Genomic DNA, 68320 nt, shown 5'->3' with positions numbered 1-68320 from the left:
TATAGCTGGCCTAAGGCATGCAGGATCATAGTTCTCTGCATTGCAAGGTGCATTCTTAACCACTGGACCACCACCCTGCATTATTTCTTGACTGCACTTCTCTGGTTTCTGCATTGTCTAACTTCCCTGACAGCAACCTTTTGAATCTGCTCTTTGGAACTCAGGGAATGTCAAAGAGGCTAAATGAAGCCTACTTTCTGCAACCAAGAAGTTGGGGACACGAAAAGGACTAAAATCAAAAGCAAAATAAAAAATAATCCATTGCCATTGGTTGATATCTGTTTTAGGTCCCGTCACAGAAAACCTTAAGGTCAAGATTACACCAGGAATTTGTAAAGTTTCATTTATTATTCAGTGCAGCACACACTGCAGGAAATCAAGGAGAGTCTCAGTAAGAGGGTTTTAGGAAAATTATTATAGTATCTGGGCTTCAGATGATTTGGAGAAGAGTATTGGGAATACCAATGGAAAATTTGGCCATATTTTTGAAAAATAAAGCCTCAGAATTAATAAATTTTAGTCATTTTGAATCATTTAGCCCAGATATCATAATTAATGAAATGCATCAGGTATGAGTTCTCAGTTCAGTTCAGTCGCTCAGTCATGTCCGACTCTTTGCAACCCCATGAATCGCAGCACGCCAGGCCTCCCTGTCCATCACCAACTCCCGGAGTTCACCCAGACTCACGTCCATCGAATCAGTGATGCCATCCAGCCATCTCATCCTCTGTCATCCCCTTCTCCTCCTGCCCCCAATCCCTCCCAGCATCAGAGGCTTTTCCAATGAGTCAACTCTTCGCATGAGGTGGCCAAAGTACTGGAGTTTCAGCTTCAGCATCATTCCTTCCAAAGAAATCCCAGGGCTGATCTCCTTCAGAATGGACTGGTTGGATCTCCTTGCAGTCCAAGGGACTCTCAAGAGTCTTCTCCAACACCACAGTTCAAAAGCATCAATTCTTGGGCGCTCAGCCTTCTTCACAGTCCAACTCTCACATCCATACTGACCACTGGAAAAATCATAACCTTGACTAGACGGACCTTTGTTGGCAAAGTAATGTCTCTGCTTTTGAATATGCTATCTAGGTTGGTCATAACTTTCCTTCCAAGAAGGAAGCATCTTTTAATTTCATGGCTGCAGTCACCATCTGCAGTGATTTTGGAGCCCCCAAAAATAAAGTCTGACACTGTTTCCACTGTTTCCCCATCTATTTCCCATGAAGTGATGGGACCGGATGCCATGATCTTCGTTTTCTGAGTGTTGAGCTTTAAGCCAACATTTTCACCCTCCTCTTTCACTTTCATCAAGAGGCCTTTTAGTTCCTCTTCACTTTCTGCCATAAGGGTGGTGTCATCTGCATATCTGAGGTTATTGATATTTCTCTTGGCAATCTTGATTCCAGCTTGTGCTTCTTCCAGCCCAGCGTTTCTCATGATGTACTCTGCATAGAAGTTAAATAAACAGGGTGACAATATACAGCCTTGATGTACTCCTTTTCCTATTTGGAACCGGTCTGTTGTTCCATGTCCAGTTCTAACTGTTGCTTCCTGACCTGCATACAGATTTCTCAAGAGGCAGATCAGGTGGTCTGGTATAATTTTCCACAGTTTATTGTGATCCACACAGTCAAAGGCTTTGGCATAGTCAATAAAGCAGAAATAGATGTTTTTCTGGAACTCTCTTGCTCTTTCTATGATCCAGCGGATATTGGCAATTTGATCTCTGGTTCCTCTGCCTTTCTAGTTCTCAATAAATGTGTATGTCCATGAGTCAGATGTCCAAGCTGGATTTAGAAAACACAGAGGAACCAGAGATCAAATTGGCAACATCTGTTGGACTGTAGAAAAAGCAAGGGAATTCCAAAAAATAGCTTCTTCATTACCTATGCTAAAGCCTTTGACTGTGTGGATCACAATAGAGTAGAGAAAATTCTTAAAGAGATGAGAATACCAGACCACCTTACCTGTCTCCTGAGAAGCCAGTATGCAGGAAAAGAAGCAACAGTTAGAACCAGACATGGTACAATGGACCGATTCAAAATCAAGAAAGGAGTATGTCAAGGCTACATATCGTCACCCTGCTTATTTGACTTCTATGCAGACTGCATAATGCAAAATGCTGGGCTGGATGACTCACAAGCTGGAATCAAGATTTCCAATCAACAATCTCAGATATGCAAATTATACCACTTGAATGGCAGAAAGCAAAGAGGAACCTAAAGAACCTCTTGATAAGGGTGAGAGTGAAAAAGCTGGCTTAAAACTCAACATTCAAAAATCTAAGATCATGGCATCTGGTCCCATCACTTTATGGCAAATAGATGGGGAAAAAGTGGAAACAATGATTTTCTTTTCTTGGGCTCCAAAATCACTGTGGATGGTGATTGCAGCCATGAAATTAAAAGATACTTACTCCTTGGCAGGAAAATTATAACCAATCTAGACAGCATATTAAAAAGCAGAGACATTATTTTGCCAACAAAGGTCCATCTAGTCAAGGCTATGGTTTGTCCAGTAGTCATGAATGGATGTGAGAGTTGGACTATAAAGAAAGCTGAGCACCGAAGGATTGATAGTTTTAAAGTGTGGTGTTGGATAAGACTCTTAAGAGTCCCTTGGACTGCAAGGAGATCCAACCAGTACATCCTAAAGGAGGTCAGTCCTGGGTGTTCATTGGAGGGACTGATGTCGAAGCTGAAACTCCAATACTTTGGCCACCTGATGCAAAGAGCTGACTCATTGGAAAAGATCCTGATGCTGGAAAAGATTGAGGGCAGGAGGAGAAGGAGGTGACAGAGGATGAGATGGCTGGATGGCATCACTGACTCAATGGACATGAGTTTGAAAAAACTCTGGGAGATAGTGAAGGACAAAGGAAGCCTGGTGTGCCTCAGTTCAGGGGTTGCAAATAGTCAGACACGACCTAGTGACTGAACAACAACAGTTTCTCATATCCAACAGTTTGAATGAAACACATGATTAAAAATTGTTTTTTAAGAATGTAGTGAAAGTCTGAAAACATTTCTGAATAGTTATTTCAGTTCACTCTGACTAAAACAAGTCATACATCTTAGTGAGACAGGAAGAGGGCAGGGCACAATCTTTCATCAACAATTTTAAAATATAATTAAAAAAAAAATTCCCTGGTGGCTCAGTGGTAAGGATCCACCAGCCAATGCAGGAGATGTGAGTTCAATCCTGGGTCAAGAAGACCCGTTGGAGAAGGAAATAGCAACACACTCCAGCAATCTTCCCTGGGAAATCACATAGACAGGGAATACTGCTGGGCTACAGTCCATGGAGTCGCAAAAGGGTCACAACTTAGTGACTAAACAGCAACAAAAAATTTAAAAAGGTATCTTTTACAAATACTTCCTAGAATAAATCTAAAATGAAATGTGCAAAACTTTTACAAAGAAAAATAAAAAACTTTCTATTTACTCTTCAAGGCCAATTCACTGTTCAGTGACGTTTGCCCTTAACCCTTCCTGCACTATACCCCTGAGGCACGCAGCTCTGACCTCCTACCTAGTCATTATGCATCATTGTAATCAGTTATTACTCTGTCAGACTCTTCTGTTTTTAGCCGGGATTGGCAAGGGCAAGAACTGTCATCAGTCCTTGTAGTCCAGGTAACTATGGACTTCTTGAAATAGTAACAGTGAGAATAAAATGAGAACAAATAATATCAACTACTATCTATTGAGTGCCTGGGGCTTTACCTTTATTATTTTTTATTTATTAATTCATTACTGACACAGCAAATAATGTTTGAATGTGTGTATGTCATGGATGGTAAAGATTTTAAATAGTGAGGAAGAAAAGAGAATGTAAATAAAAGCCAGGAGCAGGGTGGTTGCATGACTACCGTGCTGGAGAGGGCTTCATTAGGGGATGAATGGGAAACCAGAATGGAAATGTAGGTGGGGGGGATTGTGGAAGTTCTTGAATGCCAGGCTAAGCAGTTTAAATTTTTTTCCTATAAAAAAATGGGAGCTACTGAAGGTTGGCAGCATTATCAAAGCACTAAGGAAGACTGATGTAGTAACCGTGTGCATGCCTGAAGAAAGAAGTGTCTAAAGGTAGGAAGTCACATACAACATGAAGACGCAGACAATCATTATAAACAACTTTGACATAGCACAGAAACAGGGCACAAGGGGGACTTCCCTGGTGGTTCAATGGTTGAGAATCCCCCTTGCAATGTTGCTGTTGTTGAGTTGTTAAGTCATGTCCAACTCTTTGTGACCCCATGGACTGCAGCATGCCAGGCCTTCCTGTCCCTCACTATCTCCCAGAGTTTGCCCAAGTTCATGTCCATTGAATCGCTGATGCTATCCAACCATCTCATCTTCATCCTTGCAATGTAGGGGACACAAACTCGATTCCTGGTCAGAGAACTAAGATCCCATATGCCACAGGGCAACTAATTCCAAGCGCTGCAACAAAAGATCTCACGTGCAGCAGCTAAGACCCGAGGCAGCCAAATAGATAAATATTTTTAAAAAGAACAGGGCACAAGGAATAACTAGACTTGTGGGTTCTTGAGGAAAGACTTCTTAACAAAGGATCGCTATAGGATACAAAAATATTCCAAGTGGAAACAATAAGATGTGCAAAAGTAGGCTAATGGGAAATCTCATTTTTCACTGCTAGGGCTCAGACATGTGGGGTGTGGCTGGCAAGTAAACACATGTGGATTGTAGGTGGGGGTTGGGGGGACATTGAGTGAATCCTGGGAAATAAAGCATTTCAAGAGAATGAACCAGGGCTTCCCTGGTGGCTCATTGGAAGAATCTGCCTGCCAGTGCAGAAGACACAGGTTTGATCCCTGATCCAGAAAGATCCACATGCTGTGCAGCAACTAAGCCCATGTGCCACAACTACTGAGCCTGTGCTCTAGAGCCCATGCTCCACAACAAGAGACGGTACTGCAATGAGAAGCCGTAGCACCACAGCTAGACAGTAGCTCCCACTCTCTGCAACTAGAGAAAAACTAGTGCAGGAAGGAAGACCCAGCACAGCCAAAAATAAATAAATTTAAAAAGAGAGAGAGAGAACGAGCCAAACAACATAGAGCGCAGGCAGCAACAGAGCACAGGTCTCTGGAGGAAAGATGGTTCCAACTCCAGCTCAGGAATACTGTCACTCAGATTGCATCCCCAAGCCAGCCTAACTCGATTCAAAAATAAGTTAATAGGTCTAAAAGCCTAAGAATGCAGCACTACATTGGAACCCCAGAAGCACTGGTGGCTCAGACAGTTTTTAACAACTCTCTCCCAAAAGAATATAATATAAAAAGGAGAGATATTCTCCATCTCACCAGGGTTACTACGTATAGTATGATGAAGCTCTAGCATCTTAGGATTGTGATATGCCAAATATGCACAAATGTTGAAAGCAACCTCAGGGCCTGGTGGAGCAGCAACAGGTGCCAGCAGGGGTTGGGGTCTTCAGCAAAGGTAGCACTCATCAGAAGACTTACGGGGCAAGTGGAGGCAGTGACAACACTTGATAAGAGTGAATTCATTTACTGACCATACAGCAGACATCCCCCAAAGCCTCCTAGACATACCTGGAAGTGGGGTGGGGGTGGCAGGCATAAGGAAAAGGAGAAACCTGAAATGCATTATTACGAAGTGCAAGAAGCCAGTCTGAAAACGCGGCATACAGTATGATTCCAACTCTATGACATTCTGGAAAGGGCAAAACTATGGAGACAGTAAGGTCAGTGGCTGCCAGGGAGAGAGTGGGATGAATAGGTGGAGAACAGAGGATTTTCCAGTCAGAGAAACTGTTCTGTATGATTCTATAATGGTGGATATATGTTATTGCACCTGTGACCAAACCCATAGAATGTTCAACACCAAGAGTGAAACTTAATGTAAATTATGGACTTTGAGTGATTATGTGTCAAGGCATTCACCAGTTGTAACAAATGTACTACTGTGGTGGAAGATCACCTCAATTTTGCTGTGAACCCAAAACTCATCTAAAAAAAATCTTCCCTTCCTCTGCAGCAGTCTTGTTAGAGTCAGCCACCACCTCTTTCTCCTCCAGGCAACAGGGGGATGTCCAGAAACAAAGTAAAGTCACTTCTTTTAGGTCAGAGGGAATTCGGTTTCTTACAGCTTCTATGCAGGGTTGGCATCATGGCTGCACAACCTGTGCAGGTGTACAGGGTCCAGCATGTAAAGACCCCGCGTACTTGGTTTAATGCTTTGCTGTTACCACTTTGAAATTCTTATTTTTTGAACAAGAACTCCCTATTTTCATTTTGCACTCCCCACCCCTCGACACCCACCCACTTCTATGTCTAAGGCTAATCACTTCTCTGCTCCGGTCAATACTATCAAAAACGAAATTCTCAAGTCTTTCATTGCCAGTGTTTAAATGCCAACGCATGCTTGAGTTTTGTTGTCCAAAGGTATTTTTTTCAACCAATAAGTATGCCTGAATTGTCTCCATTATATGACTGTGGGCTTGGAAGAGGAGGAACAAGCCCGAGATTCTGAACTCCTTAAGAGGGTACTATTCACCCCTGCTGGAAAGAAGAGGGGAAGGGACACAAAAGCAAAGCAGACTGGACACAATAAAAATGTCTCTGGTGATACCACAATTTTAGGATTTGACCTGTTTAGTTTCAACTGAACATAAACAAATAAACCAAACTGCCCAGAAGTAATTTTGCCTGAGAATGTGAATGCAAACAGCTCTGCTTTGCCAGAGCTTTTAAGACTTCAAAAATGCAGCTGAATTTTCTTCTAAAGGGAACTTAGTTCCTAAGAGAATTGGGGAGGCATTCCCAAGTCACATAGTGCCTCATTTGCAACTATTTCTGGGTTGCACACTGATTTCCTTTTCCAAGGGTGCCATCCCTCCCCAGGTCAAAAAAAAAAACCAACCTGAGATGGCACCCTGATTGTGATGGCTCCGATCCAATTCCAGGCTCTCTTTGCTTCACTTCCCCTTTTCTCTCTTTCTCTGTCCATCTCATGTCTTTTTCTCTGAAATGGTCTTTTTCTCATTCCCTCCTGCATCCAGTTTTTGCTTAGTGATCTTAAGAAAAATCTCCTTTCTTTCCTTCTCTGTTTCATTGATAAACACTCAGTGACCTCAACTGTGGTAGAATTTGAGAATAGTAATAATTTAATTGAGAAAGAGAAGATAAGTTTATGTGTGTGGAACACAGAACCAGTATCTAAAGTGCAGAAAAATAACCAAAAGCATTTAGGAATCTCCTTAAAATTATTTTCTTCTTTTTCCATTACTTAAGTCTGCTTAAAAAAAAAAAGTTAGCATTCAAACTTACAAAAAGAATTCTCATTCTGTTTTCTTATATTGGCATTAATTTTTAAAAATTAACTTGTAAATAGCATTTTTGTTTTAATTAATACCCAGTTCTTCCATGTAAGGTTTTCGTGGGATAATCTCAGCACCAATAAGCACTTATTACCTCTGTGGGAAAACATGCAAATTTTCATTTGTGAACATTTGACCTACAAATTCTTGAGACATGATTCATTTGCAGCCAATAGTTCCTGACAGAACTCAGGGATAAGGTAGGAATAAGTCTGATGGCAAGGAGCTAACAAGGGTTAATTCAAGGAGTTTGGCAATATAAAAGCAAAGAGCAGCAATACAGGTGATTATATTTGCAAGTTGCAGGGTGTAGGCTTATTTACCCTGTGGCATATGGTATCTCAGTCCCACGACAAGGAATCGAACCCGTGTCTCCTGCATTGGAAGGCGGATTCTTAACCACTGGACCACCAGGGAAATCCCTACATTCGCACCTTTTAAGTGAGTGAACATATTTTCCAGGTATGTTCTACGATTTCTAATTCCTTAATTTTCCAATATTCTGATCTTTGAAACCCTCTAGTGGCCATAACAGGAATTGCGTTTTGGGGGAAACCTGCATCAGCATATGTTCCTTGTTTTCTGATTTTTTTTCACTATGTGCTAAAGTGAGAAATATATTCAAGGGATTAGATCTGATAGACAGAATGCCTGAAGAACTATAGATGGAGGTTTGTGACATTGTACAGGAGGCAGAGGTCAAGACCGTCTCCAAGAAAAAAAATGCAAAAAAGCAAAATGGTTGTCTGAGGAGGCCTTACGAACAGCTGTGAAAAGAAGAGAAGCTAAAGGCAAAGGAGAAAAAGAAAGATATACCCATTTGAGTGCAGAGTTCCAAAGAATAGCAAGGAGCGATAAGAAAGCCTTCCTCAGTGATCAGTGCAAAGAAAGAGGAAAACAACAGAATGGGAAAGATTAGCGATCTCTTCAAGAAAATTAGAGATACCAAGGGGACATTCATGCAAAGATGGGCTCAATAAAGAACAAAAACGGTGTGGACCTAACAGAAGCAGAAGATATTAAGACGAGGTGGCAAGAATACACAGAAGAACTGTACAAAAAAGAGCTTCATGACCCAGAGAATCACGATGGTGTGATCACTCACCTAGAGCCAGACATCCTGAAATGTGAAGTCGAGTGGGCCTTAGGAAGCATCACTATGAAAAGCTACTGGAGGTGATGAAATTCCAATTGAGCTATTTCAAATCCAAAAAGATGATGCCGTGAAAGTGCTGCACTCAATATGCCAGCAAATTTGGAAAACTCAGCAGTGGCCACAGGACTGGAAAAGGTCAGTTTTCATTCCACTCCCAAAGAAAGGCAATGCCAAAGAATGTTCAAACTACTGCACAACTGAATTCATCTCACATGCTAGTAAAATAATGCTCAAAATTCTCCAAGCAAGCTTCAACTGTATGTGAACCATGAACTTCCAGATGTTCAGGCTGGATTTAGAAAAGGCAAAGGAACCAGAAATCAAATTGCCAGTATCTGCCAGATTATCGAAAAAGCAAGAGAGTTCCAGAAAAACATCTATTTCTGCTTTATTGACTATGCCAAAGCCTTTGACTGTGTGGATCACAATAAACTGTGGAAAATTCTGAAGGAGATGGGAATACCTGATTCCCATCAAGATCGCCTGTTCTGCCTCTTGAGAAATCTATATGCAGGTCAGGAAGCAACAGTTAGAACTGGACATGGAATAACAGACTGGTTCCAAATAGGAAAAGGAGTACATCAAGGCTGTATATTGTCACCCTGCTTATTTAACTTATATGAAGAGTCCATCATGAGAAATGCTGGGCTAGATGAAGCACAAGCTGGAATCAAGATACCCGGGAGAAATATCAATAACCTCAGATATGCAGATGGCACCACCCTCATGGCAGAAAGTGAAGAACTGAGGAGCCTTCTTGATGAAAGTGAAAGAGGAGAGTGAAAGAGTTGGCTTAAAGCTCAACATTCAAAAAACGAAGATCATGGCATCCGGTCCCATCACTTCATGGGAAATAGATGGGGAAACAGTGGAAACAGTGTCAGACTTTATTTTTTTGGGCTCCAAAATCACTGCAGATGGTGATTGCAGCCATGAAATTAAAAGACACTTACTCCTTGGAAGGAAAGTTATGACCAACCTAGACAGCATATTAAAAAGCAGAGACATTACTTCACCAACAAAGGTCTGTCTCATCAAGGCTATGGTTTTTCCAGAAGTCATGTATGGATGTGAGAGTTGGACTGTAAAGAAAGCTGAGCGCCGAAGGATTGATGGTTTTGAACTGTGGTGTTGGAGAAGACCCTTGAGAGTCCCTTGGACTGCAAGGAGATCCAAACAGTCCATCCTAAAGGAGATCAGTCCTGGGTGTTCATTGGAAGGACTGATGGTGAAGCTGAAACTCCAATACTTTGACCACCTGATGCAAAGAGCTGACTCATTTGAAAAGAGCCTGATGCTGAGAAAGACTGAAGGCAGGAAGAGAAGGGGATGACAGAGGATGTGATGGCTGGATGGCATCACCAACTCAATGGAGATGAGTATGAGTAGACTCCAGGAGTTGGTGATGGACAGGGAGGCCTGGAGTGCTGTGGTCCATGGGGTTGCAAAGAGTTGGACATGACTGAGCGACTGAACTGAACTGAGAGATCTCTTCAAGAAAATTAGAGATACCAAGGAAACATCTCATGCAAAGATGGGCACAATAAAGGATAGAAATGGTATGGACCTAAAAGCAGAAGATATTAAGAAGGGTGGCAAGAATACACAGAACTATACAAAAAAGATCTTCACAACCCAGATAATCACGATGGTGTGATCACTCACCTAGAACCAGACATTCTGGAATGCAAAGTCAAGTGGTCCTTAGGAAGCATCACTATGAACAAAGTTTATGGAGGGGATGGAATTCCAGTTGAGCTGTTTCAAATCCTGAAAGATGATGCTGTGAATGTACTACACTCGATATGCCAGCAAATTTGGAAAACTCAGTAGTGGCCACAGGACTGGAAAAGGTCAGTTTTCACTCCAATCCCAAAGAAAGGCAATACCAAAGAATGCTCAAACTACTGCACAATTGCCTTCATCTCACACACTAGTAGGAGAAGGTGATGGCACCCCACTCCAGTATTCTTGCCTGGAAAATCCCATGGATGGCAGAGCCTGGTAGGCTGGGGTCCATGGGGTTGCGAAGAGTCGGACACAACTGAGCGACTTCCCTTTCACTTTTCACTTTCATGCATTGGAGAAGGAAATGGCAACCCACTCCAGTGTTCTTGCCTGGAGAATCCCAGGGACGGAGGAGCCTGGTGGGCTGCCATCTATGAGGTCGCACAGCGTCGGACACGACTGAAGCGACTTAGCAGCAGCAGCAGCACACGCTAGTAAAGTAATGCTCAAAATTCTCCAAGCCAGGCTTCAACAGTACGTGAACCGTGAACTTCCAGTAGTTCAGGCTGGGTTTAGAAAAGGCAGAGGAACCAGAGATCAAATTGCCAACATCCATTGGATATCAAAAAAGCTAGTGAGTTCCAAAAAAACATCTACTTCTGCTTTATTGACTATGTCAAATTCTTTCACTGTATGGATTACAATAAACTGTGGAAAATTCCTCAAAGGATGGGAATATCAGACCACCTTACCCACCTCATGAGAAATCTGTATGCAGGTCAGGAAGCAACAGTTAGAAGTGGACATGGAACAATAGACTGGTTCCAAATAGGGAAAGGAGTACATCAAGGCCGTATATTGTCACCCTGCTTCTTTGACTTATATGCAGAGAACATCATGAGAAATGCTGGGCTGGATGAAGCACAAGTGGGAATCAAGATTGCCGGGAGAAATATCAATAACCTCACATACACAGAGGATACCACCCTTATGGCAGAAAGCAAAGAAAAAAGCCTCTTAATGAACATGAAAGAGGAGAGTGAAAAACTTGGCTTAAAACTCAACATTCAAAAAACGAAGATCATGGCATCTGGTCCCATCACTTCATGGTAAATAGATGGGGAAACAGTGGAAACAGTGAGAGACTAATATTTTGGGCTCCAAAATTACTGCAGATGGGGAGCAGCCATGAAATTAAAAGATGCTTGCTCCTGGAAGAAAACTTATGACCAACCTAGAGAGCATATTAAAAAGCAGAGACATTGCCGACAAACATCCATCTAGTCAAGGCTATGGTTTTTCCAGTGGTCACGTATGGATGTGAGAGTTGGACTATAAAGAAAGCTGAGAGCCGAATCGATGCTTTTGAACTGTGGTGTTGGAGATTGAGAGTCCCTTGGACTGCAAGGACATCCAACCAGTCCATCCTAAAAGAAATCAGTCCTGAATATTCATTGGAAGGACTAATGCTGAAGCTGAAAACTCCAATACTTTGGTCACCTAATGCAAAAAACTGACTCATTTGAAAAGACCCTGATGCTGGGAAAGATTGAAGGTGGGAGAAGCAGATGACAGAGGATGAGATGGTTGGATGGCATCACTGACTCAATGGACATAAGTTGGAGTAAACTCTGGGAGTTGGTGATGAACAAGGAGGCCTGGCATGCTGCAGTCTTTGGGGTCACAGAGTCAGACACGACTGAGCAACTGAAGCGAACTGATACAGACTGAATGTTTGTGTCCCTTCAAAATTCATACGTTGAACCTAGTTCCCAGCATCATGGTGTTTGGAAGTGAGGACTCGGCATAGCCCTCATAAAGGGGTCTAGCACCCTCATAAAAGCAGCCCCTAGAGCTCCCTCACACCTTCCACCATGTGAGGACACAGTAAGAAGACAGAACGAGGAAGCAGACTCTCACCCACTTCCACATTTGTCAGAAAGGAATTTTGGTTATTTATAACCAACCCAGACGATGATATTTTGTTATAGTAGCCCTGATGGATTAAGACACCTGGCCACATCTTTTGGCAGGAATCTTCAAGTATATTTTACTTCAATTCAATGTCAATCTTAAAACTTCTAAATACACTGTATTTCCTTTGTAACCTGCACTTTACACTGTAAACAACTGATCTATGTAGCTTAAAAAAAAAAAAAGCATGAAAGTTATTCCTTCTAAATCTGATTTGATTCTATTACTTTTGGAGCCAAAGATGACCTGCAGAGTTAGGCACTTGGTGTTTGCTTATTCTATTATTCCTCCTGCCTTTCAGAAATTTAAAACGAAAAACAAAAAAACACTTAACTTTGGCAAGATTGGAACAGCAAGACAGTCACAGTAATTTGTCATTTTAGTACTTATAAACTCATACTTTTCCCCTGCTCTGGACATTAATATATTATTTTCAGAAGTGGATGAACCCAAGAACTGCTTTGAAACCTCATTTTAATAAAAAATTTTAATATTCCTAGTTATCTTTTCTCATAGTTCACTAACTTAAAGAAATACACTACAAAACTGATCACCAGTTAAACTGAGTACCCAAAGACCTAATTTAATTTTTTGAGACACTCAACTTGGGGCTTCCCTGGTGGTCCAGGGGTTAAGAACTTGCCTTGCAATGAAGGGTATGCTGGTTTGATTCCTGGTCTCGGAAGATCCCCCATGCCAAGGGGCAACCAAGCCCATGTGCCACAACCACTGAGCCTAAGCTCTGGAATCCATGTGCCACAACTACTGAAGCCCGCCTGCCCAGAGCCCATGCTCTGCAACAAGAGAAGCCATTGCAACAAGCCTGAGCACTGCAACTGGAGTAGCCCCTGTTCATAACTAGAGAAAGCCTGTGCCCAGCAATGAAGACCCAGTGCAGCAAACCTATTTAAAGAAAAAAAAAAAGACACCCAAGTTAATCCCAGAATAAACATCTATACTTTAAAGCACGTGTATATGTGTATTTAACTGACATTTTATAACCTAAATGTACATTGGTGTGAGCTGGTTAAACTGTCTTACCTCCAAAGAATGTGGTCATTATAAAGGTATATGTATAAATTTTAAAAGGGCAATGTCCTGATATGAAATGACTTCCAAAATATGTTAAGGGAAAAAATACAGAACTCTGTGTGTGTATATATATATTTATTTATTTTGAAGGAAGTGTATGTACACTTGAATATAAATATGCAAAGTATCTTTAGAAAGATACCTAAGGAACTGGTAATCACTATATTTAGAACAGAAGTACCTTTCATTGTATGGCCTTTGTTCTGCTTGAATTAAAAAAAAAATCCTGTGCATGCTTTTCCCACTTAAAATTTTAAAAGTATTTTACATGTTACTATATAGGACATGCTTATAAATCAGTAAGATGAAAGCTAAATACTCAAATAGGGAAATGGGCCAATGAAAAGCAATTCACTAAAAAAAAATAAACCACCATCAAATGTGGAAAAATACATAACCCATTACTAATAAAAAGAAGTAACAAAAGCAAAAAGTATCATTTCTCCTCTCTTGATTTGGTAAAAATTCAAAAGCCTTATAGATCTGATAAGAATATGGGAAACTTTCATTGGTAGAAGTTAAACTTTTAAAGAAGGCAATTTGGCAGTATCCATAAAAACTGAAATGTGCACAGTCCAGCAGTCATGCTTATACAATCTATAATTACACTAAATCAAGTGTAGAAGGATATATTACCTCAGGATACAGAGGCAGTATTATCATAGTGACCTAGAGCACAAGGACTGTCATCAGACTGCCTGGGTTTAAATCCCACATCCTAGCTTGGTGATATTGGCAAATTTCTTAATTCTACAGCCATAGGGTCATATACCAGAGAAGGCAATGGCAACCCACTCCAGTACTCTTGCCTGGAAAATCCCATGGACCAAGGAGCCTGGAAGGCTGCAGTCCATGGGGTCGCTATGAGTTGGACACGACTGAGTGACTTCACTTTCACTTTTCACTTTCATGCATTGGAGAAGGAAATGGCAACCCACTCCAGTGTTCTTGCCTGGAGAATCCCAGGGATGGGGGAGCCTGGTGGGCTGCCGTCTATGGGGTTGCACAGACTCAGACATGACTGAAGCGACTTAGCAGCAGCAGGGTCATATACATTACAGAAAGATCATGTAGGTATCCATTAATAATAAAAATAATTACATGTGAATCAGTATGTGAAGTAGGAGTCAAACTCATTTTTTAAATATTAGATAACAGACCAGGATAAAGATGGAATCCCAATTTAATAGGCATTTATAAGAGAATACAGCAGATTTTCCATATTTACTTGCTAAAATTTCCTAGGGGAAAAAAAAATGAGAAGCATTTTTGCAAACATTTATCTTACTCTCATGCTGCCTCAGTTATTAGGTGCCATATTCCAAAGAGCAAATGAATTGCACATAATACCTATAACATTGAGTCCTTACCTTAGATATTATGGTGTATAGAAGTCATAAAATCGAACTGGAAGACAATTTTCTAGTTTGAAGCCTAGTCTCAGTTGGTTATGATTTTAAAATTGTACAAAATTATATTTTCCTTTATGTATAAAAAATTACACATTACAGATAAAGTTCCTTTTGACCACCCTCCACTCTAGTAGTCAATGTCATCAATTTAGTGCATATCCTTAGCAAACCTTTTTCTGTTAGTTTACATACTTAAATGTAACCATCAAAAAATGTATTGTTTTGAAAAATTTTGTTATTATTTGGCAACATACGTAAGTATGTCTTGACATTGTAGCTCTATTTCTTTTCTAAGAGAATTCTTTTTTTTGGCTATAAAAGTTGAGTTTTGCTCCTTTTTCTCCTCCCTCTCTGGGAAACTTGTGTAACTAAAGAGCCTTTGTGCTACTGAAGGACTTCCCCACAAGCTTATGTTCTTCACAGATGCTTATGGTAAATGCCAAATAATATTTTCCCCCCAGCCATGCTGTGCAGCATGTGGGATCTTAGTTACCCTACAAGGGAACAAACCCATGTCCCCTGCATTGAAATGCAGTTTTAACTACTGGATTGCCAGGAAAAGTCCTCCAAATACATTTCTGAGAGGATTAATGAAAAGATTTTATGAGAATCCAGGAATTACATTTTTTCCTTTATAATGAATACACAACAGCGTATTTAAAATTTCAAGCACACTTTCATCACTTTACACACTTTTCTACAACTGCCAGAAGATAATATATTTAAAATAAAAATAAAATATGTAGTCCAAGAACATCTCAGTGATTTTTACATTGATATGTGCTCAGAAATAAACATGATGCTAGTGTTAAAAGAAACCACCTGCCAATGCAGGAGACATAAGAGACTCGGGTTTGATCCCTGGGTTGGGAAGATCCCCTGGAAAAGGTCAAGGGAACTACTCCAGTATATTGCCTGGAGAATCGCATGGATAGAGGAGCCTAACGAGCTACTGTCCATAGGGTCGCAAACAGTCGGATACGAATGAAGCAATTTAGCACGCAGAAATAAAACATTTCTTTGGAAAAAATTAAATAGATTGATTACAGAAATAAAGACAATCTAAAAACCGAGTCCAAACAATCTAATTTTAATAGGAACAGTCACCTTAGAGCAATTAAAAAGCATGTGACTAAAGCAAAAGGTTCAATGGTAATACTTCTAAGATAAACATTTCATTAAAAAAAATTTTGGGGGGGCCACATGGCATGCAGGATCTTAGTTCCCTGACCAGAGATCGAATACGTACCCTCTACAGTTGAAGTACGGAGTCCTAACCACTGAATCACCAGGAAATTCCCATAGATTGATTGATAAAATTTATTGATTACTGATTTATTCACTGTCATGCCACATAGTGTGTGGGATCTTAGTCTGCCAACTAGGGATTGAACTCAGGCCCTCGGCAGTGAGAACACAGAGTCCTAATCACTGGAACACCAGGGAATTCCCTTAAGATGAACATTTTTAAAATGATTAATATACTTGCTGTAAACTGTATAAATTGGTAATTAAAAAATTTAAAATTAAGAAAACTGTTAGGCTGCTTGGTCAAAAAACATTACACTGGCTTAAGGTGAATTACCTAACATTTTATTAGAAAATTACATTGTTTTTCAATATATTACTTTAAAAAAGCTTATGTTTTTACTATCAAAAATGAATTGTTGAAAGAAATTATATGTACACGAGTGTGTATATGTCCACATTCACTCTGCACATAAAACATTTAAAATACCACTCAAGAGACTTTGACAACGGTCCAGTGGTTAAGACTCTGTGCTTCCACTACAAAAAAAAAAAAAACAACCCAAAACACTACAACTTTAATTCATTAGATCTGTACCAAATCTTATTTGTAGCTTTGGGACATCAGGAAGCTCAGTTACCTGTATATCTCTCTCAGAGTATTCCTAGATTCTTTTCTTTTACTTAGCTTAAATATTAGCTCTGGATAATTAAAACCTGTATCAATGTAAATGTAATAAAAATAACTTCAAATGTAAATCAGATTAAAAAAAAGTAGCTGTAACAGACTCCAAAACCAAATATAAATCAGTTTTGATAGCTAAATGTCTTGGGTTACCAGTACATCTTTTATTCATCATATAAGTGAACAACTTTTATTCATCATATAAGTGAACAACCACAACAATCAAGACAACTACAGCAAAATAATCATAGTTCACATTTAGAAAATATGACCTTATCATTAAATGGCCAGGTTTATTATCTGAAATATCACGTTTTATTATTTTCTTTTTTTAAAGTTGATATTTTAAAACTAATCAGAAAAACTTTACTTCAAATACTACCAATAATATAAACAATTTAATATATTTAGTACAACCTGATTTTAAGGCTTTTCTTTAATGTTCAACCATATAATCTTTTAGGATCAAGATAGTTATGTTATATATTCAAAGGAAAAATTTCCCAAACTTGTCTTTGTAAATTAATAAAGAAATTGTTAATTGAAGAACTTAGAGTCAACAAAGGCTAAAATTAAAATATTTTTATTCATTTATATGGTAAATACTGTCTCCTACTAAAAAACAATGACATTAGTCTTTCAATCTGTCAAGCTTAGCTAAACAGAAAATCATATGTCTATTTTTGATATCATATGTTGACATGATACAGAATGCAGGATGTAAAAATCAATTTAACAGACATATTAAGTAATCGTATAGATATGTAGAATCTTAGATAAATGATCAAAATTATAAGTGAATGTTAAATGTGGGCACATGGATATATCTATGTACACTGATGGGTTTAACAGAAAATACGCTTGCAATGATTTCTGGTAACCAGCTTGCTTTCTGTGAATCTTTAAATACCCAGTTCCAAATCTTCCAGCTCTTGGAGAAGGGCTTTCTCTTTCTGAATTTTCTCCAACTAGAAAAGTTTAAAACAATAAAGTTATTAAACAGGAAATGAAATAATTATTAGATCAATAGGCACATAGTGAAAGAGAAAAAATTTAGAGAAAGAATATACCTGAGACTTTACCAGATTTTTTGGTCACCACAGATTTAAAAAACACAGATTAGAGACAAGGTCTAATTTGTTGTTTGATATGAATCAAGTACTTGGGGGCAATCTCAAAAATGACAGAATGATCTCTGTTCATTTCCAAGGAAAACCATTCAATATCACAGTAACCCAGGTCTATGCTCCAACCACTAATGCTAAAGAAGCTGGAACGGTTTCTATGATGACCTATAAGACGTTCTAGAACTAACAGCAAAAAAAGATGTCTCTTTCATCATAGGGGACTGGAATGCAAAAGTAGGAAGTCAAGAGATACCTGGACTAACAGACAACTTTGGCCTTGGAGTACAGAATGAAGCAGGGCAAAGGCTAATAGAGTTGCCAAGAGAACGCACTGGTCATAGCAAACATCCTCTTCCAACAACACAACGACTCTACACGTGGATATCATCAGATGGTCAATCAGACAGAAATCAGACCGATTCTGTTCTTTGCAGCTGGAGAAGCTCTCTACAGTCAGCAAAAACAAGACTGGGAGCTGACAGTGGCTCAGATCATGAATTCCTTATTGCCAAATTCAGACTTAAATTGAAGAAAAGTAGGGAAAACCACTAGATCATTTGGGCATGACCTAAATCAAATCCCTTACGATTATACAATGGAAGTGACAGATTCAAGGGATTAGATCTGATAGAGTGCCTGAAGAACTATGGACAGAGGTTTGTGACATTGTATAGGAGGCAGTGATCAAGGCCATCCCCAAGAAAAAGAAATGTAAACAGGCAAAATGGTTGTCTAAGGAGGCCTTACAAATAGCTGAAAAAGAAGAGAAGCAAAAGGCAAAGGAGAAAAGGAAAGATACATGCATCTTAATGCAGAATTCCAAAGAATAGCAAGGAGACATAAAGTCCTCCTCAGTAATCAATGAAAAGAAATAGAGGAAAACAATAGAATGGGAAAGACTAGAGATCTCTTCAAGAAAATTATGAGATACGAAGGAAACTTTTCATGCAAAGATGGGCACAATAAAGGACAGAAACGGTATGGACCTAAAAGCAGAAGATATTAAGAAGAGGTGGCAAGTATACACAGAAGAACTATACAAAAAAGATCTTAATGACCCAGAAAATCACAATGGTGTGATCACTCACCTAGAACCAGACATTCTGGAATGCAAAGTCAAGTGGTCCTTAGGAAGCATCACATGAAAAAAGCTTGTGGAGGTGATGGAATTCCAGTTGAGCTATTTCAAATCCTGAAAGATGATGCTGTGAATGTACTACACTCGTTATGCCAGCAAATTTGGAAACCTCAACAGTGGCCACAGGACTGGGAAAAGGTCAGTTTTCACTCCAATCCCAAAGAAAGGCAATACCAAAGAATGCTCAAACTACCACACAATTGCACTCATCTCACATGCTAGTAAAGTAATGCTCAAAATTCTCCAAGCCAGGCTTCAACAGTATGTGAACCTTGAAGTTCCAGACGTTCAGGCTGGATTTAGAAAAGGCAGAGGAACCAGAGATCAAACTTGCAGCATCCACTGGATCATAGAAAAAGCAAGAGAATTCCAGAAAAAAATCTACTGCTGCTTCATTGACTACACTAAAGCTTTTGACTGTATGGATCACAACAAACTGTGGAAAATTCTGAAGGAGATGGGAATACCAGACCACCTGACCTGCCTCCTGAGAAATCTGTACGCAGGTCAAGCCAACAGTTAGAACCCAACATGGAACAACAGACTGGTTCCACATTTGGAAACGAATACATCAAGGCTGTATATTGTCACCCTGTTATTTAACTTCTATGCAGAGTACATCATGCGAAATGCCAGACTGGATGAAGCACAAGTTGGAATCAGGAGTGCCAGGAGAAATATCAGTAACCTCAGATATGCAGATGACACCATCCTTATGGCACAAAGTGAAGAGAAGCTAAAAAGCCTCTTGATGAAAGTGAAAGAGGAAAGTGAAAAAGCTGGCTTAAAACTCAACATTCAAAAGACGAAGATCATGGCATCCAGTCCCATCACTTCATGGCAAATAGATAGGGAAATAATGGAAACGGTGAGAGACTTTATTTTTGGGGGCTCCAAAATCACTGCAGATGGTGAGTGCAGCCATGAAATTAAAAGATGCTTGCTCCATGGAAGAAAAGCTATGACCAACTTAGCATATTAAAAAGCAGAGACACTACCAACAAAGGTCCTTGTCAAAGCTATGGTTTTTCCAGTAGTCACGTATGGATGTGAGAGTTGGACTGTCAAGAAAGCTGAGCGCCGAAGAATTGATGCTTTCTATCTAACTGTGGTGTTGGAGAAGACTCTTGAGAATCCCTTGGACTGCAAGGAGATCAAACCAGACAATCCTAAATGAAACCAGTCCTGAATACTGACTGGAAGGACATGCTGAACTTGAAGCTCCAATACTATGGCTATCTGATGTGAAGAACTGACTCACTTGAAAGACCCTGATGCTGGGAAAGACTGAAGGAAGGAGAAGGGGACAAGAGAAGATGAGATGGATGGATAGCATCACTGACTCAATGGACATGAGTTTGAGCAAGCTCTAGGAGTTGGTGATGGTGATGGACAGGGAAGTCTTGTGTGCTGCAGTCCATGGGGTCATAAAGAGTCGGACACAACTGAGCGACTGAACTGATGAATTAAGGAGACAAAAGACAGAGCTGTCTTACTGCATTCTCTAAGTCTAATAAATCTTCCATTCTACACTTGGGCTTCAAAGTGTGGAGGACAGGAGGAAGGAAAAGGGGAAACAGGACAGTGTGACCTGAGATACAGAAAAGAAGAGAATTTTCTATTTGTCTAACATAATAAGCAGTAGCTACAGCATTAGTATGTCTCACAGGAAATAGGGACTCCCTCATTCACCATGATCCACGTATTCCCCTATCCTTGCGTATTTCAAAAGAAGTTTTAAAATCTATATACTCTTTAATCTGATTAAATAGTTGCTTGTAATAAAAAGGGGAAGGGTGGTAGTAACTATGAGCCCAAATGAAAAATGCAGAAAAGACCTGATTTTTTTCTAGCTGTTTTCCAGCTGCTGCTTGTTCTTTCAGCTGTTCAATTGCTCTCAGTTTCTGTAAACACCAAACAGGAGTCAAAAGGAAGAAAGAATAAGTAATTCAGAATGCACAAACTACTTTCAAAATTAAACATAAAACTGTGTACATTAAGAACATGAAATTTGGTATTTTTCAAAAATTTAATATTACTATATATGTACATCTATGTATATGTACATGTATGTAAATATATGTCTAATTTCACCATTTATTTCAGTACCTCATGGTACTTGGACCACATCTTTAGCTTTAAGAGAAACTCAGTAATGTGGCCTGGGAAGCGCTCTAGAAACCTGATTTTACCTCCAAGGCCACCATCACACAGTGGTTGCAATTTGACAATTAATAAACTTCCTTTTGTGCCTCTTTCTTCATCTTTAAAAATGGGATGAATATCTGTCCTACCTGTCTCACAAGGGTATAATGAAGCAGTGAGTATAAAAATGTTCAAATGTCCATTATTTCTTATTACTCTAAAAATCAATAATAAAGAACTAATATCCCTTAGACATCTGTGAATAAAACTAAAATCAGTACCATTCCTAAGTTACAGTATTTCATGGTGAGAAAGCAACAACAAGGATTGCTACAAACCTCTCAGATGCCTGTCTTTAGGCATCTAAACACTATTTCCTTTATATAATTCTCATGTGTTCTTTCAATAAACACATGTGCTTTTCACTGAAGCCTCCCACCTTCTTTAGGTTCTTGATTTTTCTGTCTGTCTCGGGGTCCCCGGAAGTTGACTGAGAAATAGTACTTCGTGGTGTGCTTTGCTGGGCAGGAGCGGGTGGCATATCTGGACTCTTGTCAATTCTCGCTTCCTGCAGGAGATATTTTCAAGAATTCAGTTTTCAAAAATGAAATCACTGAAGTATTTCAACAAATAGAGCCTTTTAGAAAACAAAATATGATTTAGAAAACATAGCCTTTTACACACTTTATATAAAGAAAGCAACTGAACTGCTGGCCTCAAGTATGTTATATCGTCCCATAATAGATATAATGAAGCTTAAAAAAATATTTCAGTACAAGAGATATCCAAAAGGCTAGATCTGTAACTTAAAGTAACATAATAATAAAATAAAAAATAGCATATTGGGGAATTCCATGGTGGCCTAGTGGTTTTAGGTCCCTGTGCTTCTACTGCAGGGCACACAGGTTCAACCCCTGGTCCAGTAACTAAAGATCCCTCAAGACACGTGATGCAGCCAAAAAAAAAAAAAAAGGATTTTAGTAATATTAGCAAAATGTAATAAAAATGTTATTAATGTAAAATATAATTAGTTATATAATAACAAATGGAAAGAAATGAAATGACCTTAGTAAACGAGGAGATTACTGTTTCAGCCAATAAACATTCTAGATTTTTGGTTATTTGGGGATGTGCCATTATATGGATGATTTGGAAATGTGAGAGGGTTTATCTAACTAAGGCATGTATGTGAAGTTTCACTCTTGGATATCCTCCAAAACTATGAGTATATAAACTCAAGTACATATAACAGATGATGTTACAGGGTAAGTCCCACAGAGATTTATTTACAATCAGATCAATTCAGCTCGGCAATACTGTGCCATGGAAAACTTTTTAAGTAGGGCTTCTACTTCTTCCCAGTAGAATACACAGATTCTGCAAGACTCTAGAATCTCTTAGAGTTCTGGGTGGAATACTCCAAACTCCCAAAGCATCCTAGGGGAACATGGGACAGGGTATCACTTGTAGATCTCCAAATCTAAAAATGTCTGCCGGAGAGTTTTTAGACAGTGCAGAATTCGAGCATTTTTTTCTTTTTTAGAGTCATGTTGGTTCTAATTCGTACACTACAATCCACAAATGTTAATTCCTAACCTTCTATGTGAAAATATTACTGAGCATTTAAGAGTATTTAGAAAGAAATTATTTAGTTTTGACTCTTAAGGAGCCTATAAGTTCTGATAATATGGTGTAGTTTGGTATTTTTCATAATAAAAAAGGAGAGGAGTGGATAAAAGGAGAAGAGACATACTTTGCCTACCAAAATTTACTTTTGAAATCTCATAAAAAAAAACTTTTTAAAATTATTTATTTTTATTTATTTTTGGGCTGTACTGGGTCAAATCATACTGGGTCCGATCTTCACCGCAGCATGCAGAATCGTTTAGGTGTGGCATGTGGGATCTAGTCCCCTGACCAGCAATCGAACTCGGGTCCTTTGCACTGGAAACGCAGTCTTAGCCACTGGATCACCAGGGAAGTCCCCTCAATTTTTTCAATTTAGTTGTTTGTGGCAATATCCTGGCAGTCTACTTTCACAGCTGAGAGCCTGGGTTCCATCCTTGGTGGCAGAACTAAGAGCCTGTAAGCTGGGTGGCATGTCCAAAAAAATAAAAATGTAGTTGTTTGTAATCAGGTGAGAATACTAATTTTCTAGGAAGATTCAGTTCAGTTCAGTCGCTCAGTCGTGTCCAACTCTTTGCGACCCCATGAACTAGAGCACACCAGGCCTCCCTGTCCATCACCAACTCCCGGAGTTCACTCAAACTCACGTCCATCGAGTCAGTGATGCCATCCAGCCATCTCATCCTCTGTCATCCCCTTCTCCTCCTGCCCCCAATCCCTCCCAGCATCAGGGTCTTTTCCAATAAGTCAACTCTTCGCATGAGGTGGCCAAAGTACTGGAGTTTCAGCTTCAGCATCAGTCCTTCCAAAGAACACCCGGGACTGATCTCCTTTAGAATGGACTGGTCGGATCTCCCTGCAGTCCAAGGGACTCTCAAGAGTCTTCTCCAACACCACAGTTCAAAAGCATCAATTCTTCGGCGCTTATCTTTTTTCACGGTCCAACTCTCACATCCATGCATGACTACTGGAAAAACCATAGCCTTGACTAGACGGACCTCTATTGGCAAAGTAATGCCTCTGCTTTTGAATATGCTATCTAGGTTGGTCATAACTTTCCTTCCAAGGAGTAAGCATGTTTTAATTTCATGGCTGCAATCACCATCTGCAGTGATTTTGGAGCCCCCAAAAATAAAGTCTGACACTGTTTCCACTGTTTTCCCCTCTATTTCCCATGAAGTGTTGGGATCGGATGCCATGATCTTCATTTTCTGAATGTTGAGTTTTAAGCCAACTTTTTCACTCTCCTCTTTCACTTTCATCAAGAGGTCTTTTAGTTCCTCTTCACTTTCTACCATAAGGGTGGTGTCATCTGCGTATCTGAGGTTATTGATATTTTTCCCGGCAATCTTGATTCCAGCTTGTGCTTCTTCCAGCCCAGCGTTTCTCATGATGTACTCTGCATAGAAGTTAAATAAACAGGGTGACAATATACAGCCTTGACATACTCCTCTTCCAATTTGGAACCAGTCTGTTGTTCCATGTCCAGTTCTAACTGTTGCTTCCTGACCTACATACAGGTTTCTCAAGAGGCAGGTCAGGTGGTCTGGTATTCCCATCTCTTTCAGAATTTTCCACAATTTATTGTGATCCACACAGTCAAAGGCTTTGGCCTAGTCAATAAAGCAGAAATAGATGTTTTTCTGGAACTCTCTTGCTTTTTCCATGATCCAGCGGATGTTGGCAATTTGATCTCTGGTTCCTCTGCCTTATCTAAAATCAGCTTGAACATCTCGAAGTTTATGGTTCATGTATTGCTGAAGCCTGGCTTGGAGAATTTTGAGCATTACTTTACTAGCATGTGAGATGAGTGCAACTGTGCGGTAGTTTGAGCATTATTTGGCATTGCCTTTCTTTGGGATTGGAATGAAAACTGACCTTTTCCAGTCCTGTGGCCACTGCTGAGTTGTCCAAATTTGCTGGCATATTGAGTGCAGCACTTTCACAGCATTATCTTTCAGGATTTGAAATAGCTCAACTGGAATTCCATCACCTCCACTAGCTTTGTTTGTAGTGATGCTTTCTAAGGCCCACTTGACTTCACATTGTCTGGCTCTAGGTGAGGGATCACACCATTGTGATTATCTGGGTCGTGAAGATCTTTTTTGTACAGTTCTTCTGTGTATTCTTGCCACCTCTTCTTAATATCTTCTGCTTCTGTTAGGTCCATATCATTTCTGTCCTTTATCGAGCCCATCTTTGCATGAAATGGTCCCTTGGTATCTCTAATTTTCTTGAAGATTAATATCATGTAAAAAATTATTAAAGTTAAGTGAAATATGACACAATTTCTCCGTATTTTAAAAAACAAAGAGTAAGTCAAAATGTCTATGTTACTGTATTTAAATTCTGGTCACTCTCTGGAAATTCTGGTCACTCAAAATGTCTATGTTACTGTATTTAAATTCTGGTCACTCTCTGGAAAGGCTATGCATATGATAAGATGAAACTCTTTGTTTCACTTATTTTTGATAAAGATGATAAGTTCATGGAATCACCATAAATTTATAAAAGTACTTGGTTAGATTATATACATCTGACTCCTTTCTGGTTCCTTAATTCACAGTCAGGCATAAGAAAGATAGTCTGGTTAAGGTGAGGTCCTATCATAGATTGTTTACCTTCATTCTACCTCACAATCATAACTTTTACTAACTTCAACCAGTTGTTTCAAAAAAAATAATAATGCTTTGCATATTGATAGAATTATCTTTAAAGTAGAAAACATTTTGCTCTTACTGAGAAAACATGCAAAAAGCAACTCTACAATGATGGGTTAGTAGTATCACCTTTAGTAAATAACATGTGTCGGTGATTATATGGCTGTATGCAGTGGGGTGTGGGAGAATGTTTCTGTAATTATTACGTTTTACAGTAAAAGCACGCATTGTTTTTTCAAAAGAGCCACAGGGCTATCATTAAGAAAGTCACTATTTTAATATTAGTTTTTCTAAATTAGAAAACTGAGTCTATAACCCTCTTCCCAAAATTTCATGTACTCAAGAATCAGAAAAACACACAAAATAAACGACTAATATTTTATTACAAAGGGAATTTACTTAGCTCAGTACCAGCAATGGTCATATTAAAAGTATCTTTTGATAAAGAGGAAGAAATATCACATAAAAATAGGATTCTGTGTTGAAAAGATTTCTGAAGACCCTTAAATCTCAATTAGAAGGAATCTTATACAGTCATTGTAAAAAACAGGATGGCAGTTCCTCAAGAAATTAAAAAATAGAGCTACCATATGATCCAGCAATCTCTCTTCTGGGTATACATCCAGAGGAAACAAAATCATTATCCCAAAGATGTATCTGTACTCCCAGGTTTGTTGCAATATTATTTATAATAGCCAGGGTATGGAAACAAGCCAAGAGTCCATCAACAAAAGAATGAATATAGAAAATGTAATATATAAACATCAAACATATATAGAGTAGAATAGTATCCAGCCATAAAAAAATAAATAAAAAGGAAATCCTACCATTTGCAACAACATGTATGAACCTGGAGGACATTATGCTAAGTGCAAAAAGCCAGAAAGAGAAAGATAAACAGTTAAATACTGCACGACTTATAAGTGGAATCTAAAAAAGAGAGAAGTCAAAATCACATAAATAGAGAGTAGAAATGGTGGCTGTCGGGAGCTAGAGGAAATGGGGGATGGGAGAAATGGGAAGGGGCTGGTGAAAGGGTACAAACTTTCAGTTATAGGATGAATAAGGTTTGAGGATATCATGTAGAATACGGTGACTACAGTTGATAATATTTTATTATACTGAACACAGTGATTGAAATTTGTTAAGAAAGCAGAATTTGAATGCTCCATCCCTCAGAATATATGTGTTATATATGTGTTAATTAACTTGACTGCAGGAATCCTATTACCATGTATACCTGTATCATATCATCATATTGGACACTTTAAGATTTTTATTTGTCAATTACACCTATAATCATTAGCTGGAAAACCAACGACAACAAAAAAGGAATCTTAGCTACTAGTCTGTAACATCAGGCACCAGCAGAGGTCCCTACCCACTCTGATGAGAGGCTAAGTCCTGCTTTTACACAAGTCTAATACGTGGACTAGATTATTTTACTTGTAATCACCAAAGCCTGGGTTATTTACAGATATTTCTGGAGATAAAAATATATCAAATCATTATCATTGGTGTGTACAAAAGAACACGCCAATATTTTAAGCCCAGATTTTAGCAGAATATGGTTACACAATGAAATTGTACTGGAGAAGGAAATGGCAACCACTCCAGTATTTTTGCCTGGAGAATCCCAAGGACAGAAGAGCCTGGCAGGCTACAGTCCCTGGGGTCACAAAGAGTTGGACACGACTGAGTGACTGAAGATGAAAGAAATTCTGTACCTTAAAATAGTAACTGTCTACCAAAACACCCAAGTAACCTAGAACTGTCAAAATCTAAGCATTAATAGGCAAGACCAAATTGTCTGAACCTCAAAAATGTGATTACCACGACTTTACTAACCACATGTTTCTAGCAGCTGGTCTCACTACCACCATAAGCCACAAGCCATCACTATTTACTTGTCAATTGTTGTTTTTCAACTACGAAGTATATAAAAAAATTCTTTTAGAACAATTTCACTATTTGGATACTTCTGGTATTTAGATTTCTAGTTGAACAATTTCCTGTAGCAATCTACTGAGTGACAAAATGGCTTTATAATCATGTAATTTCTGGTCTCTCCTAAACACATGGTTTAAGAAAGCAAACTATACTACGTCACCCAGGCTCCTCCAAAACAGTCTGCTGCAAGTAACACATTACATAATCCCACTAGGGTTTCAGGTCTTAAGATCAGTCCCAGTTCCCTCAGTCCCACGTTACACATACAGGACTACTGAGAAATTCATAGGTAAACACAAAAGAGACATTTTGGCTACTTATGTCTAACTCCAACTACATTTTATAATCTAACAATCAAGTTTTTAGGACTACAATTCTTTAAACTTTAAGGCATAGAGCTTTTAACTGGTTTGGTCTGTTTTGGTTTGAAAAGATAAGTGTCCCAAGTACCTGCTTTGCAGCTTTCTTAGCCTCATGCTTCCTTTGATTTTTAAGGGCTGTTTTTGATAATGGCTTCTCATTTCCTGGTTGTGGTTTCATATTCTGAGGTGGTTCTTCTTCGTGCTATGGAAAATACAAATAAATGATTCTGAAATGGAGTCCATGTTTTTAAAAACATACACAACAAATTATACAATTTTGCTAGTACATGACAAATTTATTTTATCAAATTTATCTTAAGTTCACTGACAAAGAATATTTCAAAACTCTTGTGGCAGGTTTACTTCAATGGTCAGGATGGATTTAATAAAGATCTTCCTATTAGTTGATATATGATATCTTTCAATTATATAAGAGCCAGCAAAATTCACTTTATTTTTATTTAAACAATGGCATTTTTCCTAGTACTACCACTGACACATGATTTTTATAAAATTAGATACTAACAATAGCTTCTTCTGTGGTCCTTTTGGATCTGACTACTGCCAAAAGAAATTCAGTTGCCTCAATTATTTCCTTTGCACAAATAGTCAATTGATACATCTTTACTTGCAAAATCAGAGATTAGAAGATAAATGGAAAAAAAAACCGACAGTAAGAAAACAAATTGAATAGGAAGGAGTAAATAAATTACATAATTATAAATCCAGCTAACATAATGAAGAAGTCTTTAAAAAACTAAGCAACTTGTCAGACTGTACAATGAAAACAAGCAAATTTTCATCATCAGGTATTTCTATAATTATTAACTACATTCAATAAGAGGGTGAATTACAGGTAGGATCAAGAAGGATTTAATGTAAAACATGATGACTATACTTGATAACACTGTATTGCATAACTGTACAGCTCAAATTCCTTGAGAGCAAAATTCAAATGTTCTCAATAAATAAATAAATAAGGTGATGGATGTGTTAATCCCCAGGTGAGAGGAAACCTTTCCAATGTATATCAAATCACCATGATGTACCCTCTAAATATCTTACAATTTTATAGGTAAATTATGTTCCAATGAAGCTGGGGGAAAAAAAAGTAACACCAGAGTAATTTCAGGCAACATGTAGTATAAATAACAGTACTCAACTTATCAGATTCATCTACTTATTGATTTCTCTCAACTTTGCTATAATCTGAATGCTGTCTCTTAAACTATCCATACTCAGCACATCAAAAGGACCAGATCTCCATGAAGTTTTTTGAGTACTAGATCTCAGAGCTGTGTTGTACTTAACAAGTGCCATAATCAAATGGGCAGGGATCAAACATTTAAGATATAGAGTAATAGCAAAAAATCATAAGGTGATTTTTATCTTAGCAGCTGCACTAACTATAGAAAGCATCAAAGTTCTATGTGTGAATATACCCTACTTGAAGTAACTGAATATATGAGAATCCATATTTGTAGAAGAGACAAATTTGCAGAGCAAGCCTTTCACTTTTTTTTATATCCACTGCTCATAATGATAGTTAAGATATACTAATATTTACTGAACATTTGTGTTATACATCAACATTCTTTCAATTGTGAGCTCTTCTATATAGTATCTTGCTTTAGTTGAAAAGTTTCATTCATGAGAACTTCAAAAACAGACAAAGCAATTAAGAAAGATGCAATAAGAAAGGATGAAGTCTCTTCCACTCTATAACCATCATGTAGCCACTGACAGACTTTCATTTTAGATGAAAAAAATCCACACAGTTATTATGGATCACAGGCTTTTCTGGCTTTAGTATGTGTCTACTCAACTTTGCTATAATCTGAATGCTGTCTTTAAACTATCCATACTCAGCAATTTCATTCTTACTAATAAAACTTGTTTCTTCAGTAACATTAACTCTAACACTGTTTTGATGAACACATTATATAAAAGTGAAGCTTTTCTGAAAGCCAAGAAATACTTCTTTAATTAATATATAACTTTTTACTTATAAAAAAAGTAACCTTTTTTCTTCAGGGGGAAGAATCCAAACACATTTTTTCTTCCTTCTTCTATGTAACCCTTTCTTTGTGAAATTACCAACCAGGCTATCTTTGTTTCTAGTAATTTCTTGACAATATTTTCTTTGCCATTTAGCTCTTTTCTGGAATTAAATACAAAAATTTCTCATTTATAGGCATGTAGCTCCTTCAACTAAAATGATGTGACAGGGTCACATAATCCCCAGGTTATATATAAAAGCAAAAATTTAGTGGAAATCTTGACTGTCAAAAAAGTTTAGTTTTAAGAAGCTCTCACATAGCTTTCTCCCACTTTTTTCAAAGTATATTCTTTCCAATTTATTTTTTCTCCCCCCACTGACCAAAACAAATTAGTTTTATGAGTCAGAGAACAAAAATATATACTATTAATAATTCAGAATTTCTTTCTCTTGTGCTAACTTGCACAGATTCAGAAAGCAGGATGGGTTGAGGTCACTTCTTTTTTTTAATCTTGTGTAAGAAAAATTTCAATTGAGAGAGAACAAATTTTAAGACTAATATATCCTTTTTAAAAATCTAAAGACAAAAATAGTAAATAGGGCTTAATTTGTTATATATTTTTACTAAATAACAATGCAACAAAAATGTTTAAATACTAAGCACAGCACAGCACATAAGTGGCATAAGTGAAGCACAGAAATATTTATCCTTTGAAAAAGTATCTACTTCCCTGAGTGCCTAATCATTTAGTGACTATATAGTTGGACACGACTTAGCAACTGAGCACAAGCCCAAGACCATGCACTAGGTGTATATTAGGACAGTACACCTAATGTATGGTCTTGGGCTTGTGCTCAGTCGCTACGTGGTGACCAACTCTTTTTGACCCTATAGGCTGCAACCTGCCAGGCTCCTCTGTCCATGGGATTTCCCAGGCAAGAATACTGCTGTAGGTCGCTATTTCTTCCTCCAGGGGATCTTCCCCACTCAGAGATAGAACCTGTGTCTCCTGCATTGGCAGGCAGATTCTCTACCATTGAGCCACCTGGGAAGTACCTTTCTATTAATACCAGTAATTTTGTTGTTCATTCTTTTTTTATTTTTTGTTGTTGTTCATTCTTAGAGTAACTTTATTCCTCAACATCATCACAGAAACTCATGTCATTAATAAATGCTCTCTCCTGAGCTCTGAAACATCTTATAGTAGATCAGAATCTGACGAATACTCGAACCACAATTTTGCATCAGAGGTAAGGATCTAATGGTCCAAGGACAAGTGCATTTTGTTTGATCAGCAGTGTCTTAAAAAAAACTGAGGCATTTCATACAAGCATCCAGACTTGTTTTGTCTTGAAAAATCAAACATTTTGGCAAACTGGGCCTAAAAATCTCCTGTGGAAACAAAAGGCTACTGTTGTGCAGTTGCTATGGGCTTTAAAGAGGGAATGTTCTCTCTCTTCACCCCTCCCCACCACTCACCACTGTCTCACACTACCAGCCTAGCTTGACAGGCATTTGAATTTGAGCCCACACTCTACAGCCAGTTAAGTCACACCCACTCATCTTTCCCAAGATTTTACATTAATTACTTTGCCAAGCTAACAACCTTTCACCATCTTCAGCAGCAGGTCCTCCACAATTTCTACCCTAGAGTTTATATCTTCTAATCAGATACCAAGTAACACAAAAACATGCATGAGAAAAAGATCTAGGGCATAAAGAATGGATGTATGGATACCAGAGCGGGGAAGAAGGGGAGGGATGAATTGGGAGATTGGGTTTGACATATACACTACTGATAATATGTATTAAATAGATAACAAATGAGAACCTACTGTAAAGCACAGGGAACTCTATTCAGTGCTCTGCGGTGACCTAAATGGGAAGGAAGCCTAAAAAAAAGGGAATATATATATATACATATAGCTGATTCACTTTGCTGAAGAGCAAAAACACACACAACATTGTAAAGCAATTATACTCCAATAAAAATTAATAAATAAATTTAAAAAAAGAAAAGATCTAGCGAACTCTGCATTGAAAAACCTTTTCCTACCAAAGTAGTAAAACTCTACTTACCAGTTTGGAATTGGTGACTGGTTTATTTCTTAAAGCTGGGGGTCTATAAGCTGTTGCAACTTTAGGTTCTTCACTAGGCACATCACTTGGAACTACTTGGTAAGTTATTGCTTTTTCTGGAAATATTCCATCTAAGAATGGCTGCCAAGAAACCTGCCATAATTCTGCATTTGATGGTACATCATACTTGTGCAAGACAGAGCCTGTATAATGCCAAATCTTGTACCCATTATTAACACGTAACCGTGGGGCACATGTGGCTGTTAAAATATGCTCACCATCTGGGCACCAAGCAAAATATGTAGAATCAGAGGCCACTGGTTTAGAGATAAGTTTGTACTTTTTAACATCCCACACTTCCATTTGTCCCCTCAGATTCCCAAATCCAGCTAGTACTAATATATGTCCATGAGGGCTGTAGTAGGCTGCATTACGAGGGCCAGTTCCAAAGTCAAACACGGGATCACACTTCAGGTTGAAAACTGTCGCTTTGGCAGGCATGAACCCATACACGGCACAAAACTCAGTAGAACTAGAGTTCCAAACCACATCATAGATGGGGCCGTTTTTCGCTGGAATAAGAAGATAAAATCTGTTAGAGATAAAGAATTCTATACAGGAATATAATATTTAGTAGTACAAGTTATAATCATACAATATTTGTAAACAAGTCAAATAAGAAAAATCCAAAACTTTCACAGTATGGTAAAATTAAGATTTTTTACATGACATACTGTGGGAATTAATGTATATTTCTTTTAAACATTTTGGCAATTTGGACTCATAGAAGCATCAGCTATTATTATTATTAAACCATTGACAGTTTTCCTTGAGAGAGGCAATATACGTATATAGCAATAAAAACACAAAAAAGACGTGCCACAAAAATAAGCCTCTCTGGTGGTTCAGTGGTAAAGAACTTGCCTGCCAATTCAGGAGATGTGGGTTCCATCCTGGGTCAGGAAGAGCCCCTGGAGAAGGAAGTGGCAACCCACTCCAGTATACTTGCCTAGAAAATCCCATTGACAGAGGAGCCTAGCATGCTACAGCGTGGGGTCGCAAAAGAGTCAGACACAACTTAGAGACTAAACAACCATGACACAAGGACAACCAATCCTCTATCATATTTCCTGCATATTATTTCAGAATATTTTTGTTGAAATTAAGCTTCTCTCTCTTAAATACATAAATGCACATACACAAAAAAAAGTTTTAAACCTTTCTTGTTTCATTTAATACTCCTATCTTGGAAATTCTTCCATAAAGGCACATTGAGCTTTGCCTCATTCAGCTGCACTGTGTTCCATTACAAACCCTGCTATTTACTTTTCATTTGTGTAAATTTACACAAATAACACCTGTAAGAGAGAAACTGCCTGGTCAAAGGACACATAAATTTACTTGATAATGTACACTGAAATGCCCTTTAAAGAAGTTGCACCAATTTACACTACCAATAATTTCTGATAGCAAAGACTTTCCCCTCATTCTCACTCAGTTTCATTTTTTTATCTTTGCCAATCTACTAAGTGGAAAACTGTGTCTGGTTTCCTTTATTATAAGCTAAGCACCTTTTAATACACTTATACATAATCTTATTTCTTTTTTTAGTGTCCTATAATAGTCCTGTGGACTATTTTTTACTGTCTTATACCTATTTTTATTTCCTATTATTGGTCTTTGTTATACTTAATATACTATCAAAATTCATCTTTTCTCATAATCATCCCTTTTCTAAAAATATTTTTCCCTAATTTATTGTTTGTTTTGCTTAGTTTATGGACTTTTTTCTTCCCCCAATGTAGAAATCTATAATTTCACATACTCAAACTTACCACTTGCCCCATATGACTTCTGTCATGTTTAGAAAGTCTTATTCTACTTTAAGATTAGAAGAAAATTCTCCCACATTTTCTTCTAGTTCTATAGTTTTAGATATAATTTTTTGGCCCAGCCAGAATTTATTTTGGTAAACAAGTAGTAGCAAAATCTTTTTGTTACAAATAGCCCCAAAGCATGTATTAGAAGAGCAGCATTTTTACCCATGATTTAAATGCTGACTTTATTATAAGTCAATGGCTACAGAAGTATGGATCTATTTCTGAATCCTGTTGTTTTCTACTGATTATCTGCCTAACCATAACACAGAACGAAACTGTCTTCATTACAATTGCTTTATATCTTAATAGTATCAGAATCCCTCTTTCCTTACTCTTTTTTTACAGAGTTTTCAAACCATTCTTGCATGTTTACTTTTTGATAGCAACTTTGGAACGAGCTTATCTAGTTGTAAAAAAAAGAAAATCCACTGGCATTCTAATTTAATTTTTAGATCAGTTTGGAGAGAAATGACATCTTTGTAAAATTCTCACGAAAGGTTAGTTTGCCCTTCATTAGTTTTAGTTTTCTTCCCATCAACCCTATATATTTCTTGTTTTTTTGTTGCCATATATGGAATCTTTCCTTCCATTATGTTTTATAAGAGGATGCTGTTTATACTGTGACAATCTGTATGATGCTGAGGTGATTTGCTTTTCACCTTTCAAAACTGTATACTTATTCTTTTGATCAGAACACTCACTAGGTCTTTCAGAATGTTCAATAATAGTAGAAAGTGCGTGGGGGGAGTCATCCTTGTTTGGTTCCTGACTTCAATGGGAATACATACTGTTTTAAAAGAAAGTTTACCTTACCCTTACATGTTCAATTCAAAATAAAGAAGATTACTGAGTTGCAGGAATTTTAAAACTATTAAGTTACCTTAACTCCTTGAAACAAAGTATGAAGTGGTTAACACTCTTCAGTTCTGAAGATGATGCTAAACCCACTAGATCAACTTGCTGTCATAGTTAAATAAGCTCCCAAAGAGCTAATACAGTGGAATTACCTCACTCAGCAAGTTCCCTACTCAACTTACAGCAAAACTAAATTAACTAATTGGATTCTTTCAAAATAGGGTATGTTTGGGGATGAGTTAAATTCCTTAATGAAGATAAATTTTATCTTAAAGGTTGTTAAAATATGTGAGTTCTATCACTTGATCAACAACTTAGATGTGGACTTCCCTGGTGGTCTGGTGGTTAAGAATTTGCCTTGCAATGCAGGGAAAGTGGGTTCAATCCCTGGTCAAGGAACTAAGATCACACATGCTGTGGAGCAACTAAGCCTACTGAGCCTGTGAGCCACAATTAGAGAGTCTGTGTGCCACAGCTAAGACATGACACAACTAAAAAAAAAAAAAAAAAAGAACTTAGACGATAACATTTTTATGGCACAGTATTTTTGACTATCATCGATTCTCCCAAAGGGAGACTACTGGAGCACTCACGTAATTGCACCACAGCACTTTCTCCATTTGTTGCAATGTAGTGCAGCGTCTGTTCCCCATAGTAGGAAGCTCCTGTCTTGTCAACATCTGTACTAGCTATTACCAACACAGCAGTAGCTAAAAGGATAAAAACTTTAATTAGGTTTAAAACATAAATTAACCTAATGTTGATAAGAAAAGCATTAAAAGGTGTAACAGGCCATATGTAAATTTTCAATAAATAAACACTGGTAATTTTTCCTTTTTCTATACACACAGGAATATAAGTCTAAATTAATGCTTGATAAACAAAATGGGAGATAAAAAGATATTTCTCATACCTTTTTTATTCCATAGCATTGTGACCTTATCGGCCTTAAAGAAACTTTTATTGGCTAAAGCTGCATGAGGCTCATCAAAGTTGGGGTACTGATATAATCTAACAAATGAAGGTGCACCCTTACTTCCTGGAACATAGACAGCCACCTAAGATACACAGACATAAGTAAACACTTAATTTTTTGAAGCATATAAACTAAGATGGACATGTCTTTAAAGTCACCAAAAACTAGGAAAAGGCTTAATCTCATACCATTCCACATGAACAAACAAAAACATTAGCAATTACCTTGTACGGTTGGGGTCCAGGTGATAACACAAAATCATTAATTTTTTTCAAATGCAATTTATTTGCAATTGTGTCTAAAAAAAAAAGTAAATGGTGTTAGGTTAATGAGCAAAAGGTAATAGATATGTGTCAAATTCTGAATATATCATAAAAGGTTAATGTAACTATATACAAAATGTAGTCTCATGTAGGCCAGGCAGAGCTACACAGTAGAAAAAGCATGGGGTGAGAGCCAGATGGACCTATGCTTGAATTCTTACTCAGACACTACTAACTGTATGACCTTCGGCAAGTAAGAGAATCACATACTTAATTCCTAGTACGCAGTGCCAGGCACAAAGTAGGTATTAAATAGGTATCTATTCTCTTCCCTTAAACCTCTGAACTAATGTTGTCTTAGAGCCCATCTGATGGGAAAGATGACTCTAGCTTGCTACTGTAGAATGTGGATTTGAAAATTCCATAACTAACATGATACACAGATCCATAACAATGTTAACCACAACAATAGTAACAATAACAATGGCTAGATATTTGTTGAATGATTACTCTGTGCCAGGCAGTAAGAAACCATGTTATCAACACTACTGCTCTCATGGTCAATGGGATCAAGAGCTATTACTCGCCCTTTGTTCAAATATGAGATCAACAGCTGTTCAAAAGTAGCATATCCAGCTGCTAAACTGGCAGCCCCCTCCTTTCAGCATGCTCATGAAGTGGCAAGTAAGATAAATAAGCAAGCTAACTCCAAATCAGCAGGAACAGGTTAAGTCTCAAAAGCAGGAAATTGAAGGGTACAGCTAAATGATTGTGTGGATGTTATCAAAATCAGCCTGCACACCATCTCTGGTACATGTGAACAGTTTCTAATTCCCATTTTACTTTCTCAACTTACAACATGGTTATGTCCTGATAAACCCATTTTAAGTTGAAAATATCATAAGCTGAAAATGCACACCTGATGCATCGCTTATGTTAGACTACCCTAAATGTGCTCAGAACACTTAACATTAGTCTATAGTTGAGCAAAATCATTAAACACAATGCTGATTTTATAATAAAATGTTGGATATCTCATGTAATCCATTGAATACTGAACTAAAAATGAATAACATAATGGCTGTAAGAGTCCAGAATAGCTGTAAGTGTATCAGTTGTTGACCCTTGTGATCACGTGGCTGACTGGGAGCTGTGGCTCACTGCTGCTGCCCAACATCATGTATCATACCGCATATCTCTAGCCCAGGGAAAGATCAACACTCAAAGTACAATTTCTACTGAATATATATCGCTTTCATTTTAGTATAAAGTCAAAAAAGATAAGCCAAACTATCCAAGTTGGGGACTGTCTGTACTGAAAAGTGTTCAGTCACCAACAGAATGCTCTAAGGACAAAAGGAGCTACAAAATTTCTTCTTTAAAGTATTTTTCAGTAATCATGTTATTGGTGTTATATTGCTGGTACTGCTATTCTAAAAACACTATGTGGTCAAGTAGAACAAAGCAAATGAATAATTATATGGAGGTACTATTTTCAAACTATCTCCCCTGGTAGCCCAGAGAACCAGATTCTCAGTGTTAGCAAAAAAACAATACAGATGAAAGCTAAGAAAGAAGAAAAAAAGGAGTAGAAACAATGATCAATCAACACAGTAGCAAAGAGAATCCTCTACACCCAGACTGTAGTCTCTAAATACCATTTTCCACCAAAAGAGAGCAGAGTGTACTACAGAATTGGCTGATTATAGGTATATAGCAAGAAATAAACAAGATAACCCTAGAATGACTTGTCCCACCATACAGCAAAGAAGTCATTAAAGACCAATGACAGGACAATTTAAGCATTAATAAAAATAATTTTTAAAATGGATTAATCATAAATGTTTATTAGGTTGGGGGGAGGCTAACTTGTCTAAGGGATCTAGTTGCTAGTGAAAGAATTCATTTCATTAAAAGTGATAAACGAAAAGAATATTTATCTTGCCTTTCCGATATAAAAAGTAACACTAGGTAACCAAATAGTAGAAAGGGGAATTCTCTTTATAGTGGTAGTATAAACTAACAAATGAGATGAGAAGGAGGGAAACTTTAATATTAGCAATTTCTAACCACTCATAAAATAATGGATCAAGGCACTGAATATTAATGCCAATTAACTATACAAAATTAAAGACAATGAGACATTAGGTGCTTCTTGATAAAAAAAAAATACTGCCTTATGATGATGTAGTCTTGCCCTCATATCTCCCAAAAAGAACTTGAAACTGACCAACTCTAGATTCAAATAGTTATTTACAGGAAATAGATGAATATGGTAAATTACAGAATAGGATACAAGAGCAAAACTTAAATTATGGGAAGATATATAATACAAGTAACCTTGTTTCTAAAATAATAAACTGCAAGGGGAAAAAAGAATAGAGAGGAAATCTATATTTAAAGAAACATATATATATATCAACTGTAATATGAAAGACATTATCTAGATCTTAAGTTTTAAAAAACTTACATTTGCAATTATTAGAAATTTGAAACTGACCAGATATTTTATAATCTGTGATAACAGTATTATAACTACCTTACTGAAATATTTACAGGTAAAATTATATAATGTTTATGATTTGCTTAAGCAGAGTAAGAGAGATGATAGGTGAATAGAAGACTGGATGAAGAAGGACTGGCAACAGGCTGATGATTACTGGGACTAGGTGTCTACTTTTGTGTTTGAAATTCTACACAATATTTTAAAAATTCATATCACAGAATTTCAATAGCAACTAAACTCAGTAAGAGCTATTCAAATATATTAATTTAGTAGTAATTAGATAGTAAAAACTTATTATAAAATAGTATATTTGTGTTATAACATTTTACTAGCATTTAGACTTGAGTTACTCAAATGAATTCCTATAACAGCAACTGTTGTTAACATAAAAACAGGATTTAGGAGAACCATATGATGCTATATAAGGCAATAAAAACTGTACACATTTATAGTAAATAATAAAATTATTTCATAAATCTTTCCATACTAAAGTTGTTGTTTTCAAAAAAGTGAACTTCATTGTTAACATTTCGGGCACAAAGCGTTTCATCTTCTGACCAGGAAGGACACCTACAATGAAGAGCAAGAATATAACTATAGCATGTTAAAGTTTATGATATTGTTTACCATTTAAGGAAGAATACTTATAAACAAAGATCAAGATCTTACTCTATTATATTTCCACATACAAAATCCTTAAAGATCTGGATTTTGATCTGACAAGTTATATTCTAAATTATACCAGAAAAACAAACAATATACAAAAAATATATTTAAAATATTTAAAAATAACTAATATTTTAAAGCACTTATTTACCAATTTTGCATTTTTTTCTGAATGAAGGACTTCAAACATGTTCCAGTTTTCACATCATAAAGTTGCAGATTGGGTATCCCAGCCGTATCATCTTTAGAAGCTGCCATAAAAATAAATTTTTTTTGCAGTTAACTGTCTCCTAACACCAGTAAAAAGATTTTATTCTTAGAAAAAATTTCAACAAGATTATAAAGATCATGTAAGAGATGCTTTAAATCAATTTTCCCCTCTAACTTAAGTTATAGATTTAATCACCCATTCCTAAAGCCATGACGATATGACAGCTGTTTGAGAAGTTCAGTATTTCTGAAATGAGTCAGTTACTACAGTTTTTAAAAATACTTACGAGATTTCTTGTTTGTTAAGTCTGATGTGGTTTGCTGTTAAACAGATTAAACTGTCTTATGAAAGCTGTGTCTGTAAGTCACACGCATGAAAAAAAGTTACATAAAACCACTCATAGTTCTCAACTGATTCTCCAATTCTTGTTTACTTACTTGGAAAACTAAGATTCATTACAGTCCATGCCTCTTGGAAGAACAAACTCAGCAGGTTTATAACCCTATAATGAACTACTAACTGATGCTGGGAGGGATTGGGGGCAGGAGGAGAAGGGGACGACAGAGGATGAGATGGCTGGATGGCATCACCGACTCGATGGACGTGAGTCTGAGTGAACTCCGGGAGTTGGTAATGGACAGGGAGGCCTGGCATGCTGCGGTTCATGGGGTCGCAAAGAGTCGGACACGACTGAGTGACTGAACTGAACTGAACTGAACTGAACATATATTTATTCAACAATATTCACATTATTACAAAATGCTTTTAAAAATAAGCTCTATACCAGTGCCCAATATTTTATCACTCATCTACAAAGCAGTTATATAAAATGCTCATATAAAGTATATTAGATCTTTACTTGTTCCAGAAAATGGCACACCATTTCCTACTCTGTCATACCATCCACATTTCTTAGATGATGTGTCTACTGTACTTCCTCTTTATGCTTATATAAAACATTTCATCTTAAAGTTCATTATTCTTCTTAATTTTGAGATCTTCTTTATCCAGTGATTATTTACTTTATAAATTTTCCCTTGAGCTTTTTCTTTTCCTCTATCTCATGACAAATCTTCTAACTTGAAATCATTTAAAGTACACTGTATTTGGGGAATGCAAGATTCATTGTTGATTAAAAATATTCTTAAACACTGCTTAGTATTATAAAGATTAATTACTTTCCTATAAGGTTATAACCTTCTCTTTCTTCCCCCACTGAATTGCATTGGTCCTATGAGAATATTTTTACAATTGGAATATACTTACTAGTGTAAGGCTGCCATGTTGCCAGGACAGTGTTTTTTGGCGAGAACTCAAGGCAAACTGCCTTTGGAAGGTCGAAGGAGTGCAGCAGTCCCTTTTTAGTGACACTGATAACATTTATTCTGGTTTCAAAAGAAATTACTTCAGCAATGAAATACTGTTTCACAATAGTCAGCACTATCCAAAACATTCATACTTCTTTTTAAATACAGATCACTCTGAAGTGTTCATTTTTCATAAAGATCAATTTTCAGTTAGTTCTAGAAAATATCCAATAAATACTCTAACATAAAAAAGTATATGTTTTACCAAAAGGCCCCTATTTAAGGCTGGTGCTGGGAATTACTAAGAGTCGGACACAACTGAGCGACTTTACTTTCACTTTTCACTTTCATGCATTGGAGAAGGAAACGGCAACCCACTCCAGTGTTCTTGCCTGGAGAATCCCAGGGACGGGGGAGCCTGGTGGGCTGCCATCTATGGGGTCGCACAGAGTCGGACACGACTGAAGCGACTTAGTAGCAGCAGCAGCAGCTGGGAATTAAAATAGAATTTCCAGGAAGACACAATAGATGATACCACCTTTAGCCAAAAACAAATAACAGGCCTTTGAGTGAACACAGTGCAAACCCAGACAAGCAAAGGAATATCAAATTCAAGAGAAAATCAAAAGTGTATTTTTTAATTTGAGTAAATGGAAACTGAGCAGCTGGGGAAATCATCAAGGAGAGTTTTGATGTCTATTAAAATCTCAGAAGCATTCTCCAAAAGACACTACTATAAGAATTATCATGATACAATAAAGACAAAAATGTCAATAACCGTATATTAAAAAAGCAGTTTCCTTTTTTTTGGAATATTTTCTATGTACTATGTTCTGTTTTAACCACTTTATGTACATTTTCTCATTTAATCTTCACAACAATCTCATAAAATAGATATTAACATCTCCATTTTACAAATGGTAAAACTGAAGGTTAGGAAAAAAAAAGTGATATGATTTGATGATTTGCCCAAGATCATACTACTAATAAATGCCAGATCAAGGCTTTGAAACCTGTTTGGCCTGACTTGCTCTTGTGTAGTCCTTAGGATTAAAAAAAAAAAAAAAGATATTCCTTCTCACTGCAGAAATTCCTTAAGTTATTTTATTCAACTCAAGTTTGAGAACACTGGGTTAGGATAAGCAAAAACTGCTTAACCACACAGATACACATGCTTACAACTGTAGATTCTTTACAATTTACTGTAAATTACATATTTTAGAATTACATGAAATTTTCTGTTGTTAATAAACTTTGAAGTTATTCTTAGTTTAATGAAGGGTGTATATTTTATATGCATATATTTAAGGAAAAATCAGCTATAGCTTCTGACTTAATTAACCATGGACTCAGCAAAGACTACAACCAATACTCTACATCTGTTTCTCTCGCCCCAGGAACAATAAGTATTGCTGTGGCTGTAGCACCTTAAGGAAATAAATACTAGAGCAAGGTATGAAAAAATATATTAAAAAGATAAATGGACACAACATGTGGGGACATAGTAAAAGAACTGAGTTGAATTCAACAGAAAGCAAAGTGGAGATATGACATATAAAATAATTAATGATAATTGCCAAAGTGAAAATAAATTTAGTTAATAAACTCTAAGTTATCAGAATAAAGGATACATCAAAAAGATAATAGGCAATGAGAAGATATATGGTATATCCTATCAGATAGTAAATTTCTATCAACTTATTACCCAAATAGTACAAACTAAAATATGGATTTAAAAACAATACAACCCAACAGGTTACACCTAAAGAAATAAGTTGAAAGTGCATCCTTTCTTTTGAGACTAAGACTGTTAACATTGTGAATAAGACCCAATATAATTACATTCTTAATAATTTGAGAGTAGTAGTTTGTTGATTGTATTTAGTAACTTACAAAAAAATACTAATGAACATTTTTAATTATAAAAGTGAATCCTGCCAGCTACTTATAGTTGTAGAAGTGAATCAACTAACTCAACACAATCTTTCTAGCACTTTTAAAAATCATATGTTTAATCCAACTTGACCTGATAGTCGAAAGACCCGAGAATATATTACCATGGTATAAGAAATATTTAAAATGCACTTTTCAAACTCATGTAATCGTTTTTCCCCCCTTAAAAATCTAAGCTATTGTATCTGGCTAAACACAACAACACTAAAATAACTTTAAATCAAGCAACAAATATTCGGGCATTTTTCCTGGTTCTAGTAATTAAAATACAGTGACTATGGAAAATGGAAAAGGATTAGTTTTCTGAGTGAAATTATGACTGAAATCTAAATACTTATTTTTCTTAAAACCAATTTTATAATCTGATTATTTTATGTAATATAGACTATACCAAACATATTTCTGAATAACTTATACTTAATGACACGCTGTTATCTACAACAAAATAGCAATAAATACAGCTGTTAAGTAGTTTAACAGCAAAAATATAAAGTATCTAAGATAAAGAAGCAAAGAGAACTACTCTCTAAGTATTAATGCAGAACTCAAGAAACCCTAACCAGTAACTTGGAGCACCACTTAAAACAAACTGCTGGCATTAAATTAATAGCCCCTTTTCATATGTTCCTTTTTAATTCTAAGAAACTAGAGAACTCAAACAAGTTTGACACATAAATAGAAACTAACAACTTTGGAGATGTTCTGTGAATGTTATACTGGAGATAATACCTAATTGTACCAAGACTATAAAGATGGAGTTTATAAATGACATCCAAATACATGTTATTCAAATAAAACAATTACATTTTATATTCATGACATATACAAAAAAAGTTATATAAATAAACACTAACTTTTCTCCATTGCCCCAGGCAAACAAGGTCCCATCCTTACTAAAGGTATAGGCTTTGCAATTTTTCCCAGATTCTCTGAAAAATGACAAGGAAAAAAAAAGCTTAAATTAATAAACATTATTACTTAAAAAAATCTAATCAAAAATCCACAATCTTACTAATTTAGTGACTAAGAACTTACATAAATTTTAGAAAATAATTCTAACATGCTTTAGTTTGTCCAAAATACTTTCCCTCTTAAAATGTAGCATTGACCACCACTATAAAGTAAGCTGGAAATCAATTTTTATACCAACAGATCAATTTTAAGTAAGAAATAGAGCCCTTTGGGGTGAATAACTAGTTTGTCTGAAAACCCAAAAAAGTAAGTATATGTGGAAACTAGGAGTTCCCAGGTGGTTCAGTGGTAAAGAATCCGTCTGCAATGCAGGAGACCTGGGTCTGACCCCTGGGTCAGGAAGATCCCCTGGAGAAGGAAATGGCAACCCACTCCAGTATCCTTGCCTGGGAAATCTCATGGACAGAGGAGCCTGGTGGGGCTATTCCATGTAGTCACAAAGGAGTCGGACAGGATTTAGCAACTAAAAACAAACAACAATGTGGAAGTTACCAGCTGTCAGTCCTTATCCTGAGACAGCTGAAGGATTTCAACACAGCTTTGTAAAGAATTTCCCAAACTACCAGCGTAACAAAACAATGGTGGGTACAATATCCTCAAGTAGCCAACAAGTGCCCCTGGATTTAAAAGACAAAGATCTTCCATCATTTCTCCTGTGCACAGAAAGTATTAACAACCAGAAGAGGATATTCACATTAAATAAATATGGATGCAGGATTCTGTACAAAAACTAACCTGTGGAACTTGGACTTCTTGGCAATCTTCTATCAAATGATGAAAACTTTAAGCACTGTATCTCTCAAAAGGAGATGGCCACTGTGAGCACATCTCCCAGAGATAATGAAGACCCATAAAGAAATGTGTGTGTGTGTGTGTGTTCAGTAATGTCCATACATGTAGTCACAACATCAGATCAGAATTTTGTAGCTAATAAATATTTGAATTGTCAAATAACAACACACTGAGAACTCACCAGTACACCCCTTCTAAACAGGGCACTATCTTTGCATTAATTCATCTGATGATGACATTTGTGTTTCTGTAATCACACAATGCCCAGATCTAAAAGCCTGACTAGAAGCAGGTTTTTAAAAATCTTCATAGAAGGTAAATACTACACTGTTCCTACTGCAACTCACCAAGAGACATGCACTGTCTCCTTGTTCTACTCTTAGTGATGCTGAGATTGTACTGGACTCACTATGCGCCTCCTCAGATCCAGTGAATCCTTCCTGCTCCCAGGCGCCAGCCATTCAAGGAAGACATGGCCATCTCATCTCCTTAACACCACTGGTTGTCTCAGACTCTTCAGGAATGAGGGCCACATTTCAGCATGGCTTCCATTACACCTACTGCAGTAGCAGGAAGAGGAGCACTGGCACTCAGATTCAGCCCAAACAGATCAAAAGAGACTCTGACTGCAGTCAATTCTGTACCCATCCTCTTAACAATAGGTTGTTCGAAGGCACAGTGGTTTTATACAACCTCACTGGAGAGATTTGCATGACCAAGCAACCCAGGTGGATTTTGTGAACTGGTGGTCAGCTCAGTGTATCCTATTCTATGTTTCCTTTCACTTCCTTTTCTCATTTCCATTTCTCCCTCAGTCCTGCTGCCTTGGGACTGCACATCCCAGTGAAGTGCAGCAGAAAAGCTTTAATCCAGACTCATTTTCTAAAGTGGTGCTTTTCAAATATTAATTTGCATACAAATCACTGAGGACCTGGTTAAACTACAGATTTTGATTCAGTAAACTGAGTAGGGCCTGAGATGTTATATTTCTGCACTGACTCAAGGTGTTGCTAATACAGTTGACCTTTGGCCCGTATTTTCTATAACAAAGTTTTAGAGAACTGGAGCTCATAAAAAAAATCATCAATAGAGTCAGACGATGACAGTCTGATTATAAAGTTCCCTATCAACAGTTCATCTAACAGTTTCAGCATCTTTCGATGATCATTTGCCTATATCAGCTGTTCTCAAAGTGTTGTCTCTAGACTTGAAGCATCAGCATTAACTGGGAACTTAAAAATTCTTATTCTTGGGGTCCTGCCCCAGATTTACTGAATCAGAAAACCTAAAGAGGCAACAGTATCCTGTGTGTGTTTTTTTTAACAAGCTCTTCAGATGATTCTGAGGCATGCAAAAGCTTGAGAACCACTGATACATGACTTCTTTACGATAAAGAAATAGTGATTATCTAAGCCCAATCTTCCTTCTGGGTTTACTACTGCTCTATAGAGAAGTTTTCTTCATCAACAGTTGGTTTCTCTGAAAAAGTTTGTACAGGAAGTAACATAAATGCTTGATTTTTTTTTATCAGTTTTCAAAGTAATGAATAGGATCCCATCAATGTCTAACACTGACCAAAAATATTTGGAAGGAGAAAGATTTTGGAGGGAATATTTATATACTTGACATGCCTTAATTTTTGGTCATTATTCTCCTTAATCCTCAAATTGTTTTCTCTAAGGTTGGCAGGAACTCTTTCAGGTTGACTCCTATCACAGTTTAGCAAAACCCCCTCAGGCTGTAATTTAATGGAGATGATAGGCAGTGGTCTGGCTATCACATTCACAAGTTTCTCCCCATTCCTCTAAGCCTCAGGCATGAACTAAATTACACTGTTGTCTAGACCTTTTAAATGTACTCAAGCTACTGTTTTCAAATCTAAAGGTCATTTTTTTTGATAGAGAATATGCATTCTTCCCATCTTCTGTTAACATTATGTGATATGTCCCAAGAAACTAGCTTATCTGTTCTTTTTTTTGTTCTCTATAACATTACTCAACAAAATAAAACCATACCTTGGGAACACTGTGCTTTCTGTAAAATGTGGTGGTCCATTTACCATGTACAGCCCTTCTGATCCTCGGACTAAAGGAAAAAAAGGGAAAGAATCACCATTACTTTGTTAATAAATATTCAGTCTTCACAAATGTTTAAAAAAGCGAAAAGTTTCCAATCAAAATACTAAGAAAATCACTAAATATTTCATAGAACTATTAACATCAGCATTAAATGGGTACATTTTTCTTGCTCTTCTGCATAAGATCATTTAACTGCTGGGAAATAAATAGGTAATGCAATGAGTTGAATGTGTAACCACAAAAGGCTCATGTTGAAACTCTAACTCCAATGTGATGGTACTTGATCGTGGAGCCTTTCAGAGGGTTATTAGATCACAAAAGTGGATTCCTCATGAATAGGATTAGTACCCTTTTAAGAAAAACACAGAGGATATGTGAGGCTACAATACACTGGCAGACAACAAACAAGAAGAGGGTTCTTACCAGCACCTGACCATGCTGCACCCCGGGCTCAGACTTCCAGCCTCTAGAATTCTATCTCCTGTTGTTTACAAGTTACCTAGTATGCGGCGCTTTGTTATAACAGCCTAAACTGACCAAGGGGCTTCCCAGTTGGCGCTAGTAGCAAAGAACCTGCCTGACAATGCAGGAGACATAAGACATGCAGGTTCGATCCCTGGATCAGAAAGATCCCCTGGAGGAGGGCATGGCAACCCATTCTAGTATTTCTGCCTGAGAATCCCATGGACAGAGGAATCTGGCAGGCTGCAGTCCATAGTGTTGCACAGAACCGGACATGAATGAATCAATTTAGTGGGCACACATGCAAACTGACTAAGACAATCAATATTATTTTTTTTTTCTGCAGAGCATACTCATTTAGTCTCTGCGGAGATTACTTCAATAAACCCACTTTTATCTATTTTACAAGAAATCTATGCATGCACATTGAAATACAACATTCATACTTACATCCTTTCATTCAAATGGGAAAAAAGTGATCTTAGTATTATGTTTTCACATTATTTTGTAATCACATTTTCAAAATGTATAGCTGCTGGAAACAGAACTAGAAGCTGAGTCTAAATTAAATCTTTGTATCAGCTTACTATTTCAATTAAGTTTTATAAATAAAAGCTCAAAACTGTAACTGTCACCTGTGAAAAGTAGTTGTACTGTAACAGAGAGGACATGAACTCAAAGGCAGACCTCAGTTCCTACCTGGCTGTGGAACCTTAGATTCATTACTACCTCAAGTCTGTGCCCTACTCAACAAAATGAAAACTTTAGAACACTGTGTACTTTATGTAAAATAATAACATGAAAATACAGTATAAATTCATGCAAAGTTATTTTAAAAAAAAAACAATAACAAAGCACTATTAATATAGTCACAATTTCTTAAACTATGAGAATAAGTAGCATGAGACACCAACACCCTCAACAACACTAATGTCCTAAAAAATTAGGTGGGAACAAAGTTCAAGATTAAACAAGCAAAACCATCTACAGGACTAGATTCTACTTTGTTTTAAATGGCTGAATTAGAAGCTTATAAAGCTGAACCAAACAAAATGATCCATTCATTCAACAAATGTTTACAGAGGAAAAAAAAAAAAACTACCTCTCATGTTGAGTACTACAGATACAATAGGGAGGAAAATCACTCTTGTCCCTGACCTCACTGATCAAATAATCAGTCAAATAGATGGAAATCTATAACTGCATTTGGTGCTACAAAGGAAAGACAGAAGAGGCTACTACAGTGAATAATTCGGAGTTTCAATCTAAAAATCGAAGGATAGGAAAAGCATCCTTGACTAGTGATTTGTGTGCTGATATGAAAGATAAAATAGCAGTTAACAAGCAAGGAGTAACAGTAACAGATACAGACTCTCCATGGCAGGAGAGATGACAGCATCGCAGGAACGAAAAGAAGGCCTGTGTGGCTGGAAGGAGATGGATCTAGAGAAGAAAACAGAGCTCGGACCAAACAGGATCCCGGGGCCTGAGTTAGGCAACACTGGACTGGAGCCGAAGAACCACGGGAAAATTCAAAGAAGTTTTAGGCAGATTTTTAAAACCAGATTTGCAATTTGAAAAGGTCAACCTGACACAGTGTAGACAGAGACCCAGAAGGCAGTGAGAGGGCGTGAAGAGACTGAGAGAGCGTGAAGAGACTGCTCAAGATGGTCTGCAGGAGCCCCGCAAGAGAGATACAGAAACCGGGTGATTCTCTGGTGGTCCAGTGGTTACGGACGCTTGTGTTTCTACTGCTATGGGCCCGGGTTTAATCCTTGGTCAGGGAACTATGATCCTGCAAGCTGTGCAGCATGGCAAAAACAAGACAAAAACCTTGGACTAGGGCCAGGCAGTAGAAATGCAAACTGTAGAATCAGCATTCAATATTCAAGAGAGAAAACTGACAGAACTTGGTGATGAGTTACTATTGTATCAGCTAGAATTCTTGCTAGCAGCATCAGTACACACCTGAAGAAAAGGTTTTACTGAAGCGCAACTGCTTCCTTTTCTACCAGCTATTTCCAAATCTCCCACTCTTCAGCAGCAAAGCTGGTACCCAAGGGCCACTCGGGCTCCAAATCTGATCCCCGTTTCTTCTCCCTTCCCAAGGGACAGTTCTCATAACACTGATTTTCTGCCTATAGATTAACTAGCTCAATTTTCAGATATTGAGAATTGCTATTTACTTTTCAAAGTAAATGCTTTGAAGTTAGAATGAAAGTAGAAGAACCAGTGACAAACAATCCATGTACTCAACGGAGCTTTCATTCTAGTGGAAAAATGAGAAAAAAGTTGAGTAAACACATAACTGAATGATAAGTTTCTTGTCTACATTCACAAGTATACAACTGGATACCATGTTTCCTCATATACTAAACTGAATTGCCAAACTGTTGTGGCTAATTTGCCCTTGAACAGAATGGAGTCTAGCAAACTGTTCTACATATCAGTTCAGTTCAGTTCAGTCACTCAGTCGTGTTCGACTCTTTGTGACCCTATGAACTGCAGCACACCAGGCCTCCCTGTCCATCACCAACTCCCGGAGTTCACCCAAACCCATGTCCATTGAGTCCGTGATGCCATCCAACCATCTCATCCTCTGTCGTCCCCTTCTTCTCCTGCCCTCAATCTTTCCCAGCATCAGGGTCTTTTCCAATGAGTCAGCTCTTTACAACGGGTGGCCAAAACATTGGAGTTTCAGCTTCAACATCAGTCCTTCCAATGAACACCCAGGACTGACCTCCTTTAGGATGGACTGGTTGGATCTCCTTGCAGTCCAAGGGACTCTCAAGAGTCTTCTTCAACACTACAGTTCAAAAGCATCCATTCTTCTGTGCTCAGCTCTCTTTATAGTCCAACTCTCATATCCATACATGACCACAGGAAAAACCATAGCCTTGACTAAGCGGACCTTTGTTGGCAAAGTAATGTCTCTGCTTTTGAATATGCTGTCTAGGTTGGTCATAACTTTCCTTCCAAGGAGTAAGCGTCTTTTAATTTCATGGCTGCAATCACCATCTGCAGTTCTACATATATCAAAACCTAAACTCCTCATAGGACTGCCCACAAGGCTCTCTATCTGGCCCCTGCACAGCTTCATGTGCTACGCATTAGGGGTTTTTGTTTTTTTTTTCACTGTGCAACCCACTTCAGTGCCTGCAGCCTACGGGCAGAGGCTGGGCAATGGTTCGGGGCCAGTTTTTTCTGGCATGGGACACTATGAGAGGCCTAGGGGGATGGGCCTGCCATAAATCCAAACCCATGCATTGTACTAGGGATCTTAAAAAATGAGTCCATCACCGCACTCAAGATAACGGTTTCAAATGAGCTCAGTCCATTGCTACACCTTGAATGAAACACTGATGAATACCTATTCTAAAAATCTCTAATATTTGGTAAACATTTTCTGCCAAAAAATGTTATCTTAGATGACTTGAAAACTATGAAGTTTAATTCTTAACATCAGAAATTCTCAACTGTTTCTTGTTTTTTTCCCTAAGATTTCTGGATGTGGACCATTTTTAAAATCTTTATTGAACTTGTTATAATATTGCTTCTGTTTTATGTCTTGGTTTTTTGGCTATAAGGCATGTGGGATCTTAGCTCCCCGACAAAGGATGGATAAAATCTGCACCCTGTTGCACTGGAAGGTGAAGTCTTAACCACTGGACAGCCAGAGAAGTCCCATTCTTGGCCTTTGACTAAAATCAAGTATTCCGTCAAAATTCTCTTACTACACAGGCAAAGCTGTCCTCTTTCCTGTCACCAAGTCAATCACCTGCTGCAATACAATGTATGATACACTGATTTAGAAGAAAAGACACCATTCTTAATACTACAATTACGGTTTTAATAAATATTTGAAGGATTAATAAAAAATGAATTTCCCAAACTAGGGCATGTACAGTTATCAGATTACATGTTATAGCTAGGTTACATAATATTCCATCAGCCTAACGAAGTCCCTCTCACAAACTGCAGTGACAGTTTAACTCACTAAGCACTCTCTCTCAGAATTCTCACACTCATCTAGGAAAACAAAATGGTACATTGTCAGCACAGACCCAATGAAGCCACAAATACTTTTTAAAATGTGCCATATCTGAATGCAATCAAACCATGTTCTACCCAAAATGATTGGCAAAAAAGAAAAAAGCCATCCCCGGCTCGTCTCAACTTCTTATGCTCTCATGGAATTTGTACCTAGTGACCTCGGTCCTCTGTATCTGTTGATTCTGCTGTTATTACCAACCCAATGTTGACCTGATGAAAATTCAAAGGTTTTGTATGTTATACTAAACTGGCAGCTGTACCTCAGAACCCAAGAAGGTAGCCTTCTGCCACAGCAGTGGAACTTTCAGGATATTCAGGGCAATCATTACAAGTATAAGATTTTCCTCTTACAAAATTCCTGTCATACTTATATTCCAAACTAAGATAAGTAGAAGATCCCAAAAGAGTTGCTATAGACTGAATGTATGTGTACCCCGACCCCAAATTCATACACTGAAACTTAATTCTTAATGGTATTTGGAGTGGCTTTGGGGAGGTAATTAGGTCAAGAAGGCAGAGCCTTTATGAATGGAATTAGTGCCCTCATGAAAGAAGCCCCCCAGAGCTCCCCTGTCTCTTTTGCCATGTGAGGACATGGTGTAGAATGACTGTCTATAAACCAGGAAGCTGGTGCTCACCAGACACTGAATCTGCTGGTGCCTTGATCTTGGAATTGCCAGCCTCCAGAACTGTAATAAATAAATTTCCGTTGGCTACCACCCAGTCTTGGAGTAGGAAATGGCAACCACTCCAGTATTCCTGCCTGGATGATTCCATGGACAGAAGAGCCTGGCGGCTGCAGTCCATGGGATCACAAGGAGCTGAACACCACTGAGAACTGAGCGTGCACCCAATCTATGCTATTTGTGTTACAGGAGCCAGAATGGACTAAGACAGGGAGCAAAACTCCCACTTAACCCTCACTCTTTCACGCAAATTAACCCAAAATCTCAGGAAGCAACACTGACAGAAAAGTCACTGTGAAAAGTGCCATGTCCTTCTTTCTCAAGTAGCATTCAGTTTTCGTGGTTTTCAATTACTGGTTTTAATATGATTCTGGAGAAGCAAAATCTGAGTCAAATTAATCAACTCCTTTTCAACATGCATATGTTCTCATTCTAAATAAAGAACACTTTAAAAACAAAAATCCACAGTGGTCTATGATCCCGTTTATACAACACTCTTGAAATGACAAAGTATCATGATAGAGGACAGATCAGTGGATGCCAAGGGTTACAGGTGGATGGAGGCTCCAACCAGAAAAGGGTGACAGAGTAGTCCTTTGTGGTGATGGAGCAGTTCTATATTCTGATAGTGGTGGTGACATGAATCTGCACATGTGGTAAAATACATGCACGCACAAACGAGTAAAATCCAAATAGGACAGCAGTTTAGTGAATACTACCATACCAGTATCAATTTCCTGGTTCTGACAATACACTATAGTTATATAAGATATTATCATTGAGGAAAGTTAGGTGAGGGATACACAGGAACTCTCTTGACTCTTTTTGCAACTTCCTGTCTTAATTTACTTCAAAATAAAAAGGCTTTTTAAAAGCCCATCATTTTTCAGTAATATTTCGTTTACAATATTCCAAGAAATGAAACCAATCAAAAGTCTGCCAACATTCTGCAAGAATGGATTTGCTTGGGAATACCGAACAAAAGTGTTAAATTAAAAATCACATTGACCAAGAATTTCTGTACTAAGATAAAAACATATTCTGCAAGATAAAAGTACATATTAAAATTATTGCAGATGGTGATTGCAGCCATGAAATTAAAAGACGCTTACTCCTTGGAAGGAAAGTTATGTCCAACCTAGATAGCATATTCAAAAGCAGAGACATTACTTTGCCAACAAAGGTCCGTCTAGTCAAGGCTATGTTTTTTCCCGTGGTCATGTATGGATGTGAGAGTTGGACTGTGAAGAAGGCTGAGTGCCGAAGAATTGATGCTTTTGAACTGTGGTGTTGGAGAAGACTCTTGCAGGCCCCTTGGACTGCAGGAGATCCAACCAGTCCATCCTAAAGGAGACCAGTCCTGGGTGTTCATTGGAAGGACTGATGCTGAAGCTGAAACTCCAGTAATCTGGCCACCTCATGCGAGGAGTGACTCATTGGAAAAGACCCTGATGGTGGGAGAGATTGGGGGCAGGAGGAGAAGGAGACGACAGAGGATGAGATGTCTGAATGGCATCATCGACTCGATGCACATGAGTTTGGGTGAATTCCGGGAGTTGGTGATGGACAGGTAGGCCTGGCGTGTTGCGATTTATGGGGTCGCAAAGAGTCGGACACGACTGAGCGACTGAACTGAACTGAAAGCTACTTTATGCACTAATGATACAGTTGGTTCCCATTAAATTAGACAACTTCTTTATACATGATGCTTTACAGTAGATATGTCTATTATAGGGGAACTAAATATCAATTATATTCATCATAAAAATCATAATGAGTCATTATAGCTTTGTTCATACATGTAAACCACTATTTAAAACAAATATTTTATTATATATTTCTCTACACAGAAATACAACTATAAGAAAGTGCTGTAAAAAATTTTGGAACCACTAAGATATACTACTGATATTAAACTGTATTATCAGTTTGAACAACTTCCACAAATTTGAATACACAGATATACAAAGTTTATCAGATGAAATGCAAAATCAGGTTCATAACAGAACATAAACTGCATTATAAATTAATAAAAGCAAAAATAAATATGGACTCAAAACAAACTCTTTTCAATAACCGAAACGATCTTTTTCTACATGACTTTCTAATGAGGAATTCATTTTAATTGGAAGTGACTAAATGTAAAACAATGAGTAAAGTGTGGGGATAGCTTAATATAGTGTATTGACATGATTCCTTATTTTTAATGATTTTCCCCTTTAATCAAAAAAGGATCAACATGTTCTATAAAAAAAGAGAAATCAAGAATACAAATGGTTCTTTTCATTAAAGCAACAAATAAACAACAAAGTTCCACAAAAAATTACTGCTTAAAAACAATAATTATGTTAAATACTGTGCCTATATAGTATATTTTTAAAACTTACTAGCCTTTCTAGATACGTACCATTCATTGCTCTAGGCCTGAGTTAATAAGCGAAGACTATGAGGCTCAACGAAAATTGGCCCTAGGTCTGGGATACAGTGATATCATATTATTTCCAATCCTTGTACCCACTGAAGTATATATCAATTTAGGAAAATGACTCAATCTTGATTATCTCAATGGCCTCAAGTAGGCAAGCTGACTGAACAACATAAGCTTCATGTAAGGGTTATTGTTCTTTTATGGCCAAGCATCCTGGACCCCCTTTACAGGAGACCTTAGTTTTCCTTTGAGAAATATCCAGGGGTGAGAATAATTTGGTTCTGGTGATCCGATTAAAAACTGACTAATTTAGGACTTACCTGGTGGCACAGTGAATAAGAATCCACCTGCCACAGCAATGGAGACAGAGAAGAGATGTGTGGTCACAGGTGTGGGAGGGGTGGGACCAATGGCGAGAGTAGCATGGAGACATATACACTACCATATGTAAAACAGACAGCAGGGGGGCTTTGCTGTATGACTCGGGGAACTCAAATCAGGGCTCTGTGACAAACTAGAGGGGTGGGATGGAGTGGGAGATGGGAGGGAGGTTCTGGAGGGAGGGGACACATGTATACCTATGGCTGATTCATGCTGATGTATGGCAGAAACCAACACAATATTATAAAGCAGTCATCCTTCAATTAAAAATTAATTAATTAAAAAACCAAACAGAAAAAAAAATCCTGAGAGTTCTCATCACAAGAGAAAAAATTTTCATTTCCTTAAATTGCATATGAGAAACTTATTGTGATAATTATTTATTGAAAGAAGTCAAATCATTATGCTATACACCTTAACCTTATATGTGCTGTCTGTAAATTATCTCTCAATAAAACTGGGAGAACAACAAAAAGAATCCACCTACCAATACATGAACTTCCTGATGTTCAAGCTGGTTTTAGAAAAGGCAGAGGAACCAGAGATCAAATTGCCAACATCTGCTGGATCATTGAAAAAGCAAGAGAGTTCCAGAAAAACATCTATTTCTGCTTTATTGACTATGCCAAAGCCTTTGACTGTGTGGATCACAAGAAACTGTGGAAAATTCTGAAAGAGATGGGAATACCAGACTACCTGATCTGCCTCTTGAGAAATTTGTATGCAGGTCAGGAAGCAACAGTTAGAACTGGACATGGAACAACAGACTGGTTCCAAATAGGAAAAGGAGTTCGTCAAGGCTGTATATTGTCTCCCTGTTTATTTAACTTCTATGCAGAGTACATCATGAGAAATGCTGGGCTGGAAGAAACACAAGCTGGAATCAAGATTGCCGGGAGAAATATCAATAACCTCAGATATGCAGATGACACCACCCTTATGGCAGAAAGTGAAGAGGAACTCAAAAGCCTCTTGATGAAAGTGAAAGTGAAAGCGGAGAGTGAAAAAGCTGGCTTAAAGCTCAACATTCAGAAAACGAAGATCATGGCATCCGGTCCCATCACTTCATGGGAAATAGATGGGGAAACAGTGGAAACAGTGCCAGACTTTATTTTTCTGGGCTCCAAAATCACTGCAGATGGTGATTGCAGCCATGAAATTAAAAGACGCTTACTCCTTGGAAGGAAAGTTATGACCAACCTAGACAGCATATTCAAAAGCAGAGACATTACTTTGCCAACAAAGGTTCGTCTAGTCAAGGCTATGGTTTTTCCTGTGGTCATGTATGGATGTGAGAGTTGGACTGTGAAGAAGGCTGAGCGCCGAAGAATTGATGCTTTTGAACCGTGGTGTTGGAGAAGACTCTTGAGAGTCCCTTGGACTGCAAGGAGATCCAACCAGTCCATTCTGAAGGAGATCAGCCCTGGGATTTCTTTGGGAGGAATGATGCTGAAGCTGAAACTCCAGTACTTTGGCCACCTCATGCGAAGAACTGACTCACTGGAAAAGACTCTGATGCTGGGAGGGATTGGGGGCAGGAGGAGAAGGGGACAACAGAGGATGAGATGGCTGGATGGCATCACTGACTTGATGGATGTGAGTCTGAGTGAACTCCGGGAATTGGTGATGGACAGGGAGGCCTGGCGTGCTGCGATTCATGGGGTCGCAAAGAGTCGGACACGACTGAGCGACTGATCTGATCTGATCTGACCAATACATGGGACATGGGTTCAATCCCTGGTTCAGGAAGATTCCACATGTCCTGGAGCAACTAAGCCTGTGTGCCACAACTACTGAAGCCCAGGCACCTAGAGCCTGTGCTCTGCAACAAGAGAAGCCACCGCAACCAGAGAAAGCCTGTGAAAAGCCACGACCCAGCGCATCCAAAAATAAATAAATACATGGGGGAAAAAAAAGACTCTTACAAAATAAATAAATAAATCTGACTAATTAAATGGCGAACAAGAGCCAAGTCAACTCAAAGACAGCCAACCTTAACACAGGCACAGATGTGCACTTTCCTTAGGGGCTGCTGAGCTGGCTGAATGTAAACCTGGAGATCCCAGTTCAAACATTAGCCTGAGAATAAATTTAACCTGAAAGAAAGCAAGAGCTTAGGGATGAAGAAAAACAGATTTTTGGAGTCATGAGAATACCCGAATGTAACAGTAAAAGCTTTCAGGTACATGAGTTTTTTTTTTTAATCCTTTCACTTGTTTTAGCTTTCTGTCATTTCCAGTGAAAAATAATAACTAATACAATTTACTAGGTAATCTTAAGTTAAAACCATTAACAACTCCTAAATCCCATAAATTTAAACAAGATTTTGGAAGTAAAAGGATCCATTGTTGACTGAAATACCTATTCTCAGAATGTTTAAAAGATTAATCAGTATGTTCCAATGAAAGAAAAAATGAAACATGGGGTTGAATGATTGAATATAATTCTGACTTCGCCAATTTGTAATGTGAATCTCACCACTTAATTTCTCTGAGCTGCTATAAATATGAGAATATAATGAGAAGACTGACTGATAACTCTTAAGCTCTTGATTTTAACTTAAGTCCTTGATTTTAAGCATTGTAAGAAAACTGTCACTCTTGGTTAGTCTGAGTACAAATAAAGGGGTTATCTTTCATTACTTTATTTTTCCATTAAATATTTAGTGTCTCTTGTATACCAGGCATTGTATCTGGTATTGAGAAGACAGGGATGAATAAGACTCTGTCTCTGCCATTAAGGAGTTCACAGTCTACCAGGGGAGAAAAGCATCTGAACAAGTAGATAATCATCCTATGTGATGAATGAAAAGAAAAAAAAAAGTATATACAAGGTACAAAAACAGCCTGAGGAAAGATCGACTATCTGGGAAGATTAAGGAAAGCCTTCATAAAGTAATGACGTCTAAAATAAAATTAAAAAGATAAAAAGAAGTCAGCCAAATCAAGAGAAAGAGGATAGTGTTAGACTAAGGAAATACGTGGCTCAAGGGTTTTAAAGTTCAATATTGATGAAGAACAAAATAGGATGAGGTTGCAAGGAGTAAAATGAATGACAAGAGCTATTCAAAAGATTATAAAGGGTTCCGCATGCTGTGCTCAACAGCAAAGAATTTACCCTGTAAGCAGTTACTATAAGGATTTTAAAAGGGAAAAGATAAAATGATTACATACAAAAATGTATTAATTTTTAAAGTTCAAAAAAGCATTCAGCATTCCTAAATTGTAAGTAACATACAGGCTACCTTTGTGAAATTAGAGAAATAAATTCATTTAGTTAGGTAATTATGCTTTTAGGCAGTACCTGCCTGGCAAGGTATCTAACAAATCAGTCAGTATTTGACAAACGTTTGATGAAAGAACTGTGGTAGCCACACTGAATATGAATGAGCCTGGTGCTTAACACTGACAACAAAGATCTCCAAATGCAGAATGGCAAAAGGTGCAAAAGTTTTTTAAGGTTCCTTTCAAGTCTCAGGGGGAAGTAACCCCTTTCCTCAATGGCTTCTTTTTCCTCTACATGTTATTAAGTTATTGGTAACTTAATTTAAGCCTTTTCTCTCCCAACTCCCCTCTCCTTACTAGAAGCTCATATATGAGACTCCAGCCACTACTCTAATCCAGAGTCATCGCCGATATTATCTAAGAGAAAGTTTATTATCTTCTGTAACATTATAAACTATGCCTCGGCTTCAAAACCTCAGGAATCACATAACGTTCTAATGTTGCTACTTTGTAATGCTCATTGCTACTCCTCTAGACCACACTCTCATCTACTTAAAACTTACACTAGCACAGCTCCACTCAGTCCCACAAACTGCATTAAAGCAAAGAGAATAGGATTTGTCATTAGTTAAATTTCGGTGTATTTAACGTGCGCGGTTACTCTAGTATTAACAGACTTTCCTTTTACAGAGTTAAATGACTTCACACTGTCAACAGGGCCTGTCACCTGGTAAGCGTTAGAGTACCACCGGTATTGCAGACGCAGGTTAACAAATTCCACTGGCACTCTGTTCTTACGCCCCTTTCGCTATTCCCGTAGAACCTGAAGTGTTAGGAAAGAATGATGGATGGGCAAAAGCGGGGGGCGGGATGCTGGACCCTCGATGCTAGGGCCTAACTTCCGATTGCCACGCTACATCAAGAAATCCAAAAGGCCCTCCGGCTCTACCGCAATCCACAAAAAAAGGCGGATCTGACGCCAAGGCTTCTCGCGTGGTGCCCAAGGTCAAAGACAGAAAAAACTCTGCTCTAAAGAAATAGTCCCTCGCTCGTTCAGAACTCACCTGTCAAGAGTGGCGTGGACGGCGCCATCTTGTCCCGGAAAGAGAATCAGATACTTGGGTCAGAGTTCACGAGGGCCGAACCCGGCCCCAACACGTCTCCTCCGGCGTGGAGACGGCGAACTTGTGTTTCCTAGGTCATGAGCCTCGGGGCCAATTCACTTCCGGTCGGAGCGAGACGCTAAAAAGACCTCGAACGCGCGCACGCGCAACTTTGGGGCCGCGCTTTACGGTGCGTGGAGGGGCGGGGCTAGGGTCGGTGCGCCGGACTTCACCCTCCCTCTCCGTCTTCCTCAGCAGGCGGAGCCTGCACTTCCGCGGGGCGGGGCCAGTCCAGTGCTGACGTTGGCAGCGGATCCCGAAGCAGTTTGAGGCGACGGGCTGCTGCACTGTCTCGTTGTTGCGTTGTGTTCGTTTCCTTCCTCTTACATTCCACGCTCCCGGCGGCGGCCAGAGCGGCAGCGCGAGACTATTCTGGCGGCCTGCTCTGCACCTCCCGCGCGCCCGCCTCGCTCGGCCGGACAGTCCGGCGTCGTCAGTCGGCCCGCGCCCCGCTAGGGTTCAGACCCGGAGCCCGCCTCGCCCAGGCCCAGTGGTCGGAGCTAGCGCCCCGCCTGAGAGCCCCCTCGCTCTGGCGGCGCGGCCACCGGGAGCGGAGCGTCGGTCGCAGCGGCCCGAGAAGAAGCGAGCGAGCGAGACCGAGGGGTGGCCGGGGCAGGTGGTGGCGCCGCGAAGATGGTTGCCAAGCAGCGGATCCGTATGGCTAACGAGAAGCACAGCAAGAATATCACCCAGCGCGGCAACGTCGCCAAGACCTCGGTAAGGGAAGAGCGGGCGCCTCTCTCCCTTCCGCAGCCGGTTCTGAGGCCCGGGAGCCAGGGCCGCGTCGAGCTCTCTTCTCCAGGCTCCGGCCCGAGGCCGCGAGCTGGACCTAAGTTGGGAGCTTAAAAGATGGGTGCGGGATCTGGTCAACTCGGGAACGCGGGAGAGACCTGTGACGTGCGGGGACCCGGCCACCTGGCCCGGGGTGCGGGCGGTGAGAGCCCGGGCTCAGGGCGGGTTTTTTGCATTGCAAACCGCGGATTTTCCATTTTGCAGAGAAATGCTCCTGAAGAGAAGGCGTCTGTAGGACCCTGGTTATTGGCTCTCTTCATTTTTGTTGTTTGTGGTTCTGGTAAGTGTTTTGGGGTCGACCGTCGGGTTGGGTGTTGGATGACGGGTTTGGGGATGACGTGGTGACCCATGAGTGGTGAGTCCTACCCGCGTAGTTCTCAACCCACCTGCCGGGAGATCCATATAATTTTCTTTCGTCCGAACCAAATTACTTGCCCCACATATGTACAGAGGGTGGTGCTCTAGAAACTTCTCCTCGTTTGATTTGCGCTCACAGGAGAACAGAAAAGGGGGTCAGGTCCTTAGTAATTATCGAGTTGAAAAACATTAGATCAAAACAAAAAATACACCTCCCAGAATGAGAATGTAGAATGTTAAGCAACTTTTGCGAAAGAGAAGCTTGTGAATTTCACGTTCATGGAATTATTCGAACTTAATCTAACGTGTTCCAAAATCTAATGTCTTTAAGTCAAAATTGGTTATGTTTTATAAAGTAAAGCTAGTACAAGGAATTAATCCACTGTAGAGGAATTTGTACCTGATTGTCAATTTAATGTGTGAGACAAATGTTTTTAGTTTAATGAAAGAAATGTTTGGCATATGGTAGGAAGAATTAGTTGTCAGGGCAGACTGCTGTTCGAGTGGTAGACTCTTGTCTCTGCGAATGGATTATAGAATGTCTTTCCTCTCTTCATTTATTATCTTAGTATGCAGGCTCTTAATATGGAAATAACGTGTTTCTGCTTTCCTTGTCCTGACATTTTAAAGTCACTGGAGGTTTCTTTTAACCATTTCCCTTTGTCTGCCTCCTGGACGTTGGCGAAGCTTTCCTGATAAATGGCCAAGAGCCAAGCAGTTTATGTAACATAAAGATAATTGAATTTCAGCTTCCTAAGAATGAGGAAATATGCATATATTACAGGTCAAGTACACCTGATATTTAGGGTTAAACCAAAATACTTGTATGCTAGAAAAACCTGTTCACTTTGGTACTTTAATTTCTTTCTTAAAAATCACTCCTTATGTGATAACTCTTAGACATTTAGACATAAAATTCAGGAAAGCTAAGGCATAGAAAAGTAATTGTATTATCACAGTAGGCTTGTCTTCATAATACTTCAAGTTACATAGTATTTGCAAGTAATTGTCAGGGTGTTCTTGGATTCTTGAACTACTTTAACACTTGTCAGTTGCCAGGCCTGTTTTATTCAAAGCATGTTTTAATTTTTGCTCTTTCTTTTTACAGCAATTTTCCAGATTATTCAAAGTATCAGGATGGGCATGTGAAGTGACTGACCTTAAGATGTTTCCATTCTCCTGTGAATTTTAACTTGAACTCATTCCTGATGTTTGGTATCCTGGTTAAAAACAATTCAGTAAAGCATCCTGCCTCAGAATGACTGTTCATATCATCCTTCATGTGTCATTCCAAGGTTTCTTCACAAGTCATTCCGAGTTTTCTAGTCCATACCACAGTGCCTTGCAAAAGCACCACATGAATAAAGCAATAAAATTTGATTGTTAAGCTACAGTAGTGGACCCTACTTATTCAGTCAGTAAAGAGTAAGTTTTTGGTTTTTTTTAAATGTGGTTATTAGAACAAGATATAGAATAGAAAATTAGATCAAATCTATGTAGACAGGGTCTAGATTTTGTTAGCCCAAATGTGTAAATGCAGTTAGCTTAATTTAAAATTTGGAATCCTACAGTTTTTATATAGCTAGGCACTTTATTACTATTTCTTGAGTTGAAAGCACACTCCCACAGAGGGTCGTGTAACTGTCCTGTAATAAGGTACTTACAAATGGAACAACTACACGGCTAGCCTAGTTTTCCCACAATCTTTTAGCACCTAAAATTTTTTAAAAGCTTCTAAATGCCCGATATAAAGGGAGATGCTTACACCCACAATGTCTATTTTAACATTATTATTTCTATTACACTACCTTGGATTGTGCATGAGTGAATATACTAACCGAGGATGCCCTAAGAAAACAACTTGGTTGAGCATTTTATAACTTAATCACTTCAGTTTCACTAAAAGTAGCCATGGTGGAGTAAAGTCAGGGAAGGTTTTTTAATATCACTGTTGATTTCACCAGAATTACTTTAATATATCAAAGGGGTCTATTATGGTGAACAACATTTTAGGGGAAAATACTACTAAAAATGGATGCCTCACCAGGACATACTATTGAGTCCAGTGTGCCATAAGACATCTTAGCATGTTGATAGCACTTTTAATACCAAAAAGGCACATCAACTGAAAAGTTACACTTAGTTTGGAAATGCTTTTCTTGATTTATGGTTAAAATTCTGTTAGGATACTAGATATATCAGACTCAAGTGTCATTGGGAATTAAATGGATTTACTGATAAGAATCAGTCCTTAGTCTTCCCTTTGTTATATGGTTTTACAGGTTATGATTGATCAGACTTTGTTTTTACTAATGGTAAGGGTGAGTGATAAGGCAGGTTTGAGGTTTACTGGTACTGTTGAAAATTTCAAGTATTGGCTATTTAAATACTTAGCCCTAAGGTTGATGAAAAAAGCCTGAGAGGTGTCTGTGTGTTAATGAATTGGAGAGAAAGCTGCTTGTTTGCTTTGTTGATTGCCTCAGGATATCTCTTTAAAATAAGCTGTTTTAAGAGGAGCAGAAGGGAAATCTACTACCTAGTCTATACAGTAAGAACCTCAAAGCTTCTGATAGCCCTAAGTATGGGGGAGAGTGAGCGAGAGGAGTGGTTAGGATGGTCCTTGACTGCTCTGGAATAGGAAAGGAATCCGCTGACCTTGGTCCAGCACGTTTTTATCTGCATTGTTAACCTGCCTTTCTCACCCAGGAAATCAACCCCTGTGTTTGTTTCCCTCTTGGTTAACTAATTCTATTTTATTGTACCTTTAAAAATGAAATTTATTGTTCTAAATTCATAGCAGGTGCCTTAGTCTTTGCTTTTGAGTCAAACTATTCCATATCTCCATATCAGAATTTCCCTTTGGTTTACTATAGATAGTTGGCTTTAAAACATTTGAGTTTTTTTTTTTAACAATGTCTATTAATTTGATTGTTAAATTGCCATAGTGAGCAATCACTTTACATATGTAAAGTTGCATTCCCTTTGTATTTCATATGTAATTACCAATTGGGTGCATTTTATATTAAGGATGGATTATGCATGTTTGGGTCAATGAAAGCTATGTCTTATTTGATTTACCCTTTAAAAATAAAGATCCCTGAATAGTTGATGTTTTCTAAAAGGAAATGATTTTGTAGAGTTCTTAATCTGAGTATACTTTTTATAGTTAATAGAAGATGATTTTAAGGAACGCCTGGTATGTTGTACTTGAGTTAGAAGAAATAGTACCCAGAGGCACAAATTTTAAGGTTAATAACTGGTAATAGGTACTAAGAAAAATATATAAAAGCACAATGAGTTAAATACTTTCCCACGTGGAATTTACCTTCACCTCATTATTTGAGTCTGGTACAAGGAAAAAGCACAGTTTTTTTGATCTCCCTTTCCCAGTTGAATTTTATATGTCACCTAATGTTGAGTACAATGTAGAGAATAAATACTTTATTGGGGTGGTCTGCATTATCCAATTACTCTTTTGTAATTTAGCTATAACATATCAAGGAGTTGTCAATGACTTCATTTTATCTGTTGGATTGTATATAATGTTGCTCAAAGTAATTAAGTGGGTTTCCAAAATAAGTGAAGATTTTCATTGTAACAGGATGCATTGTAATAGACTTTTATTTACATTAAAGAAGTGTATATATTCAACCGCAAGGCCATGGCTCTTCTCACTGAGGTTCCTGGAGTTTTGGCACATGGGAGATTCCACAACAAAATTTTATTATGCTTTAACATCTCTAAAATTTAGGATATCATCAAATTTTCCATGTGGAAATTGTCTTGAAGTTTGGTTTAACTTTACCTACCTTTTTAGTTTCTTGTCATTTTAGATGCAAACCACAACTTTTAAGAGATAGGAGTTCAGTTTAGTAGCAAATATTACGACACTCCCTCAGAGAATCCTTTCCTGTCTGAACAGTCCCACTCTGCTTGTATTACTATATCTTCAAGTTGAGTTAGAACAAAAATGTCTGAATTTGGACAGAGTTCTAATGAGCAATAAAAGGCTAGAAATTAACTTGAAGGGAAAAATTCCACTGTCTGAACTTACATAATTCAAAGTAAATTCATATATATCACAGAATCTTAAAGATAGAAATAACATGGGAAATTTAGCACAACTGCCTCAATTTACAGATAAGAAAATTCATTTATTCAGAGGTAACTTAGGTGCCAGCTCTGGAAATAGAGCTGTGAATACAGAGTCCCAGCACTCAGATGTCTTCCAGTCAAGTGTGTGAGTCACTCAGTCATGTCCAACTCTTTGTGACCCCATAAACTGTAGCTGTCCATGGGATTCTCCAGGCAAGAATACTGGAGTGGGTTGCTATTTCCTTCTCCGGGGATCTTCCTGACTCGGGGATTGAACCTGGGCTGCTCACTTTGCAGGTAGATTATTTACTATCTCAGCCACCAGAGAAGCCAGTAGTAAGGAAAAAATGCAATGAAAACAACCGTAATTGTGATAGGTATTTCAAAAGAAAAGTAAAACCAGATAAATGGAGTCTTTGCCCTCATGGGGCCAGTTGAGGTAGAATAGAAACTAGAGCCAAGGTTTCCTGGCTCACTAAGCCATCTAGAAACCATAGGACTGATTGCAATACATCCACACAGGACACTTCTGTTTTCATGAACTTTTTGCTTCTGCTTTTAGAAAAGCTCAATTTTTTTTTTTTGGCTATGCTGGGTCGTCATTGCTATGCATGCTTTTTTCTAGTTGTGGGAAGCAGGGGCTACTCTCCAGTTGCTGTGCTTGGGCTTGTCGTTGCCATGGCTTCTCTTGTGGAGCACAGGCTATAGGGCACCCAGACGTCAGTAGTTGCAGCTCCTGGCTTCAGAGCACAGGCTCAGTAGTTGTGGTGCATGGGCTTAGTTGCTCCATGGCATGTAGGATCTTCGGGATTGAACCTGTGTCTCCTGCACTGGGCAGGCAGATTCTTTACCACTGAGTCATCTGGGAAGCCCCTAAATTTTTTTTTCCTCTTGCCAATTGAAAGAAAAAGAGAATTTGTCCTTTTATGGATGCAATTTCTTTTGAAAATGAATTTGTGACAAATTTACTATTAGTGTTTCCTGTACCTCATGAAATTAACAAAGATTAAATCAGTAATGTTATTCAGTATAACATATTTAAGGGTACATTTTTTTTTAAGTAGTTTTGCTAACACTTCGTTTAAATTTTTTAATCTGTGATGTTGAAAAATTTTTTTTGTTAGCCCAATAGTCAAAAAAGATACATGCTCTCCACAGATACAAGGTTCAGTGAACAATGCGTGTGTGACTTACTTTCCTATATACAAATTTCCACTTTGGGATGAAGATAGAACTTAATCTGCACATTTTAATAATTAAAGCTATGATTTCAGTATGCTCAAATGGGTTAGTAACAGGTTTTTCTTTTTTTCTTACTTAGGGAGAAAGTCAAACAGAATGAGAATAATTTATTTTGGAGCTAAAAGGAACTCTTCAAATGATCTTTATTATCCCCCTTTATTTACACTTGAGGAAATTATGGCCTAGAGAAGTTATCTTTCTCATCATCAACAAACCAGGAGCAGAGCAAGGATTAGAAAACTGGACTTGGGGTGACCAAACTGGCTCTTTATTATGCTGAATGCCAAGAAATTATAATTCTTTAGGAATCTCTCCTTTTACCTTAGAAGATTATATGTTAATTTCATGAACCCCCTTGAGTGAGTGATAAAGGTAAGATCTGGGGATTAACTAAACTTCAATGGCTTCCTACTGCCATTGGAATGAACTAACTCTTTAACTATGATTTTTAGGCCAGTTCATAACATGGCCCAACCTTCCTTTTCAGCCTTGTGACACATAATCTTCCTTTCAGAGACTTATTCTTGCTCCATGAGTACTTTCATTTTTCAGATACCTTGTGCTATTTTTTTTTAATGCTTCCTTCTTTTATTTATATAATTCATTAAGATTCTTGTACCATAGTTTTTCAGATTCAGCATTCCAGACATGGCAATGAATTATTTTCCTTTATGTGGAAAAAGAACAAACAGAATTGATCTTAAATACAGATATAAAATGGCCATTTGCTTACACACTTTGACCTGAGGGAGGTTACAAAAGCAAAAACAAAAAGTATTCTTTAACTCCTGGTTTTTGGCTCACAATTTTTATCATTTTGAGTACTGTCTTCTCCCTGGAGTCCTGTTAAGATTGTATGTACATGTAAGGCTCATTATATTATCCAGGTTCAGTGTACATGAGTTCTATTGTATGACTTTTATTTTTTTCTTCTAGAAAGAAGGATGAACTCTGAGAGAAAACTAATCCCTATATACAAGCATACCTCAGAGATACTGTGGTACACTTCGTGGCTACCACAATAAAGTGAATATTGCAATAAAGCAAGTCACAGGAACTTTTTGATTTCCCAGTACATATAAAAGTTATGTTTATACTACACTATAGTCTGTTGTGTAAAGTAGTAGTGTGTCTGAAAAACAATGAATATACCTTAATTTAAAAAATATTGCTGAAAAATGCTATCATCTGACAATGCAGGGTTGTCACAAACCCTCAATTAGTTTTAAAAAAAGCACTATCTGCCTAGACTTTCTATACTCTATTGCCCTTCCTCCAGATACTGCATTTTTAAATAAAGGTTGAAGCAACCCGTGTTGACTGTAAGCACCATTTTCCAAGAGCATTTGCTCACTTTACTAAATAATTTTTCTTCCAGGCATATTAAATTGGCATAAAGCATTGTGTAAGTTTGATTTAAGATCCCCTTAATGGATCACAGCCTTGTTATGTTAAAGAGGCTTGTGTAAACAATGGAATGATCTTGGTTCGTTTCCAAGACAAACCATTCAACATCACAGTAATAAAGTCTATGCCTCAACTACTAATGCTGAAGAAGCTGAAGATGACTGGTTCTATGAAGACCTTATAAGACCTTCTAGAACTAACACCAAATATGTCCTTTTCATCTTAGGGGATTGGAATGTAAAAGTAGGAAGTTGAGATACCTAAAGTAACAGGCAGTTTTGGCTTTGAAGTACAAAATGAACAGGGCAAAGGCTAACAGTTTTGTCAAGAGAACACACTGGTCATAGAAAACACCCTTTTCCAACAACACAAACGACAACTATATATGGACATCACCAGATGGTCAATACAGAAATTGGATTGATTTTATTCTTTGCAGCCGAATGGAGAAGCTCTGTACTGTCAGCAAAAACAAGAATGGGAGCTCACTATGGTTCAGATCGTGAGCTTCTTATTGCAAAATTCAGGCTTAAATTGAAATTTTAATTTCCTAGTGGGAAAACCACTAGGCCATTTAGATATGACCTAAGTCAAATCCCTTATGATTATACAGTGGAGGTGATGAATAGATTTGAAGGATTAGATCTGGTAGACAGAGTGCCTGAAGAATTATGGACGGAGGTTTGGAACTTTGTACAGAAGGGAGTAACCAAAACTATCCCAAAAAAAGAAGTGCAAGAAAGCAATGGTTGCCTGAGGATGTTTTACAATTAGATGAGAAGAGAAGAAAAAGCAATGGAGAAAGGGAAATATACCCAACTGAATGCAGAGTTCCAGACAATAGCAAGGAGAGATAAGAAAGCCTTCTTAAGTGAACAATACAAAAAAGTAGAGGAAAACAATAGAATGGGAAATACAGCTATCTCAAGAAAATTGGGGATATCAAAGAACATTTCATGCAAGGATGGGCACAAAAAAGGACAGAAATTATAAGGACCTAACAGAAACAAAAGGTTAAAAAGAGGTGGCAAGAATACATACAAGAACCACACACAAAAAAGCTTTTAATGACCCAGATAACCATGATGGTGTGATCACTTACCTAGAGCCAGACCTCTTGGAGTGTGATATCAAGTGGGCCTTAAGCGTTACTACAAACAAAGCTAGTGGAGGTGATGGGATTCCAGGTGAGCTATTTAAAATCCTAAAGATGATGCTATTAAAGTGCTGCATTCAGTATGTCAGCAAATTTGGAAAACTCAGCAGTGACCACAGGACTGGAAAAGGTCAGTTTTCATTCCAGTCCCTAAGAAAGGCAATACCAACAAATGGTCAAACTACCATAAAATTGCACTTTTTCACATGCTAGCAAGGTAATGCTCAAAATTCTTCAGGCTAGGCTTCAGCAGTACATGAACCCAGAACTTCCAGAAGTACAAGCTGGATTTAGAAAAAGCAGAGGAACCAGAGATCAAATGACCAACATTCATTGGATCATAGAGAAAGCAAGAGAATTCCAGCAAAACATCTATTTCTGCTTCATTGACTATGCTAAAGCCTTAGACTGTGTGTATCACAAAAAACCTTGGAAAATTCTTAAAGAGATGGGAATACCAGACCACCTTACCTGTATCCTGAGATACCTGTATGCAGGTCAAGAAGCAACAGTTAGAACCGACGTGGAACAACGAACTGTTTCCAAATTAGGAAAGGAGTATGTCAAGGCTGTATATTGTCACCTTGCTTATTTAACTTATATGCAGAGTACATCATGTGAAATGCTGGGCTGGATGAATCATAAGCTAGAATCAAGACTGCTAGGAGAAATAT

At 38.0% G+C, this 68320-nt stretch overlaps 2 protein-coding genes and 1 non-coding gene across 6 annotated transcripts; 1 reads left to right on the top strand and 2 right to left on the bottom strand.

Moving 5' to 3' along the window:
• Positions 1 to 16798: 16798 nt before the first annotated feature.
• On the bottom strand, positions 16799 to 58534 carry EIF2A (eukaryotic translation initiation factor 2A). 4 transcript variants are annotated; one of them, XR_015160140.1, is made up of 14 exons: positions 58499 to 58534; positions 46138 to 46207; positions 43213 to 43287; positions 40365 to 40483; positions 39039 to 39138; positions 38709 to 38791; positions 35677 to 35750; positions 35390 to 35534; positions 35070 to 35186; positions 31498 to 32313; positions 27751 to 27864; positions 21504 to 21632; positions 20758 to 20823; positions 16799 to 17622 (listed from the first exon to the last, which is right to left on the bottom strand). XR_015160140.1 is itself a non-coding variant. In XM_086390277.1 (14 exons), the coding sequence occupies exons 1-14, from the start codon at positions 58524 to 58526 to the stop codon at positions 17557 to 17559; spliced, it is 1758 nt and encodes a 585-aa protein (XP_086246403.1). In that variant the 5' UTR covers positions 58527 to 58534; the 3' UTR covers positions 16799 to 17556. The 4 variants fall into 4 exon arrangements, 3 of the variants coding, with proteins under 3 accessions (XP_086246403.1, XP_086246408.1, XP_086246419.1); XM_086390277.1 differs by having other exon boundaries at positions 31742 to 32313; XM_086390282.1 differs by lacking the exon at positions 40365 to 40483 and having other exon boundaries at positions 31742 to 32313.
• LOC147379306 (small nucleolar RNA SNORA42/SNORA80 family) lies at positions 49796 to 49927 on the bottom strand. Its single transcript, XR_015135361.1, has one exon. It is a non-coding gene; the product is annotated as a small nucleolar RNA SNORA42/SNORA80 family (small nucleolar RNA).
• A 296-nt stretch (positions 58535 to 58830) lies between the features above and the next one.
• Positions 58831 to 63403, top strand: SERP1 (stress associated endoplasmic reticulum protein 1). Its single transcript, XM_086390298.1, has 3 exons — positions 58831 to 59314; positions 59594 to 59669; positions 60855 to 63403. The coding sequence occupies exons 1-3, from the start codon at positions 59231 to 59233 to the stop codon at positions 60893 to 60895; spliced, it is 201 nt and encodes a 66-aa protein (XP_086246424.1). The 5' UTR covers positions 58831 to 59230; the 3' UTR covers positions 60896 to 63403.
• The last annotated feature ends 4917 nt before the right edge of the window (positions 63404 to 68320 follow it).

Source organism: Bos grunniens, chromosome 1, assembly GCF_055505025.1.
Source record: "Bos grunniens cultivar Pamir isolate PY7600 chromosome 1, Bosgru_T2T1.0, whole genome shotgun sequence".
Taxonomy (NCBI): Eukaryota; Metazoa; Chordata; class Mammalia; order Artiodactyla; family Bovidae; genus Bos; species Bos grunniens.
This window is presented reverse-complemented; position numbering and strand designations above follow the sequence as displayed.

Bases quoted from the DNA above. Each gene is read 5' to 3' on its own strand.
- EIF2A (XM_086390277.1), bottom strand. From the start codon at position 58,526: ATGGCGCCGTCCACGCCACTCTTGACAG. The intron at 39,139-40,364 runs GTAAGTATATTC...TTTTTATGGCAG, and splicing joins AACATGGCAGCCTTACACTA to CTTCTAAAGATGATACGGCT. The intron at 20,824-21,503 runs GTGGGAGGCTTC...TGGTGTTTACAG, and splicing joins AAATCAAGAACCTAAAGAAG to AAACTGAGAGCAATTGAACA.
- SERP1 (XM_086390298.1), top strand. From the start codon at position 59,231: ATGGTTGCCAAGCAGCGGATCCGTATGGCTAACGAGAAGCACAGCAAG. The intron at 59,315-59,593 runs GTAAGGGAAGAG...TCCATTTTGCAG, and splicing joins GCAACGTCGCCAAGACCTCG to AGAAATGCTCCTGAAGAGAA. The intron at 59,670-60,854 runs GTAAGTGTTTTG...TTCTTTTTACAG, and splicing joins TTTTGTTGTTTGTGGTTCTG to CAATTTTCCAGATTATTCAA.